At 39.9% G+C, this 59,156-nt stretch overlaps 4 protein-coding genes and 1 long non-coding RNA gene across 7 annotated transcripts; 2 read left to right on the top strand and 3 right to left on the bottom strand.

The window, feature by feature from the left end:
* Positions 1 to 3,240: 3,240 nt before the first annotated feature.
* On the top strand, positions 3,241 to 10,660 carry LOC124258186 ((R)-phenoxypropionate/alpha-ketoglutarate-dioxygenase-like). Its single transcript, XM_046692242.1, has 4 exons — positions 3,241 to 3,890; positions 4,755 to 4,894; positions 5,954 to 6,109; positions 9,080 to 10,660. Exons 1-4 carry the CDS (start codon positions 3,284 to 3,286, stop codon positions 9,221 to 9,223), a joined length of 1,047 nt encoding a protein of 348 aa, XP_046548198.1. The 5' UTR covers positions 3,241 to 3,283; the 3' UTR covers positions 9,224 to 10,660.
* LOC124258188 lies at positions 10,282 to 10,890 on the bottom strand. Its single transcript, XR_006893531.1, has 2 exons — positions 10,533 to 10,890; positions 10,282 to 10,433 (listed from the first exon to the last, which is right to left on the bottom strand). It is a non-coding gene; the product is annotated as an uncharacterized LOC124258188 (long non-coding RNA).
* Positions 10,891 to 10,950: 60 nt separating this feature from the next.
* On the bottom strand, positions 10,951 to 26,722 carry LOC124258184 (serine/threonine-protein kinase Nek8-like). Of its 3 annotated transcripts, none has more exons than XM_046692240.1 (17): positions 26,572 to 26,722; positions 25,034 to 25,239; positions 23,870 to 23,925; positions 23,151 to 23,327; positions 22,755 to 22,804; positions 20,883 to 20,964; positions 20,476 to 20,684; positions 19,721 to 19,794; positions 18,997 to 19,166; positions 17,509 to 17,653; positions 16,622 to 16,698; positions 16,409 to 16,526; positions 15,268 to 15,418; positions 14,625 to 14,767; positions 13,620 to 13,778; positions 12,910 to 13,068; positions 10,951 to 12,024 (listed from the first exon to the last, which is right to left on the bottom strand). In XM_046692240.1, the coding sequence occupies exons 1-17, from the start codon at positions 26,616 to 26,618 to the stop codon at positions 11,993 to 11,995; spliced, it is 2,055 nt and encodes a 684-aa protein (XP_046548196.1). In that variant the 5' UTR covers positions 26,619 to 26,722; the 3' UTR covers positions 10,951 to 11,992. The 3 variants fall into 3 exon arrangements, with proteins under 3 accessions (XP_046548196.1, XP_046548194.1, XP_046548195.1); XM_046692238.1 differs by having other exon boundaries at positions 18,997 to 19,169; XM_046692239.1 differs by lacking the exon at positions 10,951 to 12,024 and adding an exon at positions 12,045 to 12,123 and having other exon boundaries at positions 18,997 to 19,169.
* Positions 26,723 to 26,752: 30 nt separating this feature from the next.
* Positions 26,753 to 36,775, top strand: LOC124258185 (lipoamide acyltransferase component of branched-chain alpha-keto acid dehydrogenase complex, mitochondrial-like). Its single transcript, XM_046692241.1, has 11 exons — positions 26,753 to 26,813; positions 28,142 to 28,274; positions 28,416 to 28,488; positions 30,412 to 30,593; positions 31,248 to 31,387; positions 32,467 to 32,563; positions 33,062 to 33,363; positions 33,697 to 33,774; positions 34,484 to 34,675; positions 35,082 to 35,153; positions 35,854 to 36,775. Exons 1-11 carry the CDS (start codon positions 26,757 to 26,759, stop codon positions 36,019 to 36,021), a joined length of 1,494 nt encoding a protein of 497 aa, XP_046548197.1. The 5' UTR covers positions 26,753 to 26,756; the 3' UTR covers positions 36,022 to 36,775.
* A 6,120-nt stretch (positions 36,776 to 42,895) lies between these two features.
* On the bottom strand, positions 42,896 to 55,880 carry LOC124258187. Its single transcript, XM_046692243.1, has 6 exons — positions 55,800 to 55,880; positions 55,153 to 55,208; positions 47,034 to 47,108; positions 44,805 to 44,889; positions 44,359 to 44,507; positions 42,896 to 44,124 (listed from the first exon to the last, which is right to left on the bottom strand). Exons 1-6 carry the CDS (start codon positions 55,820 to 55,822, stop codon positions 43,925 to 43,927), a joined length of 588 nt encoding a protein of 195 aa, XP_046548199.1. The 5' UTR covers positions 55,823 to 55,880; the 3' UTR covers positions 42,896 to 43,924.
* Between the last annotated feature and the right edge of the window lie 3,276 nt (positions 55,881 to 59,156).

Genomic DNA, 59,156 nt, shown 5'->3' on the forward strand with positions numbered 1-59,156 from the left:
TGTGCGAAATAGCCACTGGCCCGCTAGCCCGTGCCTATAAAAAATCCAGTCGGGCCAGTAAATCTCCGCAGTCACTGGCCCGACTGGCGATTGAATTTTCATGGGGTATTTTGAAGATATATCACTCTCTCCGACTTGTTAAAATATACTTTTTAATCATGCAAGATTATGGCCTGATAAAACTGTTCATCATATTAGCAGATTAATGATGAAACCCGTGTCATGCCGACAATATCTTATTCTCATCTATTTTGGTAATTTTTTGCTTAGTTTCTACATTCAAATTTACGGGCTAGTAAATTATTCTGTAGGCTAGTGCATTTCAGGCATAGCCAGCCCGCACTGGCTAGCCATTTGTCATAAAGTTTGCCACCATCATATCGCACCACTGTGTGACGTCATATTTGCCGCAAGACTACTGCCACCATGCATATACTACACCAAATACACGCTAACGTCATATTTAGTCCCATCACTGACGCTACTGCCACCACTACTGCATATACTACACCATATATACATGCTAACGTCATATTACTACACCATATACACGCTCCATCACACATCACTACTGCCACCATGCATATACTACACCATATACATGCTAACGTCATATTTAGTTCCATCACACTACTGCCACCATGCATATACTACACCATATACATGCTAACGTCATATTTACACCCATGACACATACTACTGTCCCACCATGCATATACTACACCATATACATGCTAACGTCATATTTAGTTCCATCACACTACTGCCACCATGCATATACTACACCATATACATGCTAACGTCATATTTAGTTCCATCACACTACTGCCACCATGCATATACTACACCATATACATGCTAACGTCATATTTAGTTCCATCACACTACTGCCACCATGCATATACTACACCATATACATGCTAACGTCATATTTAGTTCCATCACACTACTGCCACCATGCATATACTACACCATATACATGCTAACGTCATATTTAGTTCCCATCACCATGCATATACTACTGCCACCATGCATATACTACACCATATACATGCTAACGTCATATTTAGTTCCATCACACTACTGCCACCATGCATATACTACACCATATACATGCTAACGTCATATTTAGTTCCATCACACTACTGCCACCATGCATATACTACACCATATACATGCTAACGTCATATTTAGTCCCATCACACTACTGCCACCATGCATATATATACTACACCATATACATGCTAACTACACGTCATACATGTTGTATTTAGTTCCATCACACACTACCATGCCACTAAACCATATGCATATACTAGTCCCATCATATACTGCCACCATGCTACACCATATACATGCTAACGTCATATTTAGTTCCATCACACTACTGCCACCATGCATGCTTTGCCCCACATTAAAGAAATGTAATACAACTGTACTCTAAAATTACTAGGTTTACAAATCAATACAAATTACTGTTTCAAAGTGCCGATTTCCAATTTGAAACAGTAACCAAGCCCTACATGAATTCGGTGTGAAACCAACAGCCAAGAAATGTTTTTCAATTGGCAATTGTATTTAACAAATAACAAAGTTTACAAATCACTACAATTTACTGCAAGGGAATTACAAAGGCGGTACAACAAAGAGTGGCACTACAAACTCCATATCAGAACAAATACAATGACAGTATGTGATAATATAGCATTGGTAATAACAGCAATAAAGTCAGTGATCATTACATTCCCCTAGCTGGATATCCAGGGTAAAACATGAACACACCAGCACTGGTTTTGATGTAGTGTGTGATGATTTATCAAAATCCCCATACCAAGCCGGGTTAGTCTATAGCTGTTTTAGAAGATTCCAAATTCTTGAATCTAGCAAAATATGATAACGTCCACAACATTGTTTACGTTAGATATTAATACATTCCTGACAACTAATTACTGTTAAAACATAATGTTCAACACTACTGAAGTGAGAAGCTATTTAAGGTTTTCAAGACCTTACTTTAATATTGAGGAATACCATCTCCAATGGAAATGAAAATATTCATACTAAAAAGATAATGTCTTTTGTTACCATGGCAACTGAAAAGCGCAGATGTCATAATGATATTACTATTCATGTTATTTTAACAAACGTTGTAATAAAGTTATGACTTCTTGAAGTCGCGACAAATACACTACAATATGGACCGCGACCAAAGTGGACGTTAACAGTCAAATTATATATCTTTTCGCAGACACACTTTCGCCGAACCGAGAAGTTTGTCCCTGAAACCTGCTGTAGAAGACTGTCAACTGTCTACAGTTACCACGAAAGTCCGTAAAAGACAGTTAACGCTTTCAAGAATATGGTACCGGTATATCAAGTTGTAAACTAACATCAACGTCAAATGCCTTTGCCAAGAAAGGAAATATTAAACGTTATTCACGTTCAGGGAAATCCCGTTCATTGGGAATATGCAATTCACCGCAAATCGTCCGGATGAACAGGCTCAGGGATTAAAGAGTCATGACAAAGAAGTAGTCGACGTCTCGAGACTAGCCTTCCGGAAAGTGGGGTTCAGTGTAATATAGACATATGTAAGAAAGGGAGTGAGTGAGTGAGTATGGTTTTACGCCGCTTTTAGCAATATACCTAATCGCCAGCACACAAAGTCAGACGCCTTGCCTGCTCAGCCACGGCGGCTTCCACTGGCTGTGCTAGCGATTGGGTGCCTGACGCTGAGGGTGTGGGTTCGAATCCCGGATGGGTCTCAACCAAACAAAAGTACTGGAATCTGTACTTTACCACGAAAGTGTAATGCCAAATATAACATATGCTAGATATATTTCTGAATAAAGAAGTTGTTCATCCATAAAGTTTGTCCTTATCTATATCTTTTCTGTTAATTCCTAGGTCAGTCTAGGTTGTAAATTATATCAAAGCTCTATAGATAATAAATTATTATATCTGGGTCTGTAAAACTAATAAGAAAGAAACTCTGACATTCCTTTCAACTCCAATTAGTTGTAATTACATCTTCATAATCAATACCCACATGGGTACAATGTGTGAAGCCCATTTCTGGTGTCCCCCGCCGTGATGTTGCTGGAATATTGCTAAAAGCGGCGTAAAACCAAACTCAGTCAGTCAGTCATAATCAATAATTTTGTGTGGGCCAATAGACGATCGGAAAAGTTCGGAAGATTTGCGGAACATACCGAAGTTGTCCAAAGGGAGACCACTCTAATATTCCATCAGCAGCTGTCAGGTGAATGTGTACCAAACATTCATGAGTTTCTGTTTACCGATTCTGGGTTTATTTAAGCACAAACGTTACTTGATCTATTTACAGATAATTTCAAGCTTGGCGGAGGGTGGAATTACACGACAGACACACTCGAACTTGCATTGTATCAATGTAAACGACATCAGACAAATCCTTCTAAACCACACCTGTTCAACGTCAACAACAACAAATCAACAACTTCACAGAGTTCATTCAGATTCTAGTCATTCAAAAATGGCTTACGATGTAAAACAAGCTGCCATTGGAGTAGAAATAAGAGGAATAAACCTGAATGAACCGGTGTCGGAGGATTTGATTAAGAGGTTTAAAGAGGACGTTCATAAGCATAGACTTCTAATCTTCAAAGACCAGGGTGTTGTGGGAGGGGAACGCCATGCGGAAATAAGCAGCTGGTTTGGAGAGTTGGAATCAACGTTCTACAAGCACCCTCGATCCACCCATCCTGATGTGTTTCGGGTGTCGAATGATGAGCGAGAAGGATGTCGGAATGTTGGGCGGACAGGCTGGCACATAGATGGGAGCTTCATGAGGGCGCCTTTTGCGTTTGCCCTCTATCACATGGTTTCTGTGCCCAAGAGTGGTAATACAGGTAAATATACTAAATAGGAATGAAAGAGGTAGTGATACAGTAAGAGCACTTGGATGTTAGGTAAATGAGCTACGATTTCCATCATGTGTTTGTATTTTTTGAAGTTATCAATACATGTAAGCAAAGGTTATCAGTTATCCGACTTATATGTTTGTCACAATCTGTGTTTTGTCACAATCTGTGTTGTTTTATTAAATTGCATAACTTTCACAGAGTAGCAAGCCTGTTTCTGGCTTACAGTGTTCCATCTTCAATCTCTGAAATTATGAAACAAATGAATTTTGCATGAAAAACCAAACTAAACAAACAGAATCAGCTGTAGATATTGCACAGGATGATATTCATCAGAACCAGAATGCTGACACATTGGTTTTCAACAGCTTTCCACTCAGGTTGCAGTGGAGCATCCCTTAGCATGCCAAAGTCTGTCTGTAACCAGTGTATGAAATAAGCCAAAAATCCAGCCAGACATCAGGCTGGTAGCTTCAAAATGTTACCAGCCCAAAATGGATTTAACCAGACCAAATATGGTGAATTTACTCAGATGTATGGAAGATCAAAAAAAATTACCAGACCATCGGGCTTGATAGCTGTAAATTTAGCTGTCCGTCAGAAATCTAGACCGTCTCGGGCGGTCAGACGGGCCTTATTTCATACACTGCTGTAACTCATGAATTTGGAGTCTAATCCAAGATTCACTCAGATTATTTCATGGTTTGTCAACACCATGCATGTGCTTATATGGGACTCAACATTGTACCAAACATCTACCACCTGCACATCATTATGGCCATACCTCCACACACACATCAAGCTGACATGTTCAGAGCATGTGAAAGTTAATGTCAAAGTTTTCCTATGTAGATTTCGTCCCACTGAAGGATCTAGTGGAGAGTTTAAGTTTGGAGACACGGCAACGGTGGGAGCGACTATGGATGGTCAGCGACCGTCGTAGTAGTCTTATCCATCCTCTCATCTATCCCCATCCCGTCACCAGGCATCCAGTAAGTCTAGCTGCAGCAAGCAATGAGTGAGTGAGTTTACCGGTAGTTTTAGGCTGCTCTTTCAATATTCCAGCAATATCACTTGGGGGGACACCAAAAAATGGGCTTCACACATTGTGCCCATGTGGGGAGTTGAACCCGGGTCTACAGCTTGGTGGACGAACGCTTTAACCACGCGCCAACCCCACTGCCTGTAGCATGGATGAGTGAATGTGTAGCGAGTGTGGAATAGCATCAAATCTAAATCTGGTCTAAATTGTTTAAGTCATTATGTAGAGACATCTAGTGTAAGTGTAGATAAATAACAAAGATGTTTTGGATTTTATGAAGTTGGTATAAAATATCATATTGACGATGATTTGTTTCTTGTTTTAAGATGTTAGCTTATCATGTATAGCAGCATAAATATTTCTTTCTAATTGTCACTCAATATCTGATGTGATATGTGTGAAGCCCATTTCTGGTGTCCCCTGCCGTGATATTAATGGAATATTGCTAAAAGTGACATAAAACCCAACTCACTCACTCACTCACTCACTCAGCTATGTCTGCTATTGTGGTTAATGTTACATGCAGTTAGAATGTAGAATGAAAAATAACAGGTTCTGTAAACTGCCTTGGGACATACTTATCCTCACAAACACTTGTGTTCAAAGGTGCATTCATATAATTTTCATCTCTCGAGTCTGTAGCAGCAGGTAATCAAGACATTATTCCCAGCCATTGGCATGTTATATCTATTGCCCACCATAAACTCTTAGACATGGAGAAGTATCTGCTGTATTGAAAACAGTGTTCTTTTTTCACTGTCAAAATTAATTCATGTGTATCTACAGACACAATTTGTTTTGAACTAACAACCTTGAATAGTATTGGTAACATCTCTGTGTGTGTGTGTGTGTGTGTCTATCTCTCTATATGTACACGCGTGCGCGCGTGTGTGTGTGTGTGTGTTTTTAACATGTCACAATTCGCCGTGCAATCTCTTGGTGTAGTGTAAATGTGGTAAATGTTGCAGTTATTGAGTGTTCACCAAGCAAGAGCGTGTTTTATTTCCAGACACTGTGTTTCCACCTGGGAATGACAGAATCCTTTATTTGGGACTTGGGAACGGAAAAGGCAAGAGAAACAGACATGAATGAAACAGTGCAGATCCTGAAGGAAATCCATCGTGAAATCACCAAGGATAACCGACGACTTGTGTATTCTCACAAGGTAATGCTTATGAATAGACCTGTATTCTAACATCCTCTTATCATCCATTGTATAAACTTATACCAGTTTCATCCATGTCTCAGTTCAGTATTGATACATCACCCAGACACAGAATACCGACCCTGAGTAGTCCAGTCAGTCCTTGTTACTTCCCCTAAGGCAGTACACCAGAGTAACACCATATATACACAAAGAACTTAGTTAAGCACCCCCTGACATATCTCATGATTGAATGAGCCCCGATCTTAACCCTTTGGAGCATATCTGGGACATGATTGGTCGTCGTGTGCAACAAAGGGATGCTCCAGAACCTGGCCCGATTGGAAGCTGCTTTACACGAGGAATGGTCTGGTCCTTCAGAGGATCAGGATGCTGGCAGGGGGTATGAGGAGGAGAAACTGGCTGTCATACAGTCACATGGAGGGATCACTCAGTATTGACCTTGAATCATGACAAATGACAATTTGAATGTTCCCATGCACCAATAAATTCAACATTAAACATTCCAGGGCCTTGTTTCACAAAGCTCTCGTAAGCCTAAGATCTCGTAACTTTTCTCACGTAGCATTAGGTTCGCATCTCCAAAACTGTAACATCTCCTAATGCTACGAGAAAAGTTACGGTAGATCTTTAGGCTTACGAGAGCTTTGAGAAATGGGGCCCAGGGCCATACTTGTACAAACATGGTTTTGTATGAAAATCTGTGTTTTTTAAAATGAGCAATTATCATCATAAAATTAACATGGATTCCAATCAGTTTGTCATTTTTTATGAGTCAAAGTATCATACGTGTCAGAAAACCTCATGATTCCCCAACGAGGTCACACGAGAAGTTTGTGTACGTATTGAAAACCTATCATTGCAAATATACAGGGGGTGCTTAATTAGGTTCTTTGTGTATGTGTCGTTTTATCAGCGAAATATTCTCAAGCACAACGTTAAACCCAATTTCACCTCACCTCTTTGTGTATGTAACTGTTCAACATATTTGGGCATAATGCACCTGAGGACTGAACCATCGACCACTTGTAGTCACCTCTATTCACTAGCCCAAAGATGTCGTTGAAGTTTTTATAAAAATATATTCTATTCTGCAATATTCTATCTATATGATGTGTTTGCAAACAAATGAGTCTGGACCAGACAATCTAGTGGTTGATATCATGAGCATCGATCCATGCCGTCGAGGTGCAATATGAAGTCACAAAGAAACCAATCATTGTGTCTTACAGACGGCAGAGATTACTGGGTACCTGTATTCCTATCAGGAGTCCCATCAGGTTACAGTCACATTAACAGACACACCAAAACATATGAAGAATGACATTTCAAAGGGTCATCTATGTTAGAAACAGACAGGATTGATAATATAGAGACAAACAAAAAAAAAAAAAATTTTGTTCCAGCATATGTGTAAAAAACATTCATTCTAAGAGATCTGATTTTAGTTTGCTGGACTAATGTTACCTTGATTGTACTTATAATGTCATTCTGCAAATCTGACAATTTGTCAGCCAATTCCTTTATATTTCTCACAGGAGTGAGTGAGTGAGTGAGTTTAGTTTTATGCTGCACTCAGCAATATTCCAGCTATATGAGGGCAGTCTGTAAATAGTCGAGTCTGGACCAGACAATTCAGTGATCAACATCATGAGCATTGACCTATGGAACTGGGATACGATGACATGTTTCAACCAAGTCAGCGAGCCTGACCACCTGATCCTGTTAGTCACCTCTTACGACAAGCATGGGTTGCTGAAGATCAATTCTAACCTGGGTCATTTCTCACAGGATTATCATTAGCTGTTGTATTGATCAGCATAATGACACTAGTACATGGGAGTCACAATCTCTGTGAGAAGCACCTCAACTTCAGTGAAAGAAACCATTAATCAGTTTAAACAAATGGAAGGCCTCACAAGTGCAGATTTGTCATTTGCTGTATGTGTTTGATGTGATGCAATACATTGCCAGGGCAAGATATATTTGAAACTGGTTCAAACATTAGAAGCTGTCAAGACATTTTCTTTTGGCTTTAGGGATGGTGGGGTAGCCTAATGGTTAAAATGTTGGTTCATCACGCCGAAGACCTGGGTTTGAATCCCCACATAGGTACAATGTGTGAAGCCCATTTCTGGTGTCCCCGCCATGATGTTGCTGGAATATTGCTAAAAGCGGCGTAAAACCAAACTCAGTCAGTCAGTCAGTCTTTTGGCTTTAGGGGCCATTCTTTTAATTTAAGTGAAATCACTGAAATGGTATCATGTTGATCATCTTACTATCATGATTATGATAACATCCCTGAAACCCAGGGAGCTGTTCCTTACAATGCCTTTTTAGTGTTGTAATCCCCATACTTTATTAGACTGATGTAAATGTTCATGATAAAATACAGAATCATAAACAAATGGGCTGAAAATAAATGAATGAGTTTGGTTTTCATGGCATTTAAAATTATAATAAGCCTTCTTATTCATAAGATACTAAGTATCCCCACACACACCACACACACACAACATACATGAACAGTCTGGGGGCAGTGGGGTAGCCTGGTGGTTAAAGCATTTGCTCATCACTCTGAAGATCCAGGTTCGATTCCCCACATGAGTACAATGCACGAAGCCGATTTCTGGTGTTCCCTGCCATGATACTGCTGACTCGCTCACTGAACAGACTGATGAAAATCTATGGCTGAAATATAGAATCAGAACATGAGGGTTGCAAGGGAGTTAAGATTTAATGCCAGTTATAGTGAGAGGTGACAGACTGTATAGGCTGGTCATGGTCACTGACTGGTTGATACTGGTCCATGTCATCCAACTGCGTACATCGATACTTATGATGCCATTCACTGGATTGCCTGGTTCAAACTCAATATATTTACTGATTGCTGTCACAAAGCTGGAATTTTGCTGAGTTTGACATTTCACAACTAAACACTAATCAAACCTATGTTGTTGTTTTCTCCAGTGGGAAGTGGGCGACTTCATCATCTCGGACAACCTTTCTGTGGGTCACGAGGCTACTCCGGAGACACAACATCCAAGGTCAGAGGTGGGACTGAGAGTCTTACATCGAACAACGGTCAAGGGAACTCATGAACCAAAGAAGTAGCCTGTCAATAGTGTGTTCCCTTCACATCTGAATATTTGAAGCTTACAAGTTGTTGATGCTTTATGTTTATATGTGCTTGTTTGCAACTCTGATCTCAATGTGCCATAAACAGTGTAGGACTTGTAGCTGTGCATACAAAAATAGTACTTTCATGGGTTTTTTAAGTCTGTCTTTTTATGTTCTTGGTGCCAAATTTCACAAGTTGAATTCAATTTCTCTTCTGTCAGAGACTTACCAGTACTTTTTTAGTTTCTGGAACAGTCTTTGAAAGAAGGTAAATGATGCAATTAAGTAACACTTCAATTATCATTATACAAACAACTATTTTTCTTTTTTTTGGTTTTGTGTTTATTTCACTTGACAAATGTATAATAAATCGTTGATGTTTATGTTTTATACAGAACAAACGGTTTGGGAGAGAATAATAATTTTGTATCCTGTTAGCAAATGATTGAGAGGCCAAAGGTAACATAATGAGTGTATATTGTATTTGTTATAACCCTTTTATGAACCTTGTCTCTTTGTTGATTGATTTGTAGATGGTCTGAAAATTTGACAAAGTATATGAAATGTTATCTTGATTACATACATCTTCATGTGTTGATCCTTGCTGGATTGTTGTCACAAGACTATGTTTGTGAAAGGAATGTATCTATTACTGATAGAAGTGGGACATGTTTCAGCAGGTGGGGTAAAATGGTTTACATCAAGATTATTGCATGTATATAGCTTAGGGTGGATACCCAGTGTGACAGTGTACTGATCCAACCATGATGCTGAGCATCAGGCAGGGTAAAAACAAGTTCCATCTCATAGAACGATCCTCTGTGTGTCTGCGTACGTGCGGGTGCAGGGGTGCGGGCACACACATCCTTTTTGTGCTCATAGTTTATTAAATGATCAGTGAAAGTCCCGTGAAAATGAAGTGTGCGCACGCACACACACACCTTTCTCAAGAGTGTGCACCCTCCTCAAAAGGCTGTATCTGTATCCGCCCCTGCCATCTATTGTCAAGACGAGCCTTCTTCCTACTTTGGACCTGGGACAGGGCTTGTTTGTTTTTGCAGTAGCAGTATCAACAGGCTGGTCGACCCACCGATATAATCCACTTTATGACTCCCTTGGAACATTGCTACAACTGTTGACTGCTATTCAACACCACCCAGAGTAATATTCCACCTATATGATATCAGTATTTAATAAACTGAGGCTGGACTGCTCACGGATTGATAATGAGCAGCAACACCTCTATCAGGGAAGCTGACACACAGTTGTACAATGAGCTACGGCTGCTGGGACCTGAGCTGACCCAGCATCTCTACCGTACTGCAGCTGGGAACTATGCCGTTCAGTGCTTGGCTCATTTCTTCCACAATAACACTTGTTGTTCTTGTTGATGTAATCAATAAAGACACAAATAAATTGTTTAATAAATTATTTTTAATAGTGTATTTCTACCAACATTGGTTCTGATGAAGAAGTATTATCCAAAACCATACTTTCAGAGTCCTTATCCTCATTAATCTTATGCCGTGTGAACAGTGTTTCAGTTTTGTCATGGCAGGTCAGCTAAATGTGGGAGGACAGTCAAAATGATGCAAACAGCAGAAGTTCACCACTTTCAGTGAAACCCACAACCATGTTTAGACTTAGCATTGCTACTTCAGGAAGCTGGGGGTCCTGGCATGGGACACAACTCTGTCCAGCCTGTTATAGAACTCCCAGTGCCATTACATAGTTTAGAATTGCTTGGTTACTCTTGAGGTCAAATCTTTGTCTTAACAATGATAACACTGACTATTTCTACATATTCCACAATGTTTGGTCAACATAAAATATGTTTGAACCCATTCACATATAAAAAAACAACTTGCCCTCAAATGATAACAATATCCACTAAATCTAAAAATAACATGTGAAACAGTAACAATTTTGTACACGTAAAACAAAACATGGCTGTATAATCACTTGATGAGATTACCTGGCTAACAATGGACGGAATATACAAATTCAAGTTACAAAATATGATACTTTTAAAAATACTGCTACATGCCCCAAAAGGGTGGACAGTGACATTTAAAGGATTGGACGGAAATCCAAGTTACACAAAGGTGACTATAAATCTGAACATACATGAACTAAATTGTATTATGTGGGGAATCAAACCAAGGACATCCACATAAGAGAATCTTACCTCCAACACTGAATGCTTCTCAGTTTCTCATTGATAGCTGTCAGACATTGCAGTTTTCTGGTATTAGCTTCTCCCAGTATCACTCTAACAAATCTACCCCATGAAAAGGTATGATTTTTTAACGGAAAATTTCCATTGATAGTTTGCTGTTAGCTATCATCACCCAGATGAATGTTGAGAAAATTATGGTTTCCTGCAACAATAATCACTGTGGGCGGTACTTGGTAGATCCAGAGCACAGGGGACACTTGGATTTAAAACTGTCAGTGTGGCAGTCCCTTGACTGTGTTTTTGTCCACTTCATCACCGATTTCAATATTTGGGCTCCACTTCTGTAGACGCTGTTGCCACTGGATCAGAAATGAGCTGGTTCTGTCTTGGGCCCACATGACTGGATCCGTATCATCTGGTCCACACTCAGCTGGATCTGATGATATATCGTTCATTTTCACGACAGCATCCTTCCATGGCAGTTTTGAGCTGTTTCCATTACTTCATTACTACTGACAAGTGTCCTCGGTATCTTGGACATCATGGCGGCATCCCTGTCTCTGTGCCAGGTGCATCGAATCATTTCATTCAATGGGACTACCAGATCTGTGGAAAGCTGGCAGTGAAGGAATGAGAGCAGTCTCTGTGCCACTGAGCAAGGTGCTATATCTGGTCGAATCATTTCATTCAATGGGACTACCAGATCTGTGGAAAGCTGAAATGCAGTGAATGAATGAGAGAGGCACCAGCAACCTGATCACAAGGACAGACTTTCTTTTTGCTTCAAACCTTTTTATACGATTAAATACTTTCAGGTGGTTTTGCATACTTCAAAGAGAAATTGGCTTCGCACAATGTTTGCATTTAGGGATTCGAACCAGGGCCTTGCTGGTGAAGGGACCGCCTCCGTGGTGTAGTGGTTAGAGCGTCCGCTCAGAGAGCGGAAGGTCGCGGTTTTGATCCCCGACCGAGTCATACCAAAAGACGTTAAAATATGGTACTTGTTGGTCCCTGCGTGGCGCTCGGCATTAACGGGTACAAGGACTGGTCGGCTCAGAGTCAGTATAATGTGTCTGAGTGGGGTATTCATGCTTTACTGCGGCATGGTATCTCAGTGGGCTAGCACTATAACACCAGCTTAAGTCTGGGCTAGTACAAGCAGCCACACATACACACATGCACGCGTCATATGAGCGAAATATTCTCAAGCACAACATAAAACCCAATTTCACCTCACCTCACCTTGCTTGTGAAGGATGGTAGCTACCATACTTCCCCTTAATAGCTTGTAACCTATTCAGTTATTGAATTATGAGCCTTGAACATCTGATATGTATTCAAGAGTTCTACATAGTCTGACACAGTTTCCTAAATAATTAATCACACAAATTAGAGACAGAGAAATGATTTTGATAAGGAACTCTACATTCAATCTGAATGTACAGTCAAACTTAAGGTCTGCATGTATTGGAAGTATGATTGAGTAATACGAAAGACTTACGTCTTGTGGCAATCACTGTGTTGCCATGGCTACATGATATTGAGACCACAGAAAACACATCTTCCCCAGGAAATATCACTTGTCTTGGAACATTTGTCTCTTCATCAACTCGTCCAAGCCGACCTCTCGAGGACTTCCCCCAGGAAAAGACCTCCCCATCTGAAACAGCAAGATGTTGCTTCCTGTTGCTAGTGACAGCACTGAGCATGGCAACACAATACAGGGCTCCAGATAATGGGCCGTATCGGCGTATGTATGGATTTAAAATAAGCACGATACGGTAGGAAATAATTTAGATAACGTAGCAGATACGCACCACAGCAAGTACAGACGAATTTGTTAGAATCATTTGTTTTATTGTTTATTGACCTGTTTACACAAGAGTAGCAATGTTGTGGTGCATATATGAAACGAAACACAAGATTACTGATACTCCATTAAATTCCATTCAGTACTCTAAATGTACTTTTATTGTTTTCCAGTACTCCTAAATTGAAAAAATAAAGTATGTACCCTGATCATGAAAAATTATCTGGAGCCCTGCAATAGAAATGGGTTTAATGCAACAATACTCCAGCTATATCACAATAAGGGACACCGAAATGAGCTGAAACCTTGTACCCATGTGGGGAATTGAACCTGTCTGTCATATTACCAAGGCCTGCTTTCATCTAGTCTAGCTCCTAAAGAACTTTTCCTGAAGCTCTTACCCTCGGACACAGCGACAGTGAACGTATCCCCACAGGCAACCTGCCTGATGTTACATGTCTGCTGAAACTGCACCTGGTTCGGTCGTCTGGTGGGGAAGTCCGACTCGTAGCCAAGCTGACCGAACTGGTTGGCACCAAAGGTGAATACTTGCCCTTCAACTGGAATTTGAAGAGTAATAAAGGCTATGTTTTTACTCTAAATGAGCACTGAGTTCTCAGGCCCCAATTTCTTGAAACAAACTTAAGTCTGAGTTTTGACTAAAGTTCGAGATTTTACTCAAATTTGAGAAAACACAGAAAACTGCATTTCCCAGAATAAACTGAAATCGATATTAAACTCAAACATAGTAAACAATTTGAGTTTGGTGGATATATTACTTAAGTTGTTTTGGCTTTTTTATTTCAAAAATGCAGTTGAGTTAAAAATTCAGCTGTTTCAAATTGTCAAACTCAGTTTGAAATTTGAGTAAAAACTTACGTTTGTGTCGAGAAATCGGGGCCTGATAACATTGCACGTGAGGTACACATAACATCATTTCAACAACTGACAACACAGTGTGACATACAACCATTACAACACAGACACTGGGTTGTAGTGTATTTACACATACATTTGAAGTGTTGACGACATTTTTATGGACAGTATGCAAACAGTAGGAGAAAATTGTACATCGTCCATCTTCATCTACCCTGTGACCAGCAGTGAATGGGAGCTCTTTCTGGTAGAGGTTCTTACCTGTTGCCATCATAAAGTTGGACCTCTTTGTGTTGAAAACAATTGCCAATCTTACCTGTGACAAGCATTGTGTAGGAGTTCTGTCTTAATAAAACGTGTCAATTTTATCTGTGACAAGCACTGAGTTGGAGCTCTTTCTGTCAGACGCCTGACAATCTTACCCGTGACCAGTACTGCATGCGAGTTCTGTCTTGTATAGATACCTTCCAAGTTTATGTGTGACCAGCATTGAGTGAGAGCACTGTCTTTAACTGACAAGTCAATCTTACCTGTGACGAGCGCTGAGTGGGAGGTGCCTAGAGCAACAGTCTTCACAGGGCAGTTTGTGATTGGCTGAGAGGCGACCAGTGTAAAGATGGATGTCTCCTCCACACTCCGTCCATCAGTCTCGTCCAGACCAAGCTTGTTGAACCTAGCCAACAGACAGGTTTTACACATTAATACAAATGCTTATAGCATCAAGATAGTGAATGTTTTCTTAACACTAGCAATATATTTAACTCACACTTTTAAATTATGTGTAATTTAAACAAGATGTGGAAACACTGCAAGGAAAAAACAATAAATATGTTGTATTTCAATTGAATATGTTGTGAGCTAGTTGTGTAATATCAAACCAATGCATTGTTCATGCTGTTAGATTTATCATTGTACTGCATCACATTTCATTATTGTCAACAATTTACACATATCTAAGGTACCACATGAATTTTGTCAGAGCTTTTTCACTCTCTATTCTTTTTCAATTTGAGGAATGCTCCCATTCTAAAATGGTCCTTATTTTTCACATACATTTTGTTTGTCAAGTAAAACATACAATACTTTCTCTGTAACTTCATATATTGCTTGTTGCAAGAACATGGGCATTGTAGACCAACAACGACCAAAGTATACAGTGAGGTAGACTCCCACCTGTTGCTGCCAGTACACAGGAGTTTGTTGTCAAGGGTGACGATCATGGAGCAGTCCACGCCGCAGTGAACTGAGCAGGGGCGGAGGGTGTCGTGGATCTGGACAGGCAGGGGGTTATTGCACGAGTCTTGGGTACCCAGCCCGAGGCGACCTGGTGACGAGATGCACAGCTTGTACAGACTGATTGTGTGAAATTTTGAAACTTTATGTAATTTCTGTAGATATTATTTATATGATACACTACTGAAAAGAACTTAAAGAAAAAAGAAAAACAATTTGTTCATATGACTCTTGTAACATATCATGTCACTGTCATGACTGATTAACATTAGTCTTATGAATAAATCAGGTGTTCTTTACTTCTTTTAAGTAGTATACTGAGGGACAGAAAGAGAGGAATGACTGACAAAGAAGCATGAGTTTAATGTGAAATTTTGTCCGGTTGTAACTATCACATTTACCATATACACTCCATGTGAGGTTAATGTGACACACTGAATGTTGCAAAGCATGCCTGTATGTTTCTGGCTACATCACAACTCAGCCCACTTCATTGACTTATTGTTATCCAAAATGACTGAAAGATACTTTATATTACTGATTCTAGATAAGATGTCCTGTATCATCTGTAACAAGTCTAGCAGTCCAGAAGTCATGCCAAGGGAAAACCAAATGTCCTGGCACCACAAGAATTGGTGAATGTTTGGTGTATTCTGTCAGTATGGCTTCTGTTAATACAGCATGTGGCCCTCATCATGCCCCTCCAGTTTCGAGCTCCCTCTTCTTAAAATACAAGCCACTTCTGCTGATTAGAACCAGAGACTACATAGTCTGTCTCAGTCTCAGAATCATGTCATTCACCCTTCTGCCCAATCCTCACTGTAATGATAGAGTCCCTAATGAAGCAAGTCTAGATTAGCTCATAATCTGAATCTCCAAACTGACTGGCTCCTTTTAAGTTTAAATTGATTTGCTTGTTTCCATTAGAATAACATATATTTCAGAGGCTAACTATGAGCCTCCAAGGCATGATTTCGGCAATGTTTATGAGGTCATGCACTTTGGTTTTAACAATGCATCAGTGTTTTACATTACCCTACTTCACAGAAGAGTTGCTATTTACACATCGTCTTGTACCTACCGTTATCGCCACGCCCCCAGGAGAACACTTCATGTTCATTGGTCACAGCCAGAACATGTGATGCACCACATGACACCTGTATCACTTCGTAACCAAGCAACGCTTCCACAATTTTGGCCTTGAAGTAGAAATAGAATTATTGTTAAAATAAAGAATACACATGTTTCAAGTAACATGTAACGTAACACCAAGGCCAGTCAATACACAACTCACATGAGCGACATCGTTTAAGTTGCCATGTCCCAGACAGCCATTAGCACCACTTCCATACGTCATGAGTATACCCCGATCTGATGAAAACAATGACAACATGACACACAGTGCAGCAGGAAACATACACAGAGACCATGTTACGCGTCACTAGCTGGTGTACTATGAATGTGTCACATGTGGTATGTACTGTAAGTGACGTGTCAGTTAGGTGAGGTGAGGTGAAATTGGGTTTTACGTCATGCTTGAGAATATTTCGCTCATATGACGACGTGCATGCGTGTGTATGTGTATGTGCGGCTGCTTGTACTAGCCCAGACTGAAGCTGGTTTTATAGTGCTAGCCCACTGAGATACCATGCCACAGTGAAGCATGAATACCCCACTCAAACACATTATACTGACTCCGAGTCGACCAGTCCATGTTGTACCCATTAATGCCGAGCGCCAGGCAGGGACCCGTGTCAATTAGGGTTGGATATCGATATAGATCATAGAGGTTAATAATCATCAGCTGAATATTGACCGATTATCGATAAATATCAGAGAAGTAACTTTAAGCAAAAATGCAGAAATTAATCAGACAGAAATCAACATATTTTACGTCACAGGTTAGTGGTGACATATTCATGCTTGGATTACGAACAAAACAACATTCTGAACAAACTTTAGAAACAGCCCATAAATATAGACCTAACTTTGTGTATTGTTAGAGTAAATTTCATCAGAATAATTTATGTACCATATTATCAATTACACAGTTTTCATAATTGATAATCGTTAAACATTTTCTGCATTGATGACGTATCCGATCATCGACCATTAGTGGACTACCATCATCACATTTGCCAAGTAAGTCGAGACAATTGTGTGTCACAGCAAGCCACTCACCTGTGAGGCAGGCCATGAAGAGATCCCCGCAGGCCACGTGTTGGATTGTGACGGCAGCCTGACCCTCCAGGTAGCGGGGGACGTACGCTGGACTTGCCGTGTCCACACTGCCCGGGATTGACATCTCCGTCCCAACACCGGGGGACTGAAAGACATGTAGTCACATGTTAGTAATTATTAGGCCTAGAGTGAGTGAGTGAGTATGGTTTTATGCTGCTTTTAGCAATATTCCAGCAATATCAGCAATAAGTGGGCTTCACACATTGTATCCATGTGGGGAATCAAACCCGGGTCTTCGGTGTGACGAGCGAAGCTTTAACCACTAGGCTACCCCTACCTATTAGGCCTAGAGTACTCTTTAGGTAATAATGATTGTGTGTGATTTACAGATCTTTTAGCAGTATTCCACCATACTTCTAGCAATATCACAGCAGGCCAGCAGAAATAGTCCACACCCTGCACAGTAAATCTGAGTTATGAAGACTACTAGGCCACACTACCCTCTATGTGCAGAACAAAAGAAGGGTCTTTGAGTTCTGGGGCACAATATCAGTGTATGAAATAAGCCAAAAATCCAGCCAGACATCAGGGCAGGTAACTTCAAAATGTTACCAGCCCAAAATGGATTTAACCAGACCAAATATGGTGAATTTACTTAGATGTATGGAACATCTGCAATTTTTGGCAGACCATCAACTGTGGCTACCTGTAAATTTAGACTGTGGCAGATAATACATCTAGATCGCCTCGGCGGCAGATAATGGGCCTTACTGTCTCTACACTGACAATATCTACACTCATGGATTTCACCCTGGTGATAACTGTCTCTGACCTGTGCCACAACTGTGGCAGATAAAACAACTGTCTCTGACCTGTACCACAACTGTGGCAGATAATACAACTGTCTCTGACCTGTGCCACAACTGTGGCAGATAATACAACTGTCTTCTGACCCTGTACCACAACTGTGGCAGATAATACAACTGTCTCTGACCTGTACCACAACTGTGGCAGATAATACAACTGTCTCTGACCTGTACCACAACTGTGGCAGATAATACAACTGTCTCTGACCTGTACCACAACTGTGGCAGATAATACAACTGTCTCTGACCTGTACCACAACTGTGGCAGATATTACAACTGTCTCTGACCTGTACCACAACTGTGGCAGATAATACAACTGTCTCTGACCTGTACCACAACTGTGGCAGATAATACAACTGTCTCTGACCTGTACCACAACTGTGGCAGATAATACAACTGTCTCTGACCTGTACCACAACTGTGGCAGATAATACAACTGTCTCTGACCTGTACCACAACTGTGGCAGATAATACAACTGTCATATGATTCTTTTGTTGATGGTGTATGAACATTGCCATGAAATAATAGATTCTGGGCCATACTGTCTATCATCGTTCATAACTACTCTAACAGTTATGGATTATCATAGCATTACCAAATAAGCAGAACATGCATCTTACCTCCCACACAAACAGCCTGCCATTCTTTGTAATGGCCGCCTTCTGTGTTCGACCTGTGGACACCTCTATCACCTGCGTCTCGAAGCTAGGGAAGGGGAGTTTCACTGGGGATGTCTTCCCCCCTCCCCAGCAGTACACAGAACTCAGGGCAGCAGGTTTGGCAGGGAGGCCTTCTGATTGGTTCAAACATGTTTTATTGACAATCAATAGGATCAGACAAAAAGTTCCAGGTACGCACTTTAAAAACTATCCTCTTTAAAAAACACAGAAAGATCGTTGTATCAAATAGGCAATCATCTATTGACAACCAGCATAGATGGACACAAAAGCATGTATACGTTTATTTTTTCAGTTAACTGACAGCCTCAGGTCACAATAATGCATGTCCAGCTAGGTTACCCACGGTAACCACCAATGGGTCAATGACCAGGCAGAGGTGTTGATGACCTCACTGATCCACAATTATAATGGGCTGCACAATTTAGTTCAAGCAGTCATATATAGGAAAAGTCCACTTATTGCAATATCTAGAATTTGGTCTTGGCTGGTTACCTCCAAGTATCAAAGAATATTGCCGAGTGGGCTTAATCTAATGTACCCAATTGTTGTCTCACTTTGACGCACAGTACGAACTCTAACACGTAGAACTTGATCATTCTAAACTGGAAATGAGCAGCACATAGCTAAGCACTGTCCCTCAATAAGGTATAACTTGTCAACTCACCCCGAGATGACAGCATCCCCCTCGACACTCGACCCCTCCCAGTGCCAGGGATGCTGGATAGAGGTCTTTGGATTCTGAATGACAAAGAGGACATGCCTGAAAAATTGATACAAACACAAGCAGCTGTTTTAGTCAACTGTACATTGCCACAGACTTTCCAGGTCTTGTGACTCAAAATCAGTACACACATCTGCTGAGGTGTTCACAAACAGAGCCCACATGGCAACATACTCATGTGGTGACTTGAAGAAGAAAAACATCATCTTAATTGTCCTTCTTTATCATTTTCCTCCATCCATCCCACATAACTTTCTTCCTTCATGTATACATCAAAACTAGGCTGTAGTAAATTTAATCCATTAATAATTAATACTGATTTCCCTGGCATAAAACTAAACTCACACACTCACTCCCTGTAATAAAACCATAGAGACTAAGGTTTACATAAGTGCATAGTGCAACTATGGTAGTGGTCCAGAAAACCTGATTGTTTATAGGGTGTCACGACACGTGAATGTATACATTTTACTGACGATCGATCACGATACGCCGATACATGCTTATGCGTGATATCGATTCCTATTTTATAACTTTATCGATTCAAAACCCAATAGTTTATGTTACTGGTCAATATTTAAGCACAAGTGATTCACCTGATACAACAATGTGTGAAGCCCATTTCTGATGTCCCCCGCCATGATATTGCTGGAATATTGCTAAAAGTGGCGTAAAACCAAACTCACTCACTCACTCACCTGGTATAAGGGACCTTGCCCATGTCTGTGTGAAGAGTGAGAAGTGCATTGATGACAATCGGCTGTGCCATGATCTGGTTGATGTCAGGTCGCTTGTTAGGGTCAAGGTGAAGCATACTAAGAATAAGGGAACGTAATTCTTCACTGTAGTGGTCGGAGATGGGTGAAAATGTCCCACGCATAATCTTTAGAATGAGGGCTGGCAAGTTCTGGAAAAAGGTTTTGGACATGTATTAGGATTTTTGAAAGGATGGTATCCTTGCTGTTATGTGAAATGGAAAAGTGAACTCCTTATAATCTTACTACTGGTACTACTGTCATATATTATTGATACAACTCCTTACAGTTTAATATCTTGATACTACTAGATTTGCCTTTTCTTACAATGGGGATGAATTCCTGCTTACCGCAGCTTCAAAAGCCCTCTTGAGGCTGGCAAGTTCATACAGCACACAGCCTAGAGCCCAGATGTCACTCTTCTGGTTGTAGCTGACAATGTTAAGTTGTGATAACATGTGTAACATAGCAAATATACAATAGCTGACTGGTTGTAGTTGATGATAACATTTATGAACCTTGTGTTATATAGCATATATACCATCGCTGCAAAGTGCCAGATAATATGACTGGATGCTTTTATTAGCATAGTTTTATATAGCATATTTACCATGGCTGTAAGGAACTAGATAACATCACATGTTGTAGCTGATGTTAACTATTATTCACATAGTGTTATATAGCATATATACCATCGCTGCAGGACCGCCTCCGTGGTGTAGTGGTTAGAGCGTCCGCCCGGAGAGCGGAAGGTCGCGGGTTCGATCCCCGACCGCGTCATACCAAAAGACGTTAAAATATGGTACTTGTTGGTCCCTGCCTGGCGCTCGGCATTAATGGGTACAACAAGGACTGGTCGGCTCGGAGTCAGTATAATGTGTCTGAGTGGGGTATTCATGCTTCACTGCGGCATGGTATCTCAGTGGGCTAGCACTATAAAACCAGCTTAAGTCTGGGCTAGTACAAGCAGCCGCACATACACATACACACGCATGCACGTCGTCATATGAGCGAAATATTCTCAAGCACGACGTTAAACCCAATTTCACCTCACCTCACCTCACCATTGCTGCAAAGAGCTAGATAATACCAGTGGTTGCAGTTGACAACATTTAGTTATGATATCACAGTGTAATGAAGTCCATATACCAAAGGTGTGCAGAGTAGTGGTGTGACGATTCATCGATACGCACCGATGCATCGACCCATGGGCCGCCGATACAGTGAATCGATACAAACTTTTACATTTTCGTATATCCCGATACGATACTTCAAATGGGCCACGATACATTGATGTTTAACTTTGAATATTGCCGAATCGAGATATCTGTCAAGAAAAAAGACTTACCTTTGTTTGATGATTAGGAAATAAGCTTACTTATTATCTCTTCATAAGTAAATGTTTTCCCGGAAATTCTTGTGTCCAGAACTGAGTCAGACATTGTGCTCGCATGTGATTAACATTCACAAAGTCCGTGTATAAACTTAATTATCTCGTTTCCGAATGAACACTGAAAAACGCTCGAGGAATTTGATGAAATACTTTAAAATTGTTTTGTTTTGATATTAAGGTGTTTTATAGTTGCTGTTAGAATTAAAGATTTTAGTATCGTGATAGGTATCGTATCGCGACCCTTATATTGGGATTCGTATCGTATCGCAGCTTCAACGCACAATACTTTGGCAATATATCGTCGTGACTAAAATTTTAGTATAGTGATGTATCGTATAGCAGGTTGTATGCCAATACCAGCACTAGTGCAGAGTGGAAGAAAACATCTCTGGTAGTAGGTAACAATATGAGGTTGTGATAACATAACCACTATACCCTGGTTTCACACTACAATCAGCTAAAACATGCAGTATATGACATGAGCCATCTGGGGTAGAACAATCAATTATGTCTCATGTTGCTAAATTCAAATTTCCATTTTATGTGAAATGATGGAATAAGCACAGGTAATGATTCTTATTTTAGCTTAATTCCAAAGTAAACTTGCACTGTATACCTGCCCAAAGTTCTTAGCTGATGTTTCTCAGTATGGTGTCTAGAGAAACCAAACTCACAGTGTTTGGAGACTATATGTACCATATATACCTGTCCCCTGATAGGATCAACTTAAAGTTCCCATAAACATAATAGCGGGTGAGCCAAACAAGTATCCCCACAAGGTTTAATTTCTTGTAACATTCAATACAATTCTTCTTCAATGTAAGGATACGGCTTTCCCTCACAGAGCTCTGGGGATATGTAGCAAGGGGTCCCCACAACCTGAAAATACATTAAACAGGACCGTTTATGCAAATAAACAAACAGCCAAACATATTCAGGATAACTTACGACCAAGCATTCAATATTTAGGAGGCATGGACTTTTGTTGAAGATACATACAACTGAAAAAATATTTTAAAACAATATCCCCTGAAAAATGAATTTATTCCATTAAGAAATTTCAGAAAATTTCACAAGTTCCATTCTAAACATTTTACAAGTTTCACTTCATCACTATCACTGACGTAATATCTGTGGAACATGTGAAGACACAGTTTTCAAGAGTGAACTTCGCTTCCCCCGAAAAGATGGTGATTAAATTATTCTGTCAAGTCAACACACTTACAGTAAATGCTTTGCTTTTGCTGCTGAGAACTTTAGATATCCCAAAGTCACCAATCTTCACTATTTCCTTCTTCTTAGCCAGGAGAATGTTTTGTGTCTTCAGATCTCGATGCAGGATATTCTTCGAGTGGACGTGTTGCAGAGATAACAGCATTTGGGCAAAGAATTTCAGTATTTCCTGTTAACACACACAGAGCTTACTTACAGGAGTAAAATATCTCAGTAGTGAGTGAGTGAGTTAAGTTTTATGCTGCTTTTAGCAATATTCCAGCAATATCACGGTCGGGGGACAACAGAAATGGGCTTGATACATTGTGCCCATGTGGGGAATTACACCTGGATCTTCGACATGACGGCGAACACTTTAACCACTAGGTTACCCCACCACCCAAATATCTCTGTAGTTACAAACAAAACAACATGACATAACAAAAGTATCTTTATTATTTAATTTTAGGTTGATAGTTATTGATCAGCAATCTCAGTGATATGTTAAATTATTTATTTCAATGATCAAATACAGTGAAATGTTTTTATAGTTTTCCAGGTAAGTCAGATTCCATTCCAACTAACATCACAGTCCTGGTCAACATTAAAGTCTAATATCTGCACTCAGACTCACAGTGGACATATTTCTGTTGGTCCTGATGTGCATAAAAAATGTCGATCCACTATCTAGAAAGAATATGAGAAGGAACATAAGAAGAATAATGATCTTACATCTTCTTCCAACAGATTTGAATTTCTGCTTTGTAGGTAATCCAGCAATGTTCCCCCTGCAACAGTGATGACAGTAACCACGGTGACATATTGCTTTAGTTGAGCTGAGTAACGGAATATCAATTTTTGTAGACTTTGTATTGCATTTGTTAAAGGCACTTTATCACACCACACTTCTCTAAAAATAAATAATGTATTTCTCTCAATCATACTATTAGCCCTAAGGGAAGCTACCACATAATTTATTCCAAAATATATTACACATTTAGATTACAATATTGAATTAAAAAGTTCGAATGAATTAATGCAACGTTGCATTAAATAGACTCTCGAGCGCCCTCTATCGGCTGAACATTATTTCAAGCAAACCCCATAGAGTTATGTCCCTTGGAGTGCTCTTTACGAAAATCCTACGCTCAACTTGTGATTGAGGCCAGTGCGGCAAATACCGACAACACTGCGTGCGACAGTTTCGATGTACAGAGCAATTGTTTACATTCCATATATGGCAAGTGTTCTGATTGGAAGCTGTTTGCCTCAAAGTTTCAATTATTGATTTCAGGCAAGTTGTAAGGGATAATAAGTCTTATATTGCATCAATATGAGTGAGTGAGTGAGTGAGTGAGTTTAGTTTTATGCCGCACTCAGCAATATTCCAGCTATATGGCGGTGGTCTGTAAATAATCGAGTCTGGACAAGACAATCCAGTGATCACCAGCATGAGCATCGATCTGCGCAGTGGGAAACAGATGACATGTGTCAAATAAGCCAGCAAGCCGGACCACCCAATTCTCTTACGACAAGCATGGGTTACTGAAGGCTCATTCTAACCCGCACCTTCACGGGTCTGCATCAATATGAAGCTAAAGTGAGTGCATATGACCAAACATATATATTATAGGCCAAAATAATGTCGAAAATGTGTGACATTGTGCTTTAAAAAACTGCTGGTATCCCAGGTACCTTCTAAGTTTCAAATATGAGCTCATATCACTTTATAGACAATAGAGAAAAGACTTATGGATGAATTTAACACTTTCATTAATTTGTCTGTAGGTTCTAAAGGTTAACTGATGTCAATTTTCAGATGAATGTATCAAAACTTGTTTTCTACAGCTGAACAAACATATCAATACTCAAAGAAATAATGACTTTATTAAGCACCTTGTGCATATTCCATTACAATCATTAAAGCCTTGTCTTCCAGGAAATTCTCATAATATTCTATAATGTTTGGGTGATGCAGCATTGACAAGACTTTGACTTCATTCAGGGCTGACTGTCTCTCCTCCTTTGTCATCTGCTCCACTGGGATCTGTTTTATTATCACAAGTTTGTGGTCGTTGAGTCGACAGCATAAGTGGACGGTGCTGAAATAGAAGCATAAATTAGTAAACAGAAAAAATGTCTTTCTGATATAAAATGCTGGCTATTATATACAATAATGAGGAACTTTATGATGTGTTAGTCAACACTCTAAAACATGTTCAAAGTGGTGTGTTAGCATCATTAGTACCCCAGCCAATGGATCAGTGTGCTCTCATATTCCCCAAGGGGCTGTGGGGTAACCTTGTGGTCAAAGCGTTCCCTCATCACGCCGAAGACCGGGTTTGATTCCCCACATGGTCATGATGTGTGAAACTCACTCACTCACTCATATTCCCCAGCTCCCTGGGCAGTAGACAACCTCAGCTGTTTGTGAGGTGCTGGAAGGTCTACAGTCACGTTATCATCCCACCGGGTACCCATTCTGTGCTGTGTGAGAAGAAGCATGTGCTACATGTGCTTTAGTTACATACCTAAGTGCATGCCACATATGTCACATGTTTCATTTTCGGGTGGGGTGGGGACAGGAACAAAGCCTCTGCAACTCTCAAGAGAAAAGCTGCTGAATGAGATCAATCAACCATCTACACTCTGTGTGCAACATTGCCTAATTTAATCTGACTAGTGACCTGTGTGCTGTACACAGAATCATGTGCCACCTATAAAGCTCCCTTAAGGATCATGTTACTGATAACAAATTGTAAATACATGATTGTGTTCATAATGAAAAATACACATCCATTTGCAACCCAAATTGTTTTTCTGTAGATTCAACTTGATTTTCTATCTTATAAAGCCATCTAAAATGAAAATTGGAAGATGCAATGCAGTTACTATATCTCCTGCTCTATTGTTTATCATCATCTATTCTGTATGCCTGTGAGTAGTAAGAATGCTGTAGCTATATGATAGTGGTCTGTAAGTTATCAGGACTGAACCAGACGAACCAGTGATTGACATCATGAACACTGATCTATATGCAATACAGATATGACATGCATCAACCAAGTTATTGAGCCAGTCACACTGATTCCATTAGTCGCATCTTACAAGAAGAATACTATTTCTAACAGGTATCTCGAGAGGGATTTGCAACATATAGGCCTATAAGTATAAACACCATAGGCAGTTTGGTTGTGTCACCATTCTCTGTGATTGTGCATTGTTGTTCATGCTGTCAATGGTAGGTCTCGCAAAGTCTCAGTTATTACATGCCGCTCAGAATATTGCTGACAGTGGTGTGAAACAACATTTCAATCCCTCCCACTTTAAGGTTTTTGCCCCAGAATAGGCATCATAAATGGTATAACGTAAGAGTAAGACCATAAAATGTCCACATGACTATCCATGTTTCAATCAAACAATTCCTGAATTACCCATAAGCACCACGTCCCACAACTCTGATCTTCTCGTATTTATCCATAGTTTTTGTTGTTTTTCGTTTCACAGTTTTATCTGTCAAGAAGTATTGGGAAGCTGCATCACTCAGACAACATGTAAACGATCTGCAGCTCCCGGTTCGCCGGAAGCGGAAGTCGCGCACCTGCGTGAGGATAAGAAAATGGCTACCATCTCTACACGGCTCGTCAACTCAAGCATAAGAAAGCTTCGTTTAGTAGTGTGTATTATGAATGACTGTGAACGGCACTATGCATGCTCTTTTTTCTGACAACTAATTGTGTTTTATGCAACAGTCAAATGAAAGATTCACACCTTATTTCCACTGAAATTTAGATCGAGACGTTTCATGCCGACAATTTGGACATGGTCATGTTGATGCTGAAACAGTGTTTCTGGATTTCAGTTTATGAATGTGTATTTTCGTTTGTTATATGACATGAATGGCACTGAGTTAAAGAACTGCATGAAAATCGGTATAAGTGAATATAGAATGACAAGGCAGGTGATAAACATGTAAATGACTCAAAGTTATCTCCTCTTGTGTCTTGAACACCTTTGATTGGTCAAGTAAATCACACCCACGACATACCCCCACGGTCACGGTGCCCTCATGAAAATGTTTAGTCATGCACTCATCGGATTCAGTTGTTGCTTTTTCTGTTACTTGTTTGCTGGTATAAATCAAATCATTATAGTATTTAAAAATTATTTTGTATTTTGCTATTCATAAATTAAGTTCTTTATGGTTAGATTCTTGAAAAGCTAAATGGCACACACTCTATATTTTAGCTGGGTTTACTTAAAGTTAAAATGTGAATGTGAAACAATCTAGCAGAATGACTTCTAATAATGATTCCCTTATTTTTGACAGATTGGAAGGGTAACCAATAGTGTACGTGGTGACCTGTCACACTGTCAGACCATGGATTCAGGGGCAATTCTCCCTAATGGATTCCATGCTTGAAAAACATTATACATATGTCCCTGTCAGAACATAAAAGGAATATTTTTTTAAAACTCTACTCACCTATGCAAACATCCCACCATGGATTTGAGGTGAATTCAATGACTGACAAGAAAAGAGAAGCTCTTCAAATGTACAGTTTCAGCTTTGTTATCATAATCTGTTTAGTCTAGAAGCTGAACTGTGGGTCAGATTCTTTGTCTGCATTGTCATTTACCCCTCACTCATTCATGTTTTTGTAGAATCTGTTGTGGAATTGCCATGTGACCTTGACACAATGACAAGTTGACAATAAAATATTTCTGTTTGAAGGAATCAATCAATCAATTTTTTTCTGCCTCATTTTTCTAAAATGTGCAGTTAGAAAAATATTCACAATATTCAACAGTGAACACTTCAACAGAAAATGGTTGTGAAAGCTGATTCTAGTGTTGTTGTTGAATGGCATTTAGAAGTGATACACATTATGTTAATGTATGAGGGATTCTAAGTGCCATGCTGAGATACAAGTATCTGAATGCAAGACAAGGTAATGTGTTTTCATGTAGATATGTAGAGGTATGTTACTTATTTTCAAACAGGCCTGTGGTGTTGCTAAGCGCAGACTGTACCAGACTGTTTCTGCTGCAAGTCACATTACTGGGAGTGGTGGTGAAAACAAACAGAAGTTTAGACCGACAACTCTTCAACCAAGATATTTTCAAACATCTTCAGGTATTTGTTTTGTGTTCTATTTCTTTGAAAGAAATGAGACATTTCTGGGCATAGCGTTATTCAGAGTTATTCATTATGTGTCTGGAATACTGTTCAAAGTGGTGTTAAACCCAGCTCACTCACTCACTCTTCTTGTTTCAGCACTTCAAGATGTTGTGCAGTTCAAGTTGTCCGATATTGGTGAAGGGATCAGAGAGGTCATCATCAAGGAATGGTATGATGGTTCTCTATCTCATACATTGTATTTCAGACCAACCTCACTGTATAATTGTGTTCTTACAGCAGATGCATATTGTTGAGTTAATGACTTTTTTAAATAAACCCTCCACCTCACACAAACATATGGTAATCTGCTCATAATCTCATTGTGATTGTTTATGACTCTGTTTCTGCAATGTCCCCACAGTCATGACCTGTGCTTCATGCTTTTCCTCCCACATCATGGCCTAATGTTCTAACTTGCTCCCTGTATCCTAGCAACCTATTACAAACTGTCTTAAGGCCATTCCTGTTTTCCTGTGTCAAGAGTAGGGAGCTGCCCTCTATCAGCGAGTCCATAGCTATACCTGATAGTGAATGACATTATATCATACCAGCTGTTCATTCTTATTGAAAGGAGCATTGGCATTATGCTGTGAAATAGAATTCATAACAAGAGTCTTCATTCCAATGGACCAAACCAGTCATTTCTTTATCTCTTTCAGTAGATTTTCAGGATTAAAGCTGACTTATGTTTTCACTGTTCCTCAAAAAAGATTTTCTACAGATCCATCTACATACATAAAAGTGACCTTGTCTTCTTGAATTTTATTAGTCTGTGTCTAGCATGAGCATGATGTGTTGAGTCACTGTGACAAAATTACTAGATGCAGCATGTTCCGGCTTTACAATAGCAGCTTTCATTGCAGACTAAGTTACTCCAGCTCATTACTCGCAGCAATATTTTCTGCTTATATGTGGGAGTCAACTCACTAAAGAATACAAATGTGTGGGGGTCAACTTGACCTCAATTATATTAGTGAGCGAGTGAGAGTCCTACTAACCTCAATTACATAATACAGCTCTATGGGGTCAACTTGACCTTAAGTACAGTAGGGGCTGTGGGGTAGCCCAGTGGTATAGCATCAGCTTGTAACACTGAAGGTCTGGGTTCGATTCCCCCGCATTGTACAATGTGAGAAGCCCATTTTTGGTGTACCCATTCATGATACTGCTGAAATATTGGTAAAAACAGCGTAAAACCATGCTCACTCAGTTAAGTACAGAATACAGGTGTATTTGGGTCAGTTTGACCTAAGTTACACAATACAGCTGTATGAGAGTCAACATGACCCCAGTTACAAAGTACAGTAGTGTCAAATAAAGCTGTGTCAAACTGACCTAAGATACAGAGTACATCCATTTGAAGGTCAGCTTGACCCCAGCAACAGAATACATCTGTATGGGACTGAACCAGATGTCAGCAACAGAGTACAGTCAGATAGAAGTTAACTTCACCTCAGTTACAGATGCCACTGTATTGGGGTGAACTTGACCTAAGAAACAGGATACAGCATGGGAGTCAGTTTGACCTTAGGTACAGAATACAGCTTCTCAACTTCACCTAAGATCCAGAATGCATTTGAAGGGGAGTCAATTTGACCTCAGTTACTTGAGTTACATAATCATGATAATAAAGCTGTGTTGGAGTCAGCTGGACCTCAGTTTCTGACTACAGTGGTACTGGGGTCAGCTTGACCTTAGGTCCAGAATACAGCCATATTGGGGTCAAGTTGACTGTGGGCACAGAATACAGCCATATTGGGGTCAAGTTGACCTTAGGTACAAAATACAGCTGCATGGAGGTGAACAAAATAGTTTGGCACATGTTTTCTAGGTGACACATTTCTCTTTGTAGGGTTATGTACTTGGGGAACTCCAGAAACCCATTATCAAATCATCTGATTCTGTATCTAGGCTTTTTGGCATTACACCCATGTTTACAAGTTTCACCAAACTCTTACACATCTAGGACCTGCATCATTTGCAAGTTTGAATAAAGCAGCATAAAACCAAACTCACTCTCTGCCTGTTACCAACTTGCTAAACAAAATTATATTCCAACAACTTCTGAAGAATTGTGACTCCTGTATTTCAGGTATGTTTCTGAAGGTGACAAGGTCGCTCAGTTTGACAGCATCTGTGAAGTTCAGAGTGACAAGGCATCCGTGACTATAACCAGTCGCTATGATGGCATCATCAAGAAACTCCACTATGAAGTGGATGGTACAGCATTGGTGGGTGAAGCATTGGTGGACATTGAGACAGAAGGCACCACCAGTAAGTCTTGTGTGAAATAGCTGTCAAATTCATTGTCTTTTCCAGCTCTGCAATGCATTGTCTGACAAATTGTCAGAGTTTTAAAAGTGATCTTTGTGTTTTACATGAGCAATTTCTTTGCCAAAGCTGGTGTTTTGGGAGATTTAGATAAAACAGTGCAGTCATTTTGTTTCATTTTCACCCCTGTGGGTTCACAGTCTTCTTGTTATCTGAGGGCTGTGGGGTAGCCTAGTGGTTAAAGCGTTGGCTTGTCACGCCAAAGACCCGGGTTTGATTCCCCACATGGGTACTATGTGTGAAGCCCATTTATGGTGTCCCCGCTGTGATATTGCTGGAATATTGCTAAAAGCGGCGTTAAGCCATACTCACTCACTCTTGTTATCCGAGGCACCATTCACTGTGCAGAGTTGCTTCCCTTGAACACTGAAACTGATGATTGTGGATTGGAATCCTGGCTAGCCCCAATCATGTTTCTAGGTTTGTCCGCTCCATACCCTAACTCATGGGTTTCACCAAGGTGGTAAACGTCTGAGACCTGCAGCTTTTAGATTTCTTCCCATTTTTAGCTGGTAGACTGTCATAACCAGAATACTATTCAAAGCGACATAAAACACAACTCACCTAAGCATTCACTCCCTCTCGCTCTTACTCCAGGTCACAAGCAGGAGGAAGATGTTGAAGTAGATATCTCTAGCAAGGAACTGCGGCTTGAGGACCACTCCATGCAGATGACCACATCTGGCCGCAAAGTGCTGGCAACACCAGCAGTCAGACGACTGGCCATGGAAAACAAGGTATGTGACACCACAGAGGACACTTCTACTGTGACCTGGGGCAGTGGGGTAGCCTAGTGGTTAAAGCGTTGGCTCGCCATGCCGAAGACCCGGGTTCAAATCACCACATGGGTACAATGTGTGAAGCCCATTTCTGGTGTCCCCCGCCGTGATGTTGCTGGAATATTGCTAAAAGCGGCGTAAAACCAAACTCAGTCAGTCAGTCAGTCAGTCTACTGTGACCTTGACCTTCACTGACCATTGGCAATATGTCTACATGGTGGTAGGCAAGAGCGTTATCATGCTTTAGTATTGACCTGATGCCCCAGCTGTATGTTAACTGTGATTTGTCAGTGAAGAATGGGAGAGTTACGTTTACTGCTTCCCATTTTTTTACACTTTGTTTTTGTTGTTGTGATTCAGGTACTAATATCATGACAGCATACGTTTGTGTAGTATTAACGTTACGATAATGACCATGTCAGCAAAACATGCTGATATTGGACTGTTTTTACCAGGATGACTGTTTACATACTCGTAAAGATCCTTGGTAGAATTGGTCTTAGCAACCCATCCTTGTTGTAAGATGCGACTAATGGGATCAAATGGTCAGACTCACTGACTTGGTGACACATGTCATCGTGTCCCAACTGCATTGATCAATGCTCATGATGTTGATCGACCCGTGAAGGTCCAGTTTTGAATGTACCTTCAGCGACTAAAGGGATCTGGTGGTCAGGCATGCTGACTTAGTTGACACATGTCATCGGTTCCCAATTGCGCAGATTGATGCTCATGCTGTTGATCAATGGATTGTCTGGTCAAAACTTGATTATTTACAGACCGCCGTCTTATGGTTGGAATATTGCTGAGTGTGGCGTAAAACTAAACTCACTCACTCATGATGTTGATCACTTAATTGTCGTGTATAGATTGCTGCCACATAGCTGGAATATTGCTGAGTGCAGCTTTAAACAACCAACAAAGATGACCAATTTATCAGAAGCAAGGGCAGTCCTAATTCCTGGTAAAGGTTTAAAGATCAATGACCGTGAAATATTTTTCATCTGTATCATCTTCACTCTTTTTTATTTTCCCAGATACATCTGAAAGATGTGGAGGGCCCGGGGAAAGATGGACGCATCCTGAAGGAGGATATCACAAGATACATTGAAAGTCTGGATCATGGTGTTTCTGGTTAGCCTCAGTTGTGCAATCAATCATCACATTGTTTATATTGTTTTCCTCAGTACCTATGTCATATGGACTTTGGTGACCCATGAAGATCCATGCTGGAATTGGACTTCAGCAACCCATGCTTGTCGTAAGAGGCAAATAACAGCATCAGGTTGTCAGACTTGCTGATATGGTTGACACTAAGGCTGTAACGATTCACTTGCATATTCGTTGATCGATCCGTAGCCCTTCATGAATTCAATTCGTTATTCGTGGTCACCAGAACCGAATATTAACGAATATTTATGACTTTTTTAAGGGAGCATGTTTTACTTGAACCCTTATGTGATTTTCCAAAGCGATATATGCAAGAATGGAACATGTACTAGCATTGCAGTAGTGCAAGTCATGTTAGTTTCAGATTTTAATTTGAAGTGTTTTCATCAATATGTTACATTTGTCATTTACAGCAATATGGCATTTCATCGGTATGTCAGTATGTTCATCAATATGTTGCAGCATTTACAGGCAAACAAGCTGCTCCCCAAGCCCCCACTTCACCACCCCAGGCAGACAGGGCACCTGCACCCACCCCACCCCCAGTCCTGAGAACCCCAGCTCCAGTGGGAAAGGACTACACCCAGCCAATCAAAGGCATGCAGAAGGCTATGGTGAAGACAATGAGCATGGCTCTCAAGATTCCGCATTTTGGATATTATGATGAAATTGATGTCACCACACTTGTCAATCTCAGGAAAGATCTTAAGAAGGTTGCAGAAAAAAGAGGCATCAAGTTTTCATACATGCCAGTATTTATCAAGGTGTGTGCCACTGTAAGGTTGTCTTATTGCATGTGCAAAAGCATTCAAGGGAGATAACTTAGAACCTAATTATTGACTCTTTCTAAAACAGATTTGTGTTACTTTTTACTTTTTAAATAATTTTTTGTGTCATTTACTAAATAAATTATCAGTTAAAAAGTTTGCACAAAAGTAATTTCATGTTGATATCTTATGGACTATAACTCTGAAAGTGTTAAAGTGAAAAGGAAATTGAAAAAACCTGAGCCTTGTTATTGTTTTGTTTTTGGTTACATCAGTAAGTAATATGCATCATGATTAAAGCTACATTTCTTAATATTACTTTTGTTACAGGCAGCATCCCTGGCCTTGAGTCAGTTCCCTATTCTAAATTCCAGCATTGATGACAAAGTAGAAAACATCATCGTCAAGGTACTTATTTAGTTCAGTATAGACTTGCTTTCATAACTGAAGTATTAGCATGTTGACTGTATTGTACAACATTAAATTGCATATGGACGGGCATTTTAGCTAATCTCTGGTGAACATCATCTTTCAAATACATATAGTACTGTGTACCTGGAAATTGTTACCAGAATATCATCATCTTTAATTAGTCGGAGCATGGACATGACTCATGGATCCAAGGGAGATAAGTCACAATCACATTTCTCTGTGTTTTCAGCTGGAATACTGCTAACTGAAGCATAAAACAACACTCACTCACTTACCTTGTCAGACCCGTGAAGGTCTGGGTAAGATTGAACCTTCAGTAACCCATGCTTGTCGTAAGAGGCAACTAACGGGATCGGGTGGTCAGGCTTTCTGACTGGGTTGGCACATGTCATCGGTTCCCAATTGCGCAGATCAATGCTCATGCTGTTGATCACTGGAATGTCTGTTCCAGATTAAAGTCGTGGTCTATTGCTGATGTTTCTTCAGATACAGGAATTTATGCATTAAGCAACTCAAATCAGTGCAGTAAGAAGGTAGAATCAATGCCATGGGCAACTCAGCAGCTGGAATCGGTGAATCTGTGCAGAGTTTTGCCCCTTTGCGATGCCATGATCTGCTGATATTAGTCAGACTCATCTTGTTTTGGGTGATATTGGTCAGCTGGAGCAATTTTTCTCTTTTTCAGGCTTCTCATAATATTGGTGTTGCCATGGATACAGCGGATGGCCTAACTGTTCCGAATATCAAAAATGTTCAATCACAGAGCATCTTTGAGCTTGCAGCGGAATTGAATCGGCTACAGCAGTTAGGATCAGCTGGGAAACTTGGCACTGCTGAACTCACTGGTGGAACCTTCTCCTTGTCAAACATAGGATCAGTAAGTCATATAATTGTGTGCATGCTTATGTGTGAGAAAGTTAAATGAGTTCTCTAACGTGTCATTCATGTCATCAATTAGAATCTGATGATTTTCACAGGGATACTGTTATCTTTCTTTGAGGCACAAAACTGATGCTCATATTATGTCCAGTGGGTAGTAAAGAAGATGAGAAAGTTGACATTTTGATAAAATACTATCAACGCCACTTGTGAGGGAAAACATTTCTGAGTAGGGAAAAAAATTCCTTGCATCCTTCCAAAAAGAAAAGAGACAGCACATGTATTTTTGAGCAGGACAAAAAAATGTCAGGATAGAAGCTAAACGCTTGACACTGTTGATGGGTCATTGAAAGTCATGAGGCACAAAGGAACCTGAACTCACTAACTCTCCATTTTGTTCACAGATTGGAGGGACCTATGCTAGGCCTGTGATCCTTCCTCCTGAAGTTGCCATTGGTGCTATAGGCAGGATACAGGTACGTACTTGATGTTATTGAGTCATAACCACAAAAGTTCCTCAGTGTCCTTGTCATAAGAGATTCTCAGTGTCCTTGTCAGAAGAGATCCTCAGTGTCCTTGTCAGAAGAGATCCTCAGTGTCCTTGTCATAAGAGATCCTCAGTGTGATCCTCAGTGTCCTTGTCATAAGAGATCCTCAGTGTCCTTGTCAGAAGAGATCCTCAGTGTCCTTGTCATAAGAGATCCTCAGTGTCCTTGTCAGAAGAGATCCTCAGTGTCCTTGTCATAAGAGATCCTCAGTGTCCTTGTCAGAAGAGATCCTCAGTGTCCTTGTCATAAGAGATCCTCTCCTTCCTTGTCATAAGAGGGCCACTTTTGTGACCCAACATGGTGTCTATATGATGTTTCATAATTGATGTCATTGTTGAACAGTATTCATAAAGTGTCCTTGTCAGAAAATGGAGTTCCCTAGAAATCCTTAATGGTTGTCAGAATAGCTGCAAGATTGCTGAGCATCATGAAACACTAATCACTCACTCTCTCTGGAAAACAAGAATAATTGCAATGTTAGCCATTAAATGAATTGGAAACCTGTGGTTCAAAGGTATGTCATGCTCCATTAATGTAAGTATTTGTTAGATAATTCCTGACATAAATGTAGCATATTGGAGATATCATTTGAATAAAAAAGAAGTTGGATTGTTTCCCTTTCTTGCAGGCTGTACCTCGTTTTGACCGAGATGGCAATGTTCGTAAAGCTCATATCATGCAAGTGAGCTGGTCTGCTGATCATCGAATCATAGATGGTGCCACCATGGCTCGATTCTCCAACCTTTGGAAGATGTATTTGGAGAACCCGACAACGATGATATTAGATCTGAAATGATGTGATATGTACATAGTATTCTCATGATCTTACTCATGGCAACTCAGACAGCGTCACTTTTCCAAATTCAATATGGGCACAAAGTCAGTGGTGTTTGAGTACAATCAAAAAGGCTAGGTATGCTCCATCATATTACTCAGGAAATGCAGTCACTTGTGGAATAGCTTGTACAGACTTAGCAGGGTCAATGAAGGTGCTCATGAGAAGACATCATACTACACTTGGACACATTTTAGAGAATTATCTGGATGCTTTCTGAACACGATTAGGTGTTCCAAATGCCTGTGATATGGCAATGAAACTCTTGTTGAAGGTACCGGTAATATGTATGCGCAAGGGAGGTAATGCAGAGACTTCCAAATTACTTCCCCTTGATATCTTTTCAAAATATTATCTGTACAACCATGTAACAGAACAAGCCATGTTTGTATATAAAACTTGCTAAGATGTATATATAGTTTGTATAGAGTGTGTATGGCAGATTATTGAATTACCATGGTTACTGATAGTTAAAATGGAGTAATCTGTCCGGAATACCTGACTCACCTGTCTCTCAGATGTATGTTGTACTGATTCTCTAGAGCAGTAATGCATTGGACAAATTGATCAAATAGTTGCAAGCATGCATTGTTGTGTAAATGGAGGCTCTCTTTTACTGTAAACCCATGGAGATCTGGGTTAGAATTGATCTTCAGCATCTCATGCTTGTCATAAGAGGCAACTAACAGGATCGGATGGTCAGACTTGCTGATTTGGTTGACACATGTCGTTGTATCCTAATTGTGTAGATCGATGCTCTTGCTGTTAATCACTAGATTGTCTTGTCCAGACTCGATATTTTACAGACCGCCTATTGTTGGTTTTGCTTGTGAGAACAACTTATCACAGCTTCCAACCTGATCATTTTGTCTTTGCAATGCTTTGGCTTATAAACACAGGGTACTAACACTGATATGGCCAAAATTTGAGGCATATTTGTAGATGGGTACTGTCCAAAGTATTACGTTATTATGTATAGATCCTAATGCAGTTGTGCAGCATCCAGTGTCACTTTTGTTGCATATCAACGATCAATGACTTTATTTAAGAAATACAGTTCGCTGTACAACCATGTATAGTGTAATAAAGTACACTTTTGCCCTGAACTATTACAGTTAAGTATGAGGACGCTTAGAAGGCTAAACTAAGAGCGAAATGTGCTGCTTCAAAGGTTTCCTTAACTGTAAGTGTAAAAATATCTAAAGGTGTTCTTTTTTCCTAAAATGTGTCCACAGACTTTTCAGGAAGAGAAAATGGACATCTTTTCAAAATGTATTATGTGCAATATTGACAATAACACATCATTCCTTGTCTATAACACAGAGATGTAGTCAGCTGAAAACAATTATATTTTAGAAGAAACGTCAGTCCGTACCAAATGTCTATCAGTTATAGTTTCTGGAGTGAAGATTACAACAGGCCTAGTAGACTAACACTTAGTAGACTAACACTAACTGCTTGAAATTATTTCTTTTCCTAGTATATGACATAACAAGGTACATGCCACTGGACATGCCAGGACTCCCTTTAGAATGTGCTCGCTAAGTACCTCATGCTCTCAGTATACCCCCACATGGGTACAATGTGTTAAGCCCATTTCTGGTGTCCCCCGCCGTGATATTGCTGGAATTATTGCTAAAAGCGGCGTAAAAGTAAAACTCACTCACTCACTCTCAGTATACAATTTGTTGTTAAATATTGACCTATCTAGATGACATTTTTTCACTCATAAACATGATGAAACTAAACAGACAGTTTATGCTGTTCAACAACGAAAATATAATTTGTTGACATATATCAAAACCTTATAAGCTGCTGTTATGGGTAGAATGTGTAAAGCCCATTTCTGGTGTCCCCTGCCATGATATTGCTGGAATATTGCTAAGGGCGGCATAAACCCAACTCACTCACTGTTAATTCAGAACTTATCATGTATTACAATACCCCCTGTGTATTGGGTTACATGGCAAGATATGTTTTTGCCTAATTATGAGAATATGTCAGTTTTAGCCATGTGATTGAGTGAAAGTGCCCCTGAGGGTATCGATGAAGTATGGACATGTTATTTTACTCCATTTGGGTTATTGGTAAACCAAGCCCCTCGCTACACAAATGCTGCTCTTATTGCTAAGATCACATGTTAGCAAATGGATTGTTAGAAGAATCTCAGCTGTGATTGTATATGTGTGTTATTATTGTGCTTTTGTTGTGGTCTGATATGTGAAGATGAGTCAACTTCACGTCACTGTTCACTTGTTTGAAAGAACGGTTATTTATGGGATTAACAATTAAATGGTGCAGGAACAGATTTCCATGAGGAATGGTATTTTGTGTAGATTTTTTTATATTTTGCATGTTCAGAAATATATTTATTTTTTCATCAAACAGAATTGTTTCTTATTTCGAATGTTATGTTGATCACACGCTCATTCAGTTTCTGCACATTTTGGGTATAGAGATATTCAGAAGTTAGAATGACCTTTTCCTAACCAAGTCTTTAAGTGCAAAAATGCATGAGACACCTCCTCATGTAGACTGGTTCCAAGCCATGTAAAAACAAACAACTTTATGGATAACAACTTCTATTTTATTGAATTCATTGCTTTTCTTAAGATTTTATTATTTCTTAATCATTCACCAACTTCTAGAATGCTAACATATGTCCAACCCACACCCTCAGGCAAAGTCAGCCAACTAACCCGCTCAGCCACCGCAACTTCCACTAGAAGTCGATGCTGGCAATTAAGTGCCTGACTCTGAGGGTGTGGGTTCGAATCCTGGATGGGACTCAACCCAACAAAAAGTACTAGAATCTGTACTTTACTAAGAAAGTGTAATCCCAAATATAACATGTTACATTTGACCACTTTCTAAATGGCATTGTGTCATCATAGCTTTCGGTTCCAGAATGCTCCTGTCTTTGGTTCCTGCCTTTTTGTGTTATGTCAGTTTTCCGATGAATCTGTGGATGTCATAGGCATGTTTACTTGTAGCATGCTGAGATTAAACAGCTTACCTGCCTGTCTTGCACCTTCATAGTGAAGCATCTGTTATTGTGAATCTTTCAGAAGAACCCTAGACTATACAATGGCAAACTGACAGATTTTAAAAGTATTGAAAGATATTCAGGGAATGATATTCATAACCATGCGTACTGAGCATTTGATTTAACATACTACTCATTATTTGTTTCAGACATATTTCATTAGCCATACAGTTTGTTATTGTTTTTCCACGAATTGTATAGCAGCTGGTCACTGGGTGCCAATAGTTTGTTTTGCAACTTTACTAGATGACTATGCTTGGAAATACGTTTGTTCATCATATCAGTGACAGCTAGCAGTCACATATATGGCAAATTCTAATTCAAAGCAAAAAAAAATATAAAAAGATGTTGTCATTCTTGATTTGTGGCTGATTAAGATAACCTATTAAAACTGAGGTTAAAACAATGATGAAAAGTTAAAGTTATTTGAAGTCAACAATTTATAGTTAACTTTTTCTGTCTAATGTCAGTTTTAAAAAAGAAAATGACTCTCCCTCTTAATCCATAAAAAAAATATTTCATCTTTCATAATATATTATTTAACAGAAATAGCTTGTTCCTGTACTGGTTTGAGTGTAACTTGAAGTTGAGTTTGACATATCAGTATTATTTTTCACTTGTGTAACCTGTGTTGTGTGAATCTATGTACTTAGTCTGAGGTGAGATTGTGAAACAGAGTGAGAATACAGGCTTAGATAGTCGTGGCCAATCACAACACATTGCGTATTTGATGCGTGTGATGGTGTATATCCCTGTGGAGCCCTGTGTTAATGAGTGCACACTGTATCAGAAATTATAGTCGCGAATTGATCTGTTGGTATATGTTGCTATGATCTTTTCACAAGATACTATCTGTCCAACTGCTAGCTTAACTTTGTTGAGTGTTCACAAATGCTTCTTGATATCATGGATGAAAAGATTCATGAAGGTCATGATACACATTTAACATTAAATGACGCTGAACCGTTTTGACTGTCAATTTTTAATGGGGATCAAAATTAAAAGCTACCTGTAGAAACATGATCATAGCGGCTATTTTTGTGGTGAAGTTCAAATGGTAATTACAACACATTTCAATACTGGACTGTCAAAAATGGCTTTAGGATCATTAAAAGAGTAGCAAGTGGTTATTTTAGAAAGTGTATCATCTTGTATTGATACAGAATAAAAATACAGCATATATTGTGTCAACACAAGAAAACTAATTGTGCACCAGTGCATTGATGTATCAGTTCACATCTACGAGGTACCATTGAAGGTCTATATTCAGCTGTGTTGTTCAGGGCTCGAGAGTTTGAAGTTGCATCCGTGATCCTTGATCAATAGCTTGTATTCCATAGTTATCCAGATTGAACCAGCCCCATACATGTGTCTGATAAAACATCAAGGAGCTGCATCACTTTAGGTCCGGTAGAAGCATTAAACCCAACTCCCTCACTCATTCAGGCATCATGGGGATTGTGGGATATTCACAGATAGGAAATAGATGGATGGATTACTTGGTTGTTTGGTACAGCATTATCATTATTACAGCTAACAAAAACACTCACTGCTATTGTATAGACTTATGGTGGACCTGGAAGATATTTTTCTGAAATCAAAATTAGAATGTTGAACATCCCTGCCAGATGCAAAACTCAAGGTTGCTTATACATTCTTGACTGTCAATAATATTTAGCGTTGCTTGTTACTGAAATATTTCCACTTTGCCAAAAATCAAATTATTCACAATCTGCATTTATTCTTTTTGAAATCAATGGTGCTTTCTTTCTCATTTTGCCTGTGATATTTGCTAAATATGCAGGCACATCTCTTCAGTTAATCAGAACACCAGGTTTGTGGTCCACTAAAATAACTATGTTGCATGTACATAAAATGAGCAGCTTATTATACATTCAAGTCTGTATGTATGCTGAGAGGCCTAGGCTCGGTCAAACTACAACTTCCATATGGGATGATGAGGTATGAAAACCTCTTTGGGCCATCTCCCATGCCACAGGAAGGTGTATGTGGTGGCTTAGCCTTGTAGTTCTGTCCACAGGGCTAAGATAAGGTTTTGATTCCCCATGTGTGATGCAGATTTATGTTGTTGTACTGATATTGCTAGAATATTTCAGAAAACCAATCTCACCCATGCACTCACTCACTCTTCCATATTGTAAGTCATCAGTTTGATGTATGGTGGATTACGGGAATATGATTATCATATATAGAGGTACTCCCTCAATTAAACAGAGCCAGGAGACAGAACCGTCATTAAAGGGAATGAATACTGGAGCCACAGGAATACCACAGATACTCTTGTATCTTTCATTATTCCTTGAAGGTTGTGGTAGAACTAAGACTTTTTGTTGATCTGAGCACTGGTAAGTTTGAATGTTTAGTCATGCGAAGGGAGATAACTCCAGTTGTTTGATCGGAGATGTGTGTTGTGTGATAATTGAGGTCATGGTACTGGTATGCTGATAATAAAGACAATGAAAAGTAAATGTGTTTTGTATTTTTCCCAACTGTTAATGACGTTTAGAAACTGTGAACTAAACGGTCAGAGGCTCGTATGGAATGACAACACACCCCTATATTTGTAGGAATTTTGACCGTTTTGTCCTTAACTGCCCAAAAAGGTCCTCGATGGCTACAATGCCTAATCAAAATGGGTTCGGCTGGAGTCTGGTTGTTTTTCATGTTGAGAACAGACTGAAGTCTAACGTAGATAGATCATGAAATAAGGCGGCGTCGAAAAAGCCACAGTCCTGATGGAAGAGCACAATTTTCATAGCAAAGATACATAGCGTTCTCTAACATGAACGCAATGTATCTTAGCTATCTAAGACACAGAGGTAAAACCATTCAAGCTGCTGCGCTGGCGCTTCAGACCTCGGGAACCAGGCGAGTGACATCCCTTCCGGTGTCCCGACTCGGGATCATTTCACACTCATGCCGTATTGTCATCATCTTGGAGAGATGTCGGTTGGTACTGTGTGTAGGTGTGGTTATAGAGTCTGGATAACACGCAGTAATGGTTTTTACCTCGACATGACAGCGGAACTGTTCCGTTTGGTGGATTTTCTGTCATGACATGTGCACTCACGATTAACACTTATCATGTGATGCCTCATTATGTTAAGCAAACATTTGCATTACCCGTACCAACCGAGCTCCGTCTGAATAACTGTTGAAAATTAATGAATTTAATTCCTTGGACAGTACATCAACCTAGAATTGGTCTGCACTATAGGTTCCACTCGTGTACGGTATACAATCTGGGTAAATTCGGAAACAAAATAACCGAATATGAGAGCAACGAAAACATTAATTCTGAAAGTGACCGTGGTAAAATACACTGTTAGATTAATGAAAGGATTTTGAGAACAAAACACAGAAGAGTGTGACATCGGATGGAATCGTAAACCCGAGACCACGTAAAGACCCGAGTCAGACTTAATCTTCAGCAACCCAAACTTTCGGGGCGATTAATGGGAACGGGTGGTCTGGCTTGCTGACATGGCTGATGTATAAACGTACATGTATTACAGTTCTGCAGGTTGATTTTCATTTAGTCATTTATCTCGTACTCCAATACATTCAGACTGAGTCCAGCTTGAATATTGCGGAGTGCAGCGGACATAACTGAACTCGTTTGATCATGCACTGAGTAGAAAACCGTTCTAGTGGCATATCTGTCGAGAAACCCGAAAGTTTTCAATATTCAGCGAAAAGGTTCGGTCAGTTTAGATCGCAAATATCCACTGCCTAAACCAATTCCATTCGTGAAAAAAATACAAAATATAAAATTGTACGAATTGATTTATTAATAAAATATAAACTTTGAATGTGTAAATTCATCGTACCCATATATATTTGCATCTTACTTGCATAATGCAAGCGATGAAAAGCTTTTCGAATCATTTTACGTGACTATACTTTGGTTTGAACAGGACATGAAACAAAAAGGACTGAGAAATAGCATGAAAGAATAGGCATGTGATATACAACTATACTACACGTTAGCACATTAATGCAGAAGGTGTCTGGACCAATCACAAGTCAGACATTTGAAATCCCAATCACATTAGGGTATATCTACTGTTTTTCTCACTTGGCACAGGAGGGTACTAGATGTTGTATAAATAAAATAAATATGAAAATATTCTCTGTACAGGCACTTAGGTGTCACTGATGAACCCTAGCTGCTGACGTAAGCATTTTCCATTGAATCAGTGACCATGGTAATGGTAATACTGGGGTCAACTTGGGGAATAAATAAGCAGATGTGGGTTCATCAGTATCTGTATCACATGTATAGCCATGGGAGGCTGGATGGAGGGGGCAGCCATGATGGCTGGAGAGGTTCCTGGAACCTGCATCTCTCCGGTGATGCTATGTGTGCTTCAGGAATAATGAGATCTTTGAGAAATCACTGGACCATCGCGGAATGTTCATTAGCAACCATTCCTTTGCTTATTCTGGGACACCTCATATTCTTGTCGGGAGGTCCCTGTTTTAAAGGACATAAAGCTACATCTTTATGACTGAGCTTGGCATTACAGAAGCTCAGTGGAACAATGTTTCTACGGGTGTCGACCCTGTTTGAGCTTGTGTCCTTGAAACACAAGGACCACGTTTGAGCTAGTGCCCTTGAAACACTGGGACCACTTTGGAGCCTGTGTCCTTGACACTGCGGAACACGTTTGAGCATGCGCCCTTGAATCACTGCGGACAACTTTGGAGCCAGTGTCCTTGGTACACCGCGTAACCCCAACACTTCGGACCAATGGGAGGCCCCATGTACTTAAACCCTTGCGACGTTCTGGAGTTTCAGGCGATCCCGATGCTGATGATGAGGGTCACGAGAGTCAGGAATGTAAGATGAGGATGTCGTCTGTCCACAGATGACGCGATGCTAGTGTCGTCTGCCCAGCTGTTTTCCAAGTAGACCTCACTCTCATCTAGACTGAAGATCTTCACTATGTTCGAGGGGTCCTCTGGCTTGTAACCCTTCCTGGATATTTTCTCAGCTGAAGACGAAAAATGTTAATGCATTACCATAGTTTTAGCAGAGATTGTTATGATTAGGGACAGGTTTTCATCATTTTACCTGGCATGTATTGTTCTTACAGAGAAAAATACGTGGTTTTTCAATGATGTAAACAGGGCGTGGAATAATGTCGTAATTAAGTCCTCCTTTTTCCTGTATTGAAGAAACATTTGCGTGATGGTGAAGGTATCAGGGGCACATTAAGAAAACTTACAGCACTTCCCGTAGGCTCCGTCCATGCAGATGGACTTTCCCCGGTAGCAGCGACAGAGGCTGCAGTCAGACCGGAACCACTGCCCATGTTGGACCGGGCCGCACCAGCTTCGCTTCACTTCATACTGACAGTACCGTCCGTAAAACTCTCTGAAACAACGATCGGAACTGTTTACATTTTGTACCCAAGGGACCTTAATCTAACCTCCTAACTAGCTGTGACTGGAGCATCCATTAAATAAACGACCACTATTTACTATTTCTTTTCTTTCTTTATATTTAATTTATTTTCTTGATATATTATACTACTCAATATATAATCAGACCTATTGTATTTCAATAAACACTTGACATGTTTTAAGAATCAAGTTTGCATACCAAAGTAGGAAGTCCAACTATTTCGAAAGACAAAATCATATTTTAAATGTATCACGCATTTCAGCTTACTTTTTACATTGACAGAAGCTTCCAAGGACGCACAATCCGTTATTCTTACAGCAGTCTTTGAGATACTTCTCTGGTGATTGGTTCTCTGCAAAAAGGAGCATATGTTTTAACACACAATAATAAGCCACTGATAAGCTGAAACTGTCCGACAATGTCCGCGATAATGCACATTCCTTTAAATGATTAACCTTTCTATTTTGCTCAGTAAAGAAATGATCAGTAGCCATTTGTAAGCGAACAATGAGCAATGACGGGTCTTAAATTTCTCGCGCGCCTTTATTAAACCCTAAGTACACTCCTTTAAGATTAAATGGAACAGATAGCCACAATTTAGTATTATCAAACACCGTTTTCATCAACACGGCAACGACGACAATAGCGGTAGCGATTAATGTATGCCTATTTACAATAGCTTACGGAAACGCCCGAGGGCATCCGAGTAGGGGTCAAGGTAACTGTGAAGGTTGGGCACAGGAAGGAATGGCGTCAGTCGGGGTCCTAATTGCAATTAGGGTACCTGGGTTGGTTTGATCAGGAGCGTAATCTCCTTCACTGATGTGAATTGCTAGGTTACTTGGGTCGTAATATTCCACAGTTGCCCTTGATGGCTATAAGGGGCATACTTTCAAGGACGTTGAATAACGTTGGTGGGTGATTGGTATTCGCCATCTCGCTATGTGACCGTTACCGGCAGTATATAGCGCATGGTTGTAATGTAATGGCTATATACCATATGTATGAGGAAACCTACTGAGCAAATATATAACCCATTAGGTTTATGTAACAGCTCTTGAAGCAGATCGGCGGTGCGTCTTGAAGGTAATTCTTGAAGCAGATCGGCGGTTTACAATTGTATCTTGAAAGGCATCTTCAAAAGACATGGGTCATCGCAAACTTGTACACCGGGCAGCAGTGTAAATCGTAATGCCTTTCTTAAGATGGTTTAAGGGTGGAGCTACTCAACATTTCTTATATAAGCTAGCGTTTATGCTACTTTCAAATCCTAACAACTGTGATCAAACCATGAACAAACTAACAAAATATTTGATAAAAGGAACGTCTGAATTAACATGATGCTGTGAAAACCCGTAAGCGTTTTTTTAAAAACAAAATCACCAAAGATCATATTATCCCACCCCATTCGTATCTTTAAACTTAGCCCCTTTCAGATCTATGAAAATGACGTAAGGGTTTGTAAATGCTGGAGGGGTAGCCTAGTGTTTAAAGCGTTCGTCCGTCTCGCCGAAGACCCGGGTTCGATTCCCCACATGGGTACAATGAATGTAGCCCATTTCTGGTGTCCCCCGCCGTGATACTAGAGGGTCAAACATAACTCGAACAAGAACATCCGTTCTTTAAAAAGTAAACAATTATTGTTATTCATATATTTTTCGTGCCCAACCTATTTCGCGAAGGGTGTTAGTGTTGTTATAGAAGCTGGATCAGTACATGCTTCATTGTCCTCTATTCAACATTACAAGCCCCGATCATCCTTACAGCATAAACCTTAGGTCAACCATGAGTCGAAATCGCCACAACGCTACAAACATGTACATGTACACATATCTGTAAGATCGCTGAACCAACACACAAATTCATTACCTCATCAAAAGCTTTTAAAGGAATAAAAACAGAGATAAGAAATCCCTGCACAAACGTGCTTGCCTTTGACTCCCCTGAGTGCAGTTCATTATCGGAGTGGGGAAATTGCAAACATGCCGCAGAATTACAGATGTGAGACTGGTAGGGGTTTGTGGGTAATCGTTAAGCATCCTTCATCCGAGCACTGTATCAGTTCAAACACCCCGGCTTGCCCTCTGCAAGATTGTCTTATCTTAACTGATCACGCGCCAGTGATGAAAGTTAGCTAACACGCGGTTTAGCTTCCAGGATGCTACCTGTGATGCTACGATTGAGAAAACCAATTAAACCACGCAGCAGCTTTGTATACCTAACCACGCATCATAGTTCAACCCCTTGCTTGTGTCAGGATTCGCCGATGTGTTAGCTTTGGGTCTTCCTGGAACATTAACCTTATGATGACTCAAAATACTGTTGGGGAGGCGGGGTAGCCCAGTGGTTAAAGCGTTCGCTAACGTCACGCCGAAGAGCCGGCTACAATCTGTGAAGCCTATTTCTAGTGCTGTGCTGGATTATTGCTAAAAGGGGCGTAAAACCTCACTCACTCAAGATATTGTTAAATTAAGGCATCTCTTCTTGATTGCTTACCTGCTTTGTAACCGAAGCTGAAGCGCTTGTTTCTTGTATTTGAATTTATTATATTCTTTAACCATCGTGGTGAGTCTGAAAAAAAGAAGAAATATATTGTTTTAATTAGTTCAGCACAATGGTACGTTCTTCAAGATGCCTGATGTCATTAGCATGATAGTGAGTCTCCTCTAGCGTGTCTTTGCATGCTGCCTCTGATAGACGTTACTGGTAAAGTTTAATAAACACGAAACGACATCAATAAATCTACAGGGTTATCAGTCCATATATCAAGAATAAATACAGGCATGAGGAGACATGGTTTGACAGCATTGCCTCCTGACTGACAAGTGACAAGAAGATGGCGCCAATATGTACACCGCAGACTCGCAAATTGCCCTCTCCACCTTAGCAACCACCGGTCATATTTACAAGACTTTTATCATTTACGATCTTTCCGAGACTATATCCATCTAATATATCTCTCAAGAAGATAGTTATTTATATTTCGCACACAAATTCATTTAGCAACGAGATGGTATCACTGGTATCTTTCTGGTTGCGCGATCCGGCTTTTAGTAGCCTCGTTATCGCATCTCCTACATCCGGACAACCACTGGGCTCAAACAATCAGAGCAGCGTCTTAAAGGATTAACCTCACAACAGAATGAGCGTTAAAGCCGTAACCTTGTGATCCAAGTTAATCCTTTAACGGGCGTGCGGAGATTAATTGGAATCTCAGGCTACGAGAGTATCGTCCGTCAATGGCGTCGAACAATTAGCGTCCTTAGTACAACTCTTCTTTCTCAGCAGAACTGCTAGATGGTTGTGTGGAAAGAAAGATTTGGCATCGACTTTAAGATTTAAGCCTCTTGTAGTACCTCTTAATGCACCTTTAATCGTAGCCTTTCTTCTTCTTTTTGAAAGTCAGTGTTAAATGGTGTTAACAGGTGTCGTAAATACGGTTTTTCGTCGTGCCCTTTAGTGCCAACAAGTGGTTTATCTGGTCCAAACAATACGGAATAGATACAAGTATAGCTACAGAAGAGCCGTTGGTGGCATTAAATGTTACTGTTGTACCATCTTCTGTCCACTCGAAATAAACCTGAAAGATGTGGCTCATTTGTTACAGATTAGAACCCAGGCTCTAGAACCTAACCTAGTCCACATGGTAACTCATCAAAAGCATGTAACGCAGACTGCACATATAAGAATAGGGCTTTGGAGCGACGAGACATTTACGTTATCGTATCTACTTTGAAATGCTTTAGAGGAAACAGAATAATTCAAAGAAAATAAATTAACATCGCCGTTTGATTAAGGTTGTGAGAATTGGTCACAGATATTGTTTACTTTCAGTATGGAAAGGCATGTACACTTTCACGGCAGTTTCACATGACCTGCGACCTTAAGTTAAATATTAGTCACAGGGACAGTAGAATGTGGGATATTCACGAATGTAAATAAACAAAGAGCTTTCCATCGACAACCATAACAAACAGCCTGATAGAGAGGAACCTCTACTGCGCCATCTGACACGGGGTTCTCTCCCGTGACCTCGGTCAGCGAGGTCAGGTATACTGACCGTGGTCATGATATGAATACCGTGTATAGGATGTCAGTCCAAGCCTACAATTTACCTACATGTCATGGGGCTGGACATTGCTTTCTCGGACAATGCATACTGGTGTTCATTTATCAAACAGCGATAGGACTGACGTCCATGGTTGATATACGTTAATATTAGGTTTCCGCGTCACTGGAGATATGTACCCGTTCCGAGTGATTGATTTGGTATCAGTTTGATCTGGGGAGGTTATATTTGGGAAAATTATCAAGTGCTTGGACAGGTTTATGAATACACGCTCGACAGCGGATGTTGCAAAATCACCATCAGACTGTCAGACTTCCACCTCTTCTCGGTGTTAGTTCCCTGCTGGCTTGTTCCCAGAGAAGCGATAATGGTATGGCTGGACATGCTTCTCCTCTTCCCCAACACCTGGTGTCATCACTTTATTTTCATTTATCAGTTCCTATTAATTTCACAACTATTTTACCCTTTACGCCAAACGGAATTTCTTTCTGAGTATAGTCAAGACTGTTTATTCTTTTGCACTGGCATTTTAATTTGTTTGAACTTTACGTAGATCGGAATAAACACTGTCTAACCAGTCAAGTTTTAATTAATCCGAAATTTAATCAAAATTAGCCCCATGTTCCTAACGGTTCCTAAATTATATAATAAAATATAATGAAAAAGAGCCCAGAGACTTTCTTCATTTTCAGAAACTGTGGTGAATCTACACTTCCCATATATTCTAGAGTACCAGTTTCAAATGTACAGCATTATCACAGCCCTCAACAGTATCTCATGTAATCTTAATGTATGCTGATATATCTATGTCGATATGACATGCAGTGCCCCTTGCATGAAGTCTTGTGTTATTGCCCATTACACGGTGTGGAATATAACGTATAGCACATGTCACGCTCCGCATCTGCCATCTTTATTGCTATACCGAATATTCTGTAGGAACAGGTAGTATATGTGAACATTTAGTCCCAGAAATATAGTTAACGTATTTAAAACATTAAAACATTATATATCCATCTAAAATAACAAATGGCGCCCAGAACAATTTCCTAAAGCTGACCGACCATAGGAAGTGGCCGCCTCGCTTAATTTTCACCCAGCTGTTGTTGCCATGTATATGATGGCACACCTTTAAGAGAGAAAAACGCACTTTGAACAATCTAAGTTCAAAGGAAAATCTACTTCCTATATGCATCACCTACAAGTGTGCCTTCACTAAAGGTATTTTGGTCCACTTCATCGTGGTAGAGTTCAACGAGAAATTCAGTGCAAAACGATCTAGCGTACATAAATCATGTCCTCCCAGCTGGCGGCGGATGACATCGCCCTCGTTTGAGGTACTCGTGAATGGACGTTTATGACCACTGACTAGCTGGGGAGGTTCATGCTGCAGGGTTGGAGTGACCACTTGGTTTAATGTGAAACATATGCCCTGTTAAGGGTTCGTGCAACAAGCTGAATACGATTTATTATTGTTCTAAATGATTTGAAGATTCGGTTCTGGATGGCAGCTAGAGTTGACAAATGGATTCGGCACATATACTGGTACCTTTATTTAGCATGACATCAACAGGTCCAAGCATTTGTAGGACTGATATAAGACCTTGGGAGTTCATTGGATTATACAACTTCGAGAAATATAGTAAAATAATAATACACTTTAAAAGTTGAGATACATTTGTTTTGACAACTACTAACGAAGTCCGTAGTAAAGACTAACGATTAGTCTCTGGATATATATCAGTTTGTTAATAAACAATTCATTAAAACCTTTCTAATTGAAAGGTCAATAAGGAGGGTAATCCAGAGGAGCCTGAACCTGATTTAATCTTGCTACTTAAACTTGATACTTTTTTAAGGCTTTAGCATTGCAGAAAAGGATGGGCCCAATGGAAAATAATGCAGTCCAGGTACTGAAACTGACTACTGGGAGTATTTGGGTAAAGGGTATGGCGCCGTAAGTTGTTTACTATATACTCAGTTACTGAAAGTAGTTCTGAACGTCATCGAATCTCTACATTTCACATGTAATTAAACCTCCGTTAATTTGCTTGTTTTACCTTACTTCGCAGTACATGTTCAGACCCCTTAACGTTCGCATCGCTCTGCGTCACGTTTACGTGAAAGCACCTGCTTCTTTCATTAGCACAGCATTGTGATAAGTATGTAACCTTTATATGATAATCACGAAACAATTAACACGATTCCGGTGTTTACCAAGTCGCACAAACACTGATAAGACAGTAATGGAATGAACTCTATGGCTAGGGGTCACTGTACTCTGAGCTTGGAGGTATATGTGAGAAGTACGCTATCGACATTGGGCTGCAGCTACTGTTTACTAAACCTACGCCTGTTTTCATGCAGTGATTACAAACACCGAAAAAAATCCCTGACTCGTAAACACTGACTTGTACGTCAGAGTCAGAGATCCGATATTTAGTGTTTCTTTACCGCGGTTGGATCTGCCGCAGCTTTAAGCAACGTACAACCGCGGTCCATCGACTGAAGTATTCAGGGATGTTTCTGATTAACGTTAGGTTACCATATCGTTTTAACTAAACAAAGAACCAGTTAAATAGAGACACTCTAAAGAAATTCATTTACTTCGAAGCAATTAATCTTCATTTCACTTTTTGACCAGGAATTACGATGAATGTGTTGCTTAACTACACCTCTTAAGACATGGGCAAGTAAAACCAACAAATGATTTTAATCAAATCTTATTCAAGACCTGGATCCCGTTGATAACATAGCCTTACGATAATCGTCCTGCTAAGATCACTGCATTACGAGCGAAGCCTTGGACAACAAATGTTAATGAAAAGCCTGTTACCATTTTCCATGCCCAACATGTATACACCATATGTTTACAATGATGCCTGCAATTCTTCAAACGGCTTCACCATATTAAGCACGGCGTCCCTGACATATTTGCAGTGACAGTTGCAACTACAACATCTGCAGCTGTTGCCGGTCACTCGCAGCTTCATGCGAACATAACCCCTTGACCAGATGGGAGGACCCGGGGATGTTCGGATAAATGGACAGTGGCCTGTTACAGATAGCGCAATACTCCGACCCCGGTTCCCGCTGGTAACAGGCACTATAAACTTTCCCGTGGGCCACAGGGATCAATTAGAACTACGTTTATCACGCATTGCGATGCTCTCGTGCTTGGTTCCGACTTCAAGACCGCGGGGAACTTCAAACGCTGTGTGGGGACATAATGCTGGGGATGATGGTACCTTGGGGTATTTTAACATAATAATTGGGGACAAATGTTTTTATTATCAGATAATTAAAAGCACGAGCTGTGATTGTATCTGATATTGTGTAGCTGGGCTTGTGATAGGTGTTTATGTAAGATACTCGAAGATCATAGACTGCATTCTTTGACCAAATCGTTGACGCTTGGGGCCATATGCATTTGACTTGGGTTGTGTAAAACACTTGAAAGTTGGATTTAATATAATAAATATAAACGTTTTCGAAACGTTATTAGGTAAACTGGCTTAGTCTCTGAATATATATAATTTGGATAGTAACAAACAAGCCAATTTATATTGAAAAGGGAGACCAGAGATTCAGAGGAAATCTAGACTTGCTTTATTTAGGGATTAAGCACCGCAGAGAGGGCTTGGCAGTAGGGAAAAGAATGTGGTTCAGGGACTGTGAGACAGACTAGTTATTAGTTTAAAACCACAGTTGCCGAAACACTGCCAACAAAAATTCGAAGGCATATATCTGATACCCGTAATACTACATCATGGACTGATCACGTCATGTTTGTTTACATTGGTGTATGCTTTCTTACGCCCGGAGATTTAGATGTTATGTAGCCTCGCGGGTCTCGATATAACGTCAGTGATCGCTAAGTAACCTAAACCTGACCTCAGTCTTAACTGCTTTTTCTACGTTGTATTGATGTGTACAAATGCTCCACTTCTTATGATCGGGGCATTTAAATCTAGAATGTCCATCTCATCTTACCTATGAAACACCAACTAGGACCAAACGCCAACTAATATAATTCTAAAACTATAAAACTACATCCACTCAGTTCGCTTTGATGTTGCCTTGCGTTCAATCAGATATGCATTGTTAAACTTAATACCCTGTTAAAACGCCAAGTTCTTGACCCGGGCAGCTATTCTTTCAAAGTAATCAAAATTCTTCGCGCGTTATAACGAGGCAAAGAGATAGCTGCTACCCTTCTCAATATGGATGGACATCCATCAAAACCAAGATAACACGTCAGATTGACAGGCGATAAAACCCAAGATAACGACTCTCGCCTTGTTTACAACAGCCCGCGTTTCCTCGTCTCAATAACGATACGCCTACCTAGAGGGTGAGTGGTTCACGCTTGCACATGCACGTAATGTCGGATGAAGATGCTCCATTGTCCGTGAACTGGAATTAACGCGCTGCTTCTACCTACATCAGGGTCGGTTTGACCTACACGATGGGCCCTGGGAGAGTTCACGGATAATAAACTCTCTTTGAGGTCATGAGTGAAGTAACAGAAGTTAGACTTGTAACAGTAGCTTGGTACTATAATGTATACCACATACTACGTTCAGCTTCTCCGAAGCAGGTAAATAACATTTACAAGTGTGTTTTTACTTACATCCGTCCAGAATGCCCTGCACTGATCTATACGTATTTCGTGAAAGTAAATAAAAAACACACACTTTAACCTGCTGTATTCCACAGATCAAGGGTTCGGGGATTTTAGGAGAAGAATTTGATACCTATTATAAGTTTCATAGGCTATGCCATATACCGCCTATTTAGATAAAAAAATATATTCTACCAAACTTTTTAGAGAACAGTATTTCATTCATCAAGGGTCCACACAAGCACAATATGTAATTCCTGGCTAAAGAGTATTACATGTATGTAAGGTCGAGTTTAATTCTATGGTTCAGTTATTTACTAAATATGTGAGTATATTGTATTAAATATGCAAAGGTGTAACTGTCAACGTGTTATGTTTTGTAGCCTAAGCTTTGTTATTCTGACAAATCTTCAACCGTTAAAACCTGTTGTTCTGCCTGTGGTGTCCGTAAACTATTTACTTAATGTAAATATATTTTAACACAAACGGGTCTAGTAAAATAACATGTGTTGCCATGTTGACTCTCATCAGTTCACTCTTACATAAATTTAATTTAAGATTTTTCCTAAGATTGTTCTCAGTGTATGCCGGGGGGACAGTGTTAAACTGACTACTTGTACAAATAGCCCCTCTAGGAGAACGCACCTGTTACTGACGACAGAGCCGGATTAAATGGAATGAAATTTATCTGATTTTGAGTCAGAGGCATATATAAGTGTCAATCGTAATGAAGACACCCTCAGGGCGTGAGGACAATGTGTTGGACCGGACCCTGCCCAGTGTCAGTGGTCGGCGACAAAACGGCTAGTCACTCGAGGAGTTTAGGTCTGACGGGCACCTGCTGACCAGCGCTAATGACATGTTTTCTTACAGAGTTTTCTGTTAAAGCAATAAAAGGTGGTGTTACGTTAAAAGCTGGAATTAATATTATTAATAATCTGCGAATGCGATAATGGATATTTATCTGGTGTGCAGTTAAGCTGTTTATATTACCAATGGTCTGATCCTTAGATCGTGGGCTATAATACAATGTTGGTTCATAATGCCTGGTAATCATTCCAATTCCCCAAGTAAATCTGCTATTACCAGCGAACACACACATACTGCTTATACGAACAGATCCAGTCTTACACTGGGACCAATTCAACCAGGGTTTGAGCTACGACTATCGTAAGTCCAAGTCCGTCTTGGATGTGAAAATTCGTCATTTCATGGCTGGAGTTGGAAGAAACCATACCTGGTATATCATTTTAACCAAATTAATGCATTTTGAAACAATGGTAATCTGTATGTCATCGTCAGTCCGAAATTACGTTCAAAATGAGATCGTTCGTGACCTCCACCGTTAGCTGTGTCTGACAAAAAGCTTTATTACATATTCTTTGCATAACAACTTCCGCCTATTCACCCCGACCATTACGTTGGCACATGTCAATACACGGTAGTTGGATGGAGGACAAGAACCTTGGCTGGTCCTCATCAAAATCCACGACCCTTATAATCCTGTGTAATTAGGGCCCACAGTGGGTATAATATTGATACGTGAGATCCCCCTCCACCATAAACCCTCTATGTGGTATCATTATCACAGGTTCCCGAAAGGTGAAGGTTACGTCATAACGTCCCTAGTGTATAGCTATCGGGAATGCTGTAAGGACCTTACAATACATTATACTTTAACGTAACGCTGTATCATGGGAAGTACCAGTTGGCGATGTACCTCCTGAAAAGAATGCGTTATTTCCATGGCAACGATTAAACGCAACGCAGTTACCCCTGGGTGACGCTGGCATATAGGTGTTGTGATGTTATTTTGGCCGAAAGATCGTCGCGTTGTTCAATATAAGATTATAATTAAGTTTTCCTTTCATAAATAAAAATACGACAAAACATGCTGTATAGGTAAAAAAAACATTACTCACCATGTGACATTGTTTCTGATAAGTACGTAATCCAGATCAGAAAGGTGCAGAGGTATCTGAAAAACATCATTCCCTTTTATAGAAGTTGCATGTATGGTAAAACAATACCCAGGAAATATACGACAATTTCTATTCAAGCTGCACTCCGTCTCAGCCTTGAGGTCTGTCCTGTCCGATTTTGTATGATGACAAGAGCATGACATGTGACAGATTGCAGTCACACGTGAGTTACTCTTTGATGTCTACACAAATAATAACAACAAATTCATACTGCCCTATTCCTGACCTCTGTATGAAGTATGTGAGAAAATATTAATATGAAATGCGCCCACTGTTAGTTAAATACACAAGACTGTTGAACTGTCACAAATATATACAGTGTTTATGTGCATTATCTTTAGTTCCAGTTGGTCTGTACATACTGCGGTAATTAACATTATTGTCTAGTTTGATAACATTTATTATAAATATAGACAGTATATATGAATTTCAGTAATTACATTTGTCATGACCGAAAGAGTTCGTTTAATATACATAGAAAACGTACCTCCATTAATTTGCCTATCAGCTGATGCTAATACGTTTTCAGTCATGTGGCCAAAACAAAGTTGAAATAAACAACTTAAAGAAGAGCATCATTTGCTTACCTGACAGTTGTGTATAAATCCATTTATATTTCCGTATATCCCAGTGAATTGTAACTGTATCCCCTCTCAACGTTTCCCCACGCACTGACTCCATCCAAATCCCTCCAATGTTTGTAAGCTTATATTTCCCACGTGTTGCAACACCGATTTAGCCCATTCCCAGGGGGCAGGACTTCTTGATTGACATGGTCACGTGCCGCGATCAACCAATGAGCTGTGCGAATCGTATTCCGCTGGGCCCAGTTGTCATCACTGCACAATGAGCCTGTTTTTACTCGCCGTTGCGCACCATTTAAGTTGAAAGATTGGGATTAGGAATTAAATCAAATTACCGGGCGTTTTCAGTTGTTACGCTACTGTGCCGCGTCACTGACTCTCACGTGTGAAAAGTGTGAAAGAAAGAACAATAAGAAATTGGTCCAATCGTCAGTGTATTTTTGACATGTAGGTTTTACTTACGGGATGAATGGCTGCGGTTAATTGTTATGAACGTAGGTGTGAATATCAAAGGCGGCGTTGTCGGATGTTTGGTTATGAGTGAGCAGAGGTTCCCGTCTTTTTGTCGTCAATGTTAATATTTACTCGCTTCGTCTTACACCTTGTATACCTGTGTGATGGCGGAAATTAGCAAAACGTGTTACCAACTTCAAAGATACCTTCCGACGACTCCGATATCAATATTTGTTTTAATTAAGTTTCACATACACAAGTTCATTAAGTTGTATGTGTCACTCTCAGGAGTAAATATTTTATGTCTCCGAAAGATACCTATCTGTGTTCGTGATGAAACAGATTTACCTAAGAGGATGAGATGGTTGAATCAAAATTAACGATGACAAAACATTTACTTCAAACCTGTAACCTGACGAGTTTTATCTGTTTAGGCTATAGGACATGCATACATTAATGTGTATTTAGGAAAGTAGGTTATTGAATCTCGCCCGACACAGATAAGGTGTTATATATAGGTTGTTTTACCCTATAAATGTAATTTTGTACTGCTTTTTATTTTTAAAACCCAACATCTTGGCTTGTTGCGACTAAATTATAATGATGAACATATCGCACACATCTTTTAGAACATGCATACATACACAAAATCTGAATATAAATTTCAGGAAATATAACGTGTTATGTCTCCAGCGTTGTAATGTTTGACGCTTGTGACGGCTGTGGTAAAATCCAATAGCCATCAGAGACATTAGGTTCAGAGACATTAATGTAGTGCTATTGATGTTAATATTATAATGACCTGTTGAATAAATATATTATCAATACTGACTTTTTTGAGTTTATGACTTTTTTCCTATTTTTCTACCCAAATCTATTACTTTTTTCCAACTTTTTTCCTACAACCTTCTCACGAGCGGAGTGAGTGCGTTTAGTTTTACGCCACACTCAGCAATATTCAAGCTATATGTCGGCGGTCTGTAAATAATCGAGTCTGGATCAGACAATCCAGTGATCAACAGTATGAGCATCGATCTACGCAAGTGGGATACGATGACGTGTCAACCAAGCGAACGACCCGATCCCGTTAGTCTCCTTGGGCGTCAAGCCCATTGGGTTACTAAAGATGTCAATTTTAATCCAGATCTCCACAGTAGTATAAGTATAAGTATAAAATAAAAATCAGAAGTATGAAATCAGTAAGCTGTTTATAAGAATAATTATACAAATACTTTATGATACTTTGCCTAATCTGTTGTTGGTTTTTTTAAAATCAACTATTACATATGTACGTATATATTACATATAAAATTATACGTACATATCTACGTAGGCATATAGACACATACAGAGAAAATATATTAGTTAAATTAGAGCTATTATTATTTTGTATGCATCCAAATGGTAATATTTCACTCTATTGTCACATAATACAACGGATATGGGCGCTATTTTAGAATAAATATCAAGTGTACATTTAATCTCATGAGAGATCTTTTTAAATAAAACACCCAAAATTGAGAATACTTTTCTAACAGTTCAGTAATTCCAGACAAGTTTGATAAACACTATCAGCATAATATATACGTCAATCTAAGCGTCTGTATCGCCAACGAAAAATCAAAACAAACATGTCAGTTTATGGGTCGCCAGTGACGGCAGTTTTATGACTTGTTTGCCTAGACAAGTGTCTGTTCCGGTCACCCACGTCCAGAAACAAACATGGCGTTGGGTCCTGTTCCGGAAGACGATGCTCGTGCTGTGTGGAATTATAATGTTTGTTGCTTCTCAATTTGCCAATTTATTCCTAACAGCTGAATGGGTTTAGGCTCACACTGATGTTCTGTGCTATTTGTTGATTTTGACACTGATACCATTGGGCAATATAACTCAAGTGGCTCTTTCTGACCATGATAGTTTCAGATATATCCACACTCCCGCCATTATACTCCTGTCAAGATTACATAAACAATGTCTGGACCTGTCTGTTTGGAAGATTAAACTATAACGATTTTTGTTGCTATTTCGTTGTTGTTTTTAAGACTGCGTGAGTGAGTGGTTCCGACTTAACGCTGCTTTGAATGGTATTTCTGTTATATGACAGCGTGTCAGCTCCAGAGACGTTTTGTAACCCGGATCGATGCAGACCGTAGATGTTTACCACTTTTGAGGATGACGAGAAATAACACATGATACTGAATGGCCATAGATCATTATCGGGACCATCTTTGGGTACGAACCTGTGATCAGCGGGCTAATGCCCTCCCCAGCTAGCAATTTCACGTTCTCACAACGTTGTGCCATGACATTACCAATCTACAACCTTCCCACAACGTTGTTGTGCCATGACGTTGTGTAATTACCAATCTACAACCTTCCCACAACGTTGTGCCATGACGTTACCAATCTACAACCTTCCAAAACGTTGTGCCTCACAACGTTGTGTAATCTACAACCTTCCCAACGTTGTGCCATGTGTTACCAATCTACAACCTTCCCACAACGTTGTGCAATCATGACGTTACCAATCTACAACCTTCCCACAACGTTGTGCCATGCCTACAACCTTGACGTTACCAATCTACAACCTTCCCAACAACGTTGTGCAATCTACAACCTTCCCACAACGGTGTGCAATCTACAACCTTCCCACAACGTTGTGCAATCTACAACCTTCCCACAACGTTGTGCCATGACGTTACCAATCTACAACCTTCCCACAACGTTGTGCCATGACGTTACCAATCTACAACCTTCCCACAACGTTGTGCCATGACGTTACCAATCTACAACCTTCGTTGCGAAAACGTTGCGTGTTAGCTGGATCAGGTTCATATCACCGAGACTCCTTTCAATTTAATTGCAATTATTTGCCACTACAACGTTATATATTCAGAGAACAAGCGT

This window comes from Haliotis rubra, unplaced genomic scaffold (assembly GCF_003918875.1).
Source record: "Haliotis rubra isolate DU_JTF1 unplaced genomic scaffold, ASM391887v1 Scf686, whole genome shotgun sequence".
Taxonomy (NCBI): domain Eukaryota; kingdom Metazoa; phylum Mollusca; class Gastropoda; order Lepetellida; family Haliotidae; genus Haliotis; species Haliotis rubra.

Coding starts and splice junctions, on each gene's coding strand:
- LOC124258185 (XM_046692241.1), top strand. CDS start 26,757: ATGGCTACCATCTCTACACGGCTCGTCAACTCAAGCATAAGAAAGCTT. Junction 26,814..28,141: donor TAAGAAAGCTTCGTTTAGTA/GTGTGTATTATG, acceptor ATTTTCAAACAG/GCCTGTGGTGTTGCTAAGCG. Junction 30,594..31,247: donor TGAGACAGAAGGCACCACCA/GTAAGTCTTGTG, acceptor CTCTTACTCCAG/GTCACAAGCAGGAGGAAGAT.
- LOC124258184 (XM_046692238.1), bottom strand. CDS start 26,618: ATGGATAAATACGAGAAGATCAGAGTTGTGGGACGTGGTGCTTATGG. Junction 17,654..18,996: donor GCAGGCTGTTTGTGTGGGAG/GTAAGATGCATG, acceptor CATGTCTTTCAG/TCCCCCGGTGTTGGGACGGA. Junction 15,419..16,408: donor CTGGGGGCGTGGCGATAACG/GTAGGTACAAGA, acceptor TCTCGTCACCAG/GTCGCCTCGGGCTGGGTACC.
- LOC124258187 (XM_046692243.1), bottom strand. CDS start 55,822: ATGGATTTATACACAACTGTCAG. Junction 55,209..55,799: donor GATTTATACACAACTGTCAG/GTAAGCAAATGA, acceptor GATGTTTTTCAG/ATACCTCTGCACCTTTCTGA. Junction 44,125..44,358: donor CGGAGCCTACGGGAAGTGCT/GTAAGTTTTCTT, acceptor TTTCGTCTTCAG/CTGAGAAAATATCCAGGAAG.
- LOC124258186 (XM_046692242.1), top strand. CDS start 3,284: ATGAGTTTCTGTTTACCGATTCTGGGTTTATTTAAGCACAAACGTTAC. Junction 4,895..5,953: donor ATCCCGTCACCAGGCATCCA/GTAAGTCTAGCT, acceptor TTTTATTTCCAG/ACACTGTGTTTCCACCTGGG. Junction 6,110..9,079: donor GACTTGTGTATTCTCACAAG/GTAATGCTTATG, acceptor TGTTTTCTCCAG/TGGGAAGTGGGCGACTTCAT.